The following is a 72,089-nucleotide window of genomic DNA, read 5'->3' as shown; positions in this document are numbered from 1 at the left end:
ACGTAACATGGATTTGCCTAATCTCCCATTGCTAGGGCAGGTCTCTAAGTTTGTTTGAAAACCTAATGGGAAGATTAGTAAGTATTTACCAGTGCCTACCCTAAGGCGAAACAACAAACTACGCTCCTATTGCCCAAGGGACTTGTCAGATACCTTAGTATTAATTGGTTTCCTCTCGTATTTATGTTCAGGTTAGAGGTCACTCGCGGCTTGGCAGATCCAGTTGTTAGTCAATCATCAAGTAATAAATTGAACTAGTTGGACTGCAGTTGTTTCTTACTGATAACGTATGGGCCTCCGGGGTTCTTAAACAACTGCTGGTAACCTGCCTTACATAGACAAGATTCTACATCTGCCAGCCAAGGAAGGCTCCTGCTTTGTCACACAAGAGACAGTCTGTAATAATGTATCTGGTGAGCCTGCCTTCATGTTTCTCCACACGGCAAGCCGCAACAACTGAGGACGGGCGCTAATATAATCTTCAACAAAAGGGATATCCAATTCTCTGTGGCAAATCAAGTTTGGGGTGAAGATCGGTGCCCCCAAGACTCTTCGGCAGAATCTTTTTTCTTCAGTTTGGATTAAATTTCACTTATTGATACCCCAGACTTCAGTCCCATAGGTAGCAATTGTGAGGCATTGCATTTTAAAAATATTCAGTAGAGGGACAGGTGCTCCACCTTTCCTGGGTTGCTGTGTGCGCTCTCCATCATCCATTGCCAGCAAAAACCAGTCCCAGATAAGGAAAAGTGCTCGTGCATTTCAAACTAAAATCACCCACAGCTAAAGATGCCAAATTAGGCTTCTTTGGGCTGCATATCATTAAAAAAGATTTGCTCAAATTAGTGCGTAAATCCAATGATGATTACATTTGCAAAACCATGTATTACCAGACGAAGGTCCTACGGGGTACGAATTAACATGGCATCGTTGGCATATAGCGATGGTGAAAAAGATCCTTTGACTTTAGGGACATCAGGGGTGGTAGATAGTAAAGAAAAGGATGAAGATCATTTATATGCAGAATAAATAAAAGCGAGGCCAAAACACATTCTTGCCTAACCCCTCTATGAATATCCACATCTCGAGACACCTCCCCCTGGGCATTAATTCATATTCTAGCTTCATGCCCCTGTGCAAATACGCAAAAAAGTGCACCAGTGCTTTATCCACGCCAAGAGTTAATAAAGTGGACCACCCGGTTTTCACTGTCAAAAGCAGTGGTCAAATCCATAAATACTAGAAAAATTGGACATTTTTTAGCTATGGTGTATTTTTCTATTAGCAAATTAAGATTAACTGCTCGACAGTGCCGATCTTGGATCTAAAACCATATTGACTGGGCTAGAATACTGACTTCTCCGCCGCCCATTTCTTTTTTGCAATTGTATAGGACCCTACCTTAAATGTTTAAAGCTGTATCTATTAATGGTATGGGTCTATAACAACTGGAATGGGAGCGATCTCCTGTTTTTAAAATGAGCAAAATAATTGATGCTGACCAAGTGTAAGGTGCGGGGGCAAAAGTGAGACTGTTAATAACATTCAACAATAAAGGTGCCCAGAATCAGGGATTATGTTTGAAAAGGTCTATTGGGACCCCGTTGGGGGCGGGGGGCTTGCCCCCATTACTCTGGTTTATTGCATCCTTAACTTCCTCTAGGGTCAGTTGCACTAAAGCAAAATTTGGTTCAGGGAGGGGGTCACTATCAGGACAGTCAAGGGCATAGACATTAGTAAAATGAGCTTCCGAGGCCAGACTCATGATGTTGCAACTAATCTTTGACTCAATCTGATTCAATTGCTTCAGCTCCTTTACGGCTGCCTAGAAAAAATTGCTGTTCTTATTATCTGCCATTAGTACTAGGGAATCCCACTGCGGATCTAATGATTCCCTTTTCTTAGATGTGGTCATCCTTTTGTACGTGTTACGAGATTCTGCCACATCTTGAGGGATCCGAGGACCTGCCGTAAGTGCCTGTCGCAATTGGTGGTTATTAATGGAGCACTGTCTGTTGAACGATCTGGGCCTTTTAAACGATGGTCCTTTCGGAATCATAAGCTCTTTTTTGATACAGTTGCAGAGGTGCACAAAGGCTACTGCTGCAGGATGGTCGGCATCAGACTCGGAAAGACAAGCCCACAGGCAAATTCTCACTAATTACTTTTTGGCATAAATATAACGGTGTGATAGCCCTCCGTTTCAATCTTAAACCATCAAATAAGGGATCGGGGTTACCAGCCCCGATCTCGCTATTATAAGAAGGTTTTGGCGCCAGGGTAAAAACGACTTAAATTGGGTTATGATCACCATAGCTAGAGGGAATCACTTTCCCGGATACCAAAAGAGCTTCAAGATTAGATAATATAAGAAATAATCAATTATGGATGTGTGACCTCGGCCACTAAATGTAGGCAGTGGTTCAATATTTGCACGAGCGATATTTATTAAATTTTTCTAGATCATGGGCAGTCAAAAACGATGCCAGCAAACGTCCCCTGACAACAGATTGGTTTTGTACGCCAATGCTATCAGTGGTTGAGGGTGGCACCTTTTGTAAAAGCGATGGTGAAACTTAAACTCAATCTTGCACTGAAATCACCCCCTAGGCAATACATGGCCAGATGGCCATTATCACTAACAGTTATCTGGAGGGCAGATATATATTCAAACAAGGTTAGAATATTTGTGTTAGGCACATTAATAAAATGGTTAATATAGAAATTAATTAAATATATGGTAGGACCTCTTTTGTACCTCTTTACTAAAATATTGTCATTGATTAACTCTAAAACCTTCATGTTGCCTCCTGCCTTAACATTCACCCAAATGGCCAACCCGCCCATTGCCCGCCCTGACCTAAAAGGAGTTTCTGGGTTAAAATGGCATACATATCCATCTACATGTATTTCGTTCATCAGACATGTCTCTTGAAACATTAAGATATCGAACTGACTGATTAAAAGAAGTCAGTCTGGTCATGACAGACGGAGGCACTGAATATTCAGCACCTGTGGTACTCGCCTTCCATTTCTGTAGGTCTCCATGGAAAGAGGTGATTAGCTTGGTAAGTGTGCTCATATACCGACCTGCGCCCCTCTTTAGTTGACGGGTAACTGTAATACATAGGGGCAAAATGGGGATTCAGCATTCGCAATATTTTTGGGATATTATGGAAACACTAGTCCTCAATAGGTACAGTAGCCATCATGACTGTGCCACGCTCCTGCATAATTCAGCTTTCATCTCTCTCTCCTCTCTGAGGCTGGTACATTTCCTCTCTGTCTCCACAATTTGCTTCCACTCCCTGTGATCCTGTGTCGCTTCTCGCGCATTTTGTTCCTTGATCCCCTCCTTCATCCATCTTACCCTTTGCTCCTCTCACTCGCATGTGCCTTGGTCCTCTCCATCTTCTTTTATGTGCCTGGTCCCTCAGTCATCGATCAGGTGCCTTGGTGTCTGCTCAATTTGGCTTAGATTTTACTTTCCCTCTGTGGTTTCACGTAGCTTGTGTCTCATTCATCTCTCGTCTCCTTGTTCCTTTTTCCACACTCTAATATAGCCTTATAGCAAGGGAGCTATTAAAGGCCCGCTCCAGCATTAAAGGCCCGAGCTGAAGACGAGGGACTTTAACAAGGGTGTGGGTAGAAGCATGGAGCACTCCATTGTATTCAATGGAGCTCCCAACATTCCAATGTTCTAATCAGTGTTGTGATTCAGTTTTATCCTTTCTTACATCAGTTTGGTCCTGAAGGGCCTTCTCTCACTCTTCTTTCAAGTTCCCCTCATTCGGATTTGACTTTGCCCTCACATTCAGATTGTGCTTCACTCCATTCTCATCCAGTTTTAACTTCTGTGCTCTGAATCATGAAGAACATACTTTGGCTCAGGACGTGTCTTTTTAAAAATCTTTCCTGGTTTGTGCCTTGCAACTTTGTCATCTGTCTTGTGCTCGATGCTACTCTCTCATCAGTATAGTCCCTCAGACCATTCTCCGTGTTAATACGTAGGAAAGGAAGGGGTGGAAGTCCCAGAACTTGCCTGTCCTTGATCAGTGGGTGAAGTCAGAGTGCTCAGCTGTTCTTAAAAACAGGAAGCCCAAACCCATTAAGACGTAGGTCATAGAGAGATGAAAGTCAGAGCTGAGTGGCAATATAGTATGTTATTTTGTCGTTCCAATATAATATAAAGATCAGTAGTCATAGGTTATTGTGAAATAGTTTTTCTTTTTCTTAGATTTGGGTAAGGTTTCAACCAAGAATCGCAGTGCGCAAGTAACAGCCAACAAGTATTTCATCACATCCGGTGTGCAGGCCTCTGGCTTTCTCAAGGTGTGGATTAAAAATAACACAGGGAAATTCAAATAAGTTGATGGATGGTTTGCAGGTTCTCAGGTCCTGTTGCCTTAGCGGTTTAAGGGGGCCATCCCGGCAATAGACCGTAGTTAAGTGGAACCCGCAATGAGTCCCGAAGGTCTCTGTGCAGATCAACAGAGTCATGCGGGGTTCGGTGGGACAGGGACCAAGATGGTCCAAGCAGTAATCTCATTCTCTGCGATGCTTCACTATCATTCGAATAGTCCATTGTGACCCCCTCTTTTAAGCCTCATGGTTTATTCAGGTTTCTCATCTGGCTTGTGCCGAACTCGACTCGCAAACCCAGATTGTGTCTCTGATCCACGCTTCTTCCGCTATAGAGCTCGGCATTCTCTCTCATCCATTCTGTGCTTTGTTCTTCTCTCTCATCTGATACGCACTTGTGGTCCCCATCCAATATGGGTTTCTATTTCTCCTTCCTCATTCTGTGTCTCACTTTCCTCTCTCATCCAGCCTTCAACTTCTTTTATTCTGTTGTCCATGCTTGGCTTTTTCCCCTTCTCTTAGTCTTCATCTTTACCAGTCCCCTCAGCTGACTTGTTCCTTGCGCCTCTCTCTCATGACTTGTTTCCTGTGACCCTCTCTTTTCTGACTTAACCGTTCATCTCCTCTAACATCTTGTTTGTGTTTTGTTCCGCTCTCTCATCTGGCTTGGACAATAAATGGCTCACTGAATATTTCCTGCCTCTTTTACAGAGGCACTGGCGATTGTTCTTCACAACCTCAGTTTTTAATCCCTTAATACATCACCCAGGGTCAATTCCCACCCTCAAGCACAGGACTTCATTCTGTACACGCTTATCTGATATATTATAAAGATATGGGAAAAAATCCATGCTCTCCTGTGAAGTTAGGAAATTACTGACTGAACTCTTAGTTTCAAGGTAGAAGAAATCCTCTGTCCAACTAGTTTCTGTGGCACTTTGACTAAGTGCACTCTTTGTCTTGTTAATCAAAACCATTTCCCCTCTTTCCATGCACATCTCTTGGACATTCAAGCGCTTTAACATTAATGTCCCTGTGTTCCTATTACCAGAGAAAGTTGACATTATCTCCGGTAAGATTTGCTCCGACAATTTATTGCTGGGCCCCCATCTTTAAGAGACAAAAAGAAGCGCAGGGCTCTGGCATCGGCCAGAACACTCCAGGCTACGGTTCTCAACTCCCTCCTTACGACTTGGATCTAGTGGTTTCTCTGAGAATGGACGCAATAAAAAGGAGGACAGCAGCTTCTCATATCTGGTGGTGCTCACAACACCTCCACCCATCAAATGAACCGTAGTCTTCCAAAATAGTACCCAACATTGCACAAGATGTTTGCCGCATGCTGCCCATGTGCAGCTGGTTCGGGTATTTATGCAACGCAGTACCAAACTTTCCTTTTTGGTTTTGCAAAAGGTCAGTTTCAGGTGAAAAGGGTCACTCTCTCTGCAGTTCATTCAGAGTCAGAAAAATCCAAGTTAATATATGCACGAACTCAGAAGGCCAGGCCACTTGTTTGTTGGGCCTACTTCACAGGCCTACGTGAGGGCAAGACTAAAATGGAGTCAGGTTTGAGAATTACAGAACCACAGACCCTCCTTTTGCCATTACGTAGGCAATAACCTAAACTCATGTCAATCTGAATCTAGGTCTATATCTATTCTCATCAGGTCATCAAGGTGTTGCTGTAACATCATCTTATTATCCTTCACTTCTCTCGGGACTGGTCTTCTCACAGATCGTAGCACAAAGACTACAAATGGCGGGACCACACTGGATGCATAAACAACACAAGAAAAGGATAGCTAACGCCATACCAAGGAACATCAGAATCTTCCATCCCCATTTGGACAGCGATTCCCATAACCATCCCATCAACGACCAGTTACCTTCGTCCACATGAATAGACTCAGAGATTTTATGTAGTCTAGAGATGGCTTGGTACACTGTCGGGGCATTATCTGGTATGAAAACGCAGCAACTAGATCTAATCAATTTGTATACCCCACCTCTATCTGCAAGTATAATATCTAAAACAAAACGGTTCTGTAATGTCATAAGGCGATCCCCTTGAAGCTCAGCTGTAATATTGCTAAGGGCACCTGCAGTCTCATTTATAGTGGCCTCAACCACTCTCGTAAACTGACGAATATTCCTACTATTATCCATAGGACCCCAAAAGGGTAGGAAACCCTTGAAGAAGTCTCCAGCTTCTTGTGCGACAGTATCTTTCGCATCGATTATACCTCTACCATATCTTGTCTTATGGTAGTCGAAAACAGCAGTGTATGTAGAGGGAAGCAAAAATGCCACGTAACATGTGCCCGAAAAATCAGATGGCAACCATGTGTATGCTCTATCGTGACAAACAAAATACGTGCCTTTAGCAGGCACGAACGGAGGAGATTTCTGGGACGTATAAACGTATGTGTGAACACACACACTCTTACCAAGCTGAGCTCTTGGATTCTGACCATTACCTTGCAAACAGAGATGACCTCGGTGGGGTATAATCCAAATAGGAGGAGACCTTCGCTGCCTTTCTTTCTCCGTCAAGCTAACACTATATGTCGTCTTATTCCAACCGACATATGCTCGTACCTCATCTCTAGGGATAGCGTTATACGCATCGATATCTCTAATCATATCAACTATTCCCCGTATCAAGGCATTATTACTTGCATTGTCTTTGACGGAACGTACAGGAGAGGCTTCATTCGCATAGATAAACATTGATTTGAGTGCCCAAACTGACCCGTTAGGCGATAAAGGCAAAACCAAATATGGCATTCCCTTATCTGTAGTATGTGGCATAAGACCACACCCCCAACAATTTGTGGTATTTATGACTAGCTGATGCTGATGCAACATCTGTATAAACGAATTGTTCACAAATTCTGATCTTCGTGTCTGTTCATGTTCAGGTAACGTATGAAACTCATGTGGAGAAACAGTAGAAAAAGAAAGAGTAGGTAGGGAGGTAGATGTAAGTGGCAATTGTGTGACATAGAAAATCCAACCCACACAAGCTAACGTAATATTCACAAGCATAAGAAAACACATTATTAAAAAACATTTGCTACGAATCAATATACATATTCGGACTTTAGAATCCACTTTCCTAACACATTTATCAGACTCAAGAAACTCCATCCTCTAACGTGCTGCTCACGGAAATTTTCCTTCTTCACTTAAGTGTGCGCCAAGATCGCACTAACAACCCTGAACCACAGACCTTGTGTCAATACGCGGCTCACCCCTTAAGAACTTCCTACCGTGACCCTGCAGCTGAGTCCGGATGGTGACTCGAAAAAGGAAAAAGCAAAAAAGTCTCCTGATCTGACAAGGTGTAATTCACTGTATAAAAAAATCGGTTTTATTTGTCCATGGCAATAGGCTTTCTTGGCCTTAAATCGTAGCGTTCTTTATCAGGTACAGTTGGATCCTTAAATAAAAGTTCCGGATTGGTGGTGTCAATCTTTAGATGAGGAGGCACAGCAGCTTGCAGAACATCATCATCCTCGCGTTCTGACCGTGTCCATGTCAAATGAGCATCACTAAAGGGCACAAATGTGGGGACTCTCTCGCAATCTGTGTCAGCTATACCATCCCTCACCCACTGATCATACGGTAGAGGCAAAGGAACTTTTTTCGTATGGGTGGCATGCACCCAGTTCTTTTTACCAGCTACTCTAATAGCAGTTCTAGTGACCAGCAATACCAAATAGGGACCAGTCCATCTCGGTTCCAAATTCTTGGATCGCTGAAAATTCTTCATCAAGATAAAATCACCAGGTTGGATCGTGTGCCCTGGATCTGTAGTAGCTGTCGGCAAACTGTCATAGACCTGTTGGTGGAGAACACTTAATTTAGCAGTCAAGTCATGTAAGTAATCCACCAACATAGGGTACTCAATACTGCTGTATTCTTTAGGACGAGGCACACCCCAAACATTCGCAGGACGACCAAACACAATTTCATACGGACTAAGTCCCACTCGAGAATGCACAGTCGTCCTTGTTGACAAAAGAGCCAACGGCAAGGCATCCGGCCATGTAAGACCAGTGCTCGCTTGTACCTTAGCTAATTTCAGCTTCAAGGTACCATTGTAACATTCAACAAGTCCAGCAGACTGGGGGTGATTCGCTGCATGGAACTTCTGATTTATTCCCAAACCAGCACATACTTTCTTCATGATTTGACCCACTAATTCACTCCCATTGTCCGACCATACAATTCTCGGCAAACCATACCTAGGGAAGTACTCTCTCAGCAAAACCTTGGCTGTTGACAAGGCAGTATTATCCTTTAGGGGGTAGGCCTCTATCCACCTGGAAAAGGCACAAACAACCACAAGGACATACTTCAAATTATTGCATCTCTCCATATGTATATAATCTAGCTGTATCACCTCAAACGGATACGTCGGAGGAGCAAAATGACCAGCTGGAGTTGGAGTTCCCTCACCAGGATTATACTTCAGACAAATCATACAATGTTTCACCACGTTCTCTGCACATTTCGGAATTCCAGCATTGTGCCAAACTGGAGCCAACAACTTGCATATTCCCTTCGAACTTATGTGAGCCATTCCATGAGCCATTGTAACCACTGGGAGCACATACGCATCTGGCAACAGCCATCGCTGGTGTTCTGACAACTCAACCCAACAACCTGTCGAATCCAACATACCCGTAGTCTCTCTCCAAACACTCACTTCTTTCTCAGTCGTTTCAGCCTGAATCATTTTCACACTTTCTATTGTGTCTTCGCACATTCCACCAGCCATAACCCAATTAGCTGGGCCTGCAACATACATACGGCTCATCATGTCTTTCGCCGTTTCCTTCGCAACTTCATCTGCAGACGCATTCCCTCGACCAACATCGTCCACAACTTTCTTATGCGCACTACACTTCATAATTGCAATCTGCTTTGGGAGAGTGAGAGATTCCAAAAGTTCATTCACCAACTGCCCATGCTGTATTTTGGTTCCGTGCGAAGTAAGGAACCCACGCTCTCTCCATAAACGCCCAAAACTATGGGCAACACCAAACGCATACTGGCTGTTGGTGTAAACATTCACTCGCTTTCCTTCTGACAACACACACGCTCTAGTCAGTGCAACCAACTCTGCTGCTTGCGCAGAATTCTGAGGTATGCGTGCTGTCTCAACAACTGTATGTAAAGTTGTAATAGCATACGCTGCAGTCGTTTCACCATTCGGAAGCTTAAAACACGAACCATCTACCCATAGGGTACCTTCAACATCCGTAAGGGGAGTATCCCTCATGTCAACTGTAGCCTTTATTTCTTCCTCTGTACGAAGAAAACAATCATGCTGTTCCTGAGGATCCGTCTCTGTAGAGATCGGTAACAATGTAGCTGGATTCAACACATTACATCTTTTAATGTGCACATGACTAGCCAACAATGTCAACTCGTAACCTGACAGACGGGCACTAGTAAGGTGCTGTGTCTTAGTCCTGTTTATAAGGTATCCACTGCATGTGGAACCATCACAATCAACGTATTATCCAATACCAAACCAGCAGACTGTCAGATAGAAACAGCCGCTGCAGCTGCAGCTCTCAGACAACTCGGCAACGCCTTAGCAACTGGGTCTAACGTTGCTGAAAATACGCACATGGACGCTGCTTGTCCCCAAATGGTTGTGTCAACACTGACAACGCACAACCTTCTCTCTCGTGCACGTACAACGTGAAAGGCTTACTATAGTCTGGAGTACCCAACACAGGAGCCGAACACAATGCATCGCGTAGTTCTGAAAAACTTTTCTGACATTCGTCAGACCAAGGAAGAGGATGCGGAGTATCTTTCAGAGTCAATGCTAACAGGTTTCGCCAACGTGAAAAATTGGGGATCCACTGTCTACAATATGATGTAATACCTAAAAAGGCACGCACTTCTCTCTTTGTGGATGGCACACTCATTTGCGCAATCGCTTGAATTCGTTCTAGGGTCAATCTCCTTCCCTCCTTCGACAAGAGATGACCTAAGTAGATCACTTCTTGGCGACAATATTGCAACTTTGAAGGTGACACTTTATGATGAAGGTCAGACAAATACCGTAACAAAGAAAGAGTAGCCTCTTTACAAATCTTTTCATCATCAGCAGTAATCAACAAATCATCGATGTACTGAATAAGAGTAGCACCAACAGGTAACACAAAACCGTCAAGCTGAGTTTTAAACGCCTGCCTATAGATGGAGGGACTTTCACAATAACCTTGGGGAGCTCTCTTAAACCGGAAGCTTCGGCCTCCTAATGAGAAGCCAAAAATATCCCTGCTCTCCTCAGCAATAGGAATACCGAAGAAAGCATTCTTCAAATCGATGACATTAAACCAAGCTGCCGAAGCAGGAATCAAAGTCAACAAAGCAGTAATATCAGGTACCACAGGAAACTGTGGCACAACAATCTTGTTTACCTCTCGAAGGTCGATCACAAACCAGTACACAGGTGGCTGAGAAGCATCAGTACGTTTAAGGACAGGCAAAACAGGACTGTTACAAACATTACCTCTCGTTTCCTCAACTACACCCTTCTCAACCAGATCATAGACAATCGCTAAAAGAGTTCTCTCACCATCACTCGAGATCTTGTATTGGGGAATACGAGGTAGCCTAGCATTTGACTTAAGGGTGACAACATAAGGTGGAATCTGCAAAAGACCAACATCATTTGTACCTGTAGCCCAAAGTGTATCAGGAAGTGAACGCAATTCCAGTGGAAAACAATCCTTAGACAAATACATTGGGGAAATCACTTTCTTACCGAGGGTAAGTTGTACTCCTGAAGGAGAACAATGTAATGTCGCATACAATCTTTTCATCAGGTCCAAACCCAACAGATTCTCACCACAACCAGTTGTTAGAATAAGTGGAGCTTCCAATTCACAAGGGCCAATGGAAAGGGACAAAGGACTAGAAACCGGATTACGAACTGGGGCGCCTGAAAATCCTACTGAAACATTGGTCAAGCCAGACAAAGGTGCGCCAGGAAGTTTAGAGTGCATAATAGAACTCTTCATCGCACCAGTATCCAAAAGAAAAGGTTCTGCCACACCTGATGTAATCACTTCAACATAAGGTCCACTCTGATCTACTGGAACTGACACTACTCCCTCACTTTGTCCTTGGCTGTCCTAGTTATCATTATAACCAGAACTCTCACCTTCGACATAGTAATCCTCAACATAGTACTGGGCAGACTGACCACTCGGAACATTCTGTCTGTCAAAATAATTTGCAGAATTCTGTAGGGAAGAGGAACGCTCATACTGAGGGATCACACCACGTCCCCTACCCCTAGGAGCTTGCTGAAAACCACCACGACCTCTCTGACCAGATACGCCATTCGCACGCAGTAACAAAGCCTAGCAACTATTCTTGTAATGACCTTCCTCTCTGCAATAAGCACACTGATTAGGGCCAGGAAAGAATCGTTGAACATAAGGCTCAGGCTTCTGTAACAATCTCTGAAATTGTGGAGGTTGCTGAAACTGAGGTTGATTCTGACGAGGCGGATAAGCTTGCTGCAAAAAAACTTTCGTCTTTAACTCTTTAGTTTTCTTCTCCACTTTATCCTTCTCATCTTTATCCCTATTCTCGTAATATTGTGCAGTAGCCAATATCTGGGCCGACGAAGAGACAGTCCATGAACTCTCAGAGTCTTTTAACTTATTAGAAAGTTCGGGAAGCAAATTAAAAACAAATTTATCCACAAACAACCTTTGACCACCCTCCGTACTCATATCCTGACCACTATGATCAATAAACGTCTCTTCAAACCTAGTGAAGAAATCAGATACACTCTCGTCTTTCTTTTGCTTACATGCTGCTAACTTATCCCAATTCACTCGTAAAGCGGGCATCATTGTTTTCATCAGATTAATAATTCTACCTGGTAATTCTGAAACTAGAGGTTCAGGTTTAGCACCACGCTCCTGTCTACCATCTGCAGCAACAATATTCGCCCAGGTATCACCTAATTCAGCAGCATGATTCTCATGACGAATCTTCGCCCACAAGGGTTGAGGAACTACATTACCCATCAACATATCGATGTCAGCTAAACTCATAATACACGCTTCAACTGTCTGGGACAACTCCTTGTAATAACCAGCAGGATTCTTATGAGGGTCAGGTAAGGTCTGCTTAAGAGCCAAGACCTCTGCTCTCTTCCAAGGGACATATACCCATACTCGCTGAAAATGAGCCGGAGCGGCCTCAATACCCAAATTTACATTAGCCTGAACTGCTTCTTTCCATACAGGAGGAACTTCTCTCATAGGGTACTGTTTCACTTTCCTCGTAACAGATGAATCGGGTTCATACAATGTCTGAGGCCAAAGTCTAGATCTGAAAGCAAGTATTGTATCTACGGCATCTGTAACATCAGATTCCACTATCATCCCTTTAGCAAAATCTGACTGAACATCGAGCACATAATGCGGAATCGGACCCAACTCATTATCTTCCCATTCCTACGCAGAAAAGTACACATTACATCAAAAACATACCTTTGCTTAGGCGGCTCCCACTGAAAGAAAACATCCATAACTGCTGGCAAATCATACCTCGGAGCATTTAAAATCCACCTACGAGCCAACAAATCCAACACTATCAGTTCTTCAGAACTAGGAAGCGGACTACGACTCTGTTTACGTTCCGAAACAGGGGTCATGTTCAGTGACCCAAACAATGGTGACAACAGAATAACAACAGTCTTGGTCATTCGTTTTCGAGCAGAAGGGGAAGAAGTAGACATAAGAACAGGAGAATAAGTATTCTGAGGCAAGGAAGGTGTAGGGACAAGAACAGTAGAAGTCGAAGATGCAGAAGCAGAAGGCAAAGGAGTTTGAGGCAAAGCTGGTAGCAAGGCTGGCGACCCTAGAATGGGTTGCGCAGGAGGAGGCAAAACCATCTGTGGAGCACCGGGTGGCTGAACAACAGCAGGAGGTTGAACAACAAAGGGTGGAACATCTGGGGGTAATAGAGGCGCAGTAGCACCCTGCACACAAGGAGGAGGCAATCTCAGTAAATGAGAGATCAAAGGATCTTTTTCAAGGTCTTCCATCACTTTCGGAGGAGAAGATGGCAAGGCCGGATAACATTTATCTATGGCCATGCAACGCTGTCTATCTAAGACTTCACTCGCACGCTCTTCTCCATCTTCCTTAAACTGTCTAGCAGCTTGTAGTACTGACATATTCTTATCTTTCCTATCTCTCTTTGCTTGCTTAATTTCTCGCAGTTTGGCTTCCTTACGCCAAAGGCGGAAAGAGGCAAACATTGCCGGCCGGGCTTTCTTCCTAAATAGCCTAACTTCTAGATTGTCTAAAATCTCTGTTTCAAAACTACCATGTGGGGGCCATTGCAAAACACCATCTTTTTTCGTGTAGCGGACCCATACTTCATTATAAGTAATGGTACCCACTCCGTGTTTAGAATAGAGCTCATAAGTCGGAGTTCCAACCGGAGGTATCCTCCAATCGGGAATCCCTGTTACTACCACAAACAAACCAATTACCAAATTTACCAAGACCAGGCATCTTGCTCACTAGTCTGGCTTCAAACCTCAAAGGGAATAAAAAAATGATACACTCGTAAATATACAAGCCCTTCGACTTTGGGTACTGCAGCAACCAAATCAAAACCAAGGAACCAAACAAAATCGTGGGAGCGACCCACTTATACTTAACCAAATATCTGTCACGCCACCAGAAGGCCGTCTATCGTCTCGCTTTACAATCATCAATCGGAGGGTCCAAGACAAGGGGACAGTCAGGGCAGCAGTCCTTCGTAGCAGGTGGAAAGCGGGAAGTCTCGCAGAAAAGACCGTTGGTCCACGTCGACATGCAGGGGTCGATGAAGTGGGGGCCCCCTCCAGAATTTCCTCACGTGGCTCCTCGCAATCTTCGGGCTTGGACCGGTACCACTGAAGTCTCCCCACGTTGGCCGCGCCAACTGAAGAACTGGGATATAAAATACCCAGCGGCGCCAGGGACACGCCCAAAGTCCTCTGGGTTCCCTTGCCTTGGTACACAGAGACACAGAATACTTCTAGGTGGCGTCAGAGATCAAATTTATTAGCTGCAGCTAGTAGCAGAAATCCCAGCAATACAACACAGTGTACAACTCAAGAAACTGCTCAATTTTACTAAGGCGAGACATCCCTATTTATACACAAAAAGGTACATTTAAAATGCACGCCCCTGCACCAAAATTCAACCAATAGAAAATACATGACATCACACAGCATCATACAGTAAAGCTCATTTTACAGTGTCCCAACCGATAAGTTAATATTTAGGCATATCTAAATAATAATCTGGAAGGCCCGGACAAACCCTTAATTGAAAGCGTAACCCATGAAATGAAGAAACAGTAAAGAAAAGTAGTTTCAGATAATGTGCAAGATAACAGAAACGTAAAGAAACTTAAAAGTTAACAAATGTCTTGAATGGTGATTGGGAAAGTGGATAACGATCTTGCAGGGAAATTGGCTTGGCAGAGTCAATTCCAGGTGAAAGGCCAGCTTCTGAAATTAACTCCAGCGCACGAAGAAAACCTTAGTTAATGTATACATGACCCACAAAAGGTCAGACTGCTTTGCTCGCATACTAACTTCTGAGGCCTACGTAAAAGGCAACACCAGATGGCAGTCACGACTCATGGCAAAAACCCATGTTTAGAAAAGAAAGTCGTAAGGAAAGAAACAATTTAGATATTGATTAGAATAAGATATGTGCAAGGAAACTAAAGGTTAACGAGGTCCTGAACAGTGATTGAAAAACTCAGACAATGATTAGCTAGTGAAACTGGTTTTGCAAAAGGTCAGTTTCAGGTGAAAAGGGTCACTCTCTCTGCAGTTCATTCAGAGTCAGAAAAACCAAAGTTAATATATGCACGAACTCAGAAGGCCAGGCCACTTGTTCGTTGGGCCTACTTCACAGGCCTACGTGAGGGCAAGACTAAAATGGAGTCAGGTTTGAGAATTACAGAACACCACTATCAGTGGTTGAGGGTGGCACCTTTTGTAAAAGTGAAGGTGAAACTTAATAAACTCAATCTTGCATTGAAATCACCCCCTAGACAATACCTGGCCAGATGGCCATTATCACTAACAGTTATCTGGAGGGCAGATATATATTCAAACAAGGTTAAAATATTTGTGTTAGGCACATTAATACAATGGTTATTATAGAAATTAATTAAATATATGGTAGGACCTGTTTTGGACCGCTTTACTAAAAAATTGCCATTGATTAACTCTAAAACCTTCATGTTGCCTCCTGCCTTAACATTCACCCAAATGGCCAACCCGCCCATTGCCCGCCCTGACCTAAAAGGAGTTGCTGGGTTAAAATGACATACAAATCCATCTACATGTATTTCGTTCATCAGCCATGTCTCTTGAAACATTAGGATATCGAACTGACTGATTAAAAGAAGTCAGTCTGAGCATGACAGACGGAGGCACTGAATTTTCAACACCTGTGTTACTTGCCTTCCATTACTGCAGGTTTCCATGAAAAGAGGTGATTAGCTTGGTAAGTGTGCTCATATACCGACCTGCGTCCCTCTTTAGTTGACAGGTAACTGTAATACATAGGGGCAAAATGGGGATTCAGCATTCGCAATATTTTTGGGATATTATGGAAACACTAGTCCTCAATAGGTACAGTAGCCATCATGACTCTGCCACGCTCCTGCATAATTCAGCTTTCATCTCTCTCTCCTCTCTGAGGCTGGTACATTTCCTCTCTGTCTCCACAATTTGCTTCCACTCCCTGTGATCCTGTGTCGCTTCTCGCGCATTTTGTTCCTTGATCCCCTCCTTCATCCATCTTACCCTTTGCTCCTCTCACTCGCATGTGCCTTGGTCCTCTCCATCTTCTTTCGTGTGCCTGGTCCCTCAGTCATCGATCAAGTGCCTTGATCTCTGCTCCATTTGGCTTAGATTTTACTTTCCATCTGTGGTTTCACGTAGCTTGTGTCTCATTCATCTCTCATCTCCTTGTTTCTTTTTCCACACTCTAATATAGCCTTATAGCCAGCCAGCTATTAAAGGCCCGCTCCAGCATTAAAGGCCCGAGCCCAAGACGAGGGACTTTAACAAGGGTGTGGGTAGAAGCATGGAGCACTCCATTGTATTCAATGGAGCTCCCAATATTCCAATGTTCTAATCAGTGTTGTGATTCAGTTTTGTCCTTTCTTACATCAGTTTGGTGCTGAAGGGCCTTCTCTCATTCTTCTTTCAAGCTCCCCTCATTCTGATTTGACTTTGCCCTCACATTCAGATTGTGCTTCACTCCATTCTCGTCCAGTTTTAACTTCTGTGCTCTGAATCATGAAGAACATACTTTGGCTTTGGACTTGTCTTTTTAAAAATCTTATCTGGCTTGTGCCTTGCAACTTTGTCATCTGTCTTGTGCTTGATGCTACTCTCTCATCAGTATAGTCCCTCAGACCATTCTCCGTGTTAATACGTAGGAAAGGAAGGGGTGGAAGTCCCAGAACTTGCCTGTCCTTGATCAGTGGGTGAAGTCAGAGTGCTCAGCTGTTCTTAAAAACAGGAAACCCAAATCCATTAAGACGTAGGCCATAGAGAGATGAAAGACAGAGCTGAGTGGCTATATAGTACGCTATTTTGTAGTTCCAATATATTATAAAGATCAGTAGTCATAGGTTATTGGGAAATAGTTTTTCTTTTTCTTAGATTTGGATAAGGTTCCAACACAAGAATCGCAGTGCGTAAATAACAGCCAACAAGTATTTCATCACATCCCGGTATGCAGGCCTCGGGCTTTCTCAAGGTGTGGATTAAAAATAACACAGGGAAATTCAAATAAGTTGATAGATGGTTTGCAGGTTCTCAGGTCCTGTTGCCTTAGCTGTTTAGGGGGCCATCCCGGCAATGGACCGTAGTTAAGTGGAACCCGCAATGATTCCCGAAGGTCTCTGTCCAGATCAACAGAGTCATGCGCGGTTCGGTTGGACAGGGAACAAGACGGTCCAAGCAGTAATCTCATTCTCTGCAATGCTTCACTATCATTCGAATAGTCCATTGTGACCCCCTCTTTTAAGCCTCATGGTTTATTCAGGTTTCTCATCTGGCTTGTGCCGAACTCGACTTGCAAGCCCAGATTGTGTCTCTGATCCACACTTCTTCCGCTATAGAGCTCGGCATTCTCTCTCATCCATTCTGTGCTTTGTTCTTCTCTCTCATCTGATACACACTTGTGGTCCCCATCCAATATGGGTTTCTATTTTTCCTTCCTTATTCTGTGTCTCACTTTCCTCTCTCATCCAGCCTTCAACTTCTTGTATTCTGTTGTCCATGCTTGGCTTTTGCCCCATCTCTTAGTCTTCATCTTTACCAGTCCTATCAGCTGACTTGTGCCGTGCACCTCTCTCTCATGACTTGTTTCCTGTGACCCTCTCTTATCTGACTTAACCGTTCATCTCCTCTATAATCTTGTTTGTGTTTTGTTCCGCTCTTTCATCTGGCTTGCGCTTCATTCCCCTCTAATCTTTAGAAAACCCCTAGCTTCTTACTCTCATTCTGCCCCCTCTCTGTTCTGGCTCAAGCCTCGCTTCTTCTCTCCTCCATCTTGCCCTTGCTCTCTTCACCCATCCTTGTGCCTCTTGCCCCTCTAATCTTTGGAAAACACCTTGGTTCTCAATCACATTCAGCCGCCACCTTGCTGATCTGGCTCGAGACTCGCTTCTTCGCTCCTCCATCTTTCCCTTGCTCCCTTCATCCATCCTTGTGCCTCGGACCCTTCATCTTCTTTCATTTACCTGTTTCCTCTCTCATCCTTTAACTGCTTTCTTATGTGTTCCATTGGGCTTCAATTTCACTCTGCGAACATCTTGTGCCTCTTGACACTCTCATATCGGGTTATCTCCATCAGTCCTTCTCTTTTCAGCCTTCTTCACTTCACCATTAACAATTGATCTGTGCCTTGCTTTCCTCTTATCGTCTTATCCAGCGCCCGCCTTGTTCTACTCTTATTCAGTTTGCAACTCTCTCCGATCTGGTTTGTCCCGCCCTCCCTTGACCTATCAATCATGCGCTTATTCCCCTCACTCATCCATCTTGTGCCTTTTTTGGCTCATATTCTTTGTATGCCACGGTTCTTCTGTGATCCATTCTTGTTCTTACCTCTTTTTCTCTCACTGGCTTGGACCTCATTTCCTTCTTCTGTCAATCAGCTTACATCCAGCTCCCCTACATCATCTGTGTTATTCCGGCCTTTGTTGTCTTTCGGATATTCTAATTTCTTCACTACTTTGACCTCCCCATTTACATCCATTTTTACCACAAAAGTAAGACGCTCCCTTACACTAAATGTAATTAAATTTGTAATTCAAATCTAGTATTAACACCTACCATGATTTGAACTTTATTATAACTAATTAAAAAATACTATGCTAAAGTACTTCAGTAAATAAGTTAACTTGATAGCTAATACTGTGTTAATTACAAGTAAATGAAATCTAATTATATACATTTAAATTTATAAAATTACATTTGATTAGCTACCTTACCTAACTCTGAAAATAACACTAGCCAAACTTTAAACTAAATCAAATTAATTGGATGTAATTTAATTTTATTAAATTAAAAAAGGAATCTAAAGGTAAATCTAACCCTAATGCTAAATAAAGGTGTAACAACTATATTTTGTATATTACCTTAAGCTAATTCCTACACTAACCGTATATTAATTACAATGACATAAAATATATTGGTACTAAATACCATACAATAGATTAGCTTTACCTTAACCAACCCTAAAATTTGCTTTCCATACTCTATATTAAGTTGAATTAAATGTTATTATATTACATAAGTATCCGTTCTGTGTTTCGAATAGTTTCTCTTTGCAATATTAAATTAAATTGAATTAAAGCATGACTTTATGTAGGTATAATTATGTTTGAAACAGTAAGCAAGCCCACCCTAATACTAATTCTATCTCAATCTTTCAATGAGAGTACAATTAAAAATATGAATTATGTAAAATGTAGGAAGCAATAAACCTAAATGATATTAATGTAGAACAAATTCCATTAAAAAAATTACTGTAAGTTAAAACAGATTCTAACCCTGAACAGATTTAAATTGAATTATACTCTAAAAAGTAAATGAGCTCTAACCCTAATACAACTTATATACCAATCATCTTGCAATTTAGTACAATTAAAATATATTAATTATGTAACCTTTAAGAAACAATATACCTAAATATTATTAATAAAAATTATATAACATTCACCCAACTAATGCTTACCCTTGAATTCCCCTTTTTTTCTGTCTCATCATCCTTCTGTGATATTCTCAGTAGTGATAATGTTATTGTTTAGGATGGTCGATTGTGGATGCACTCCACCAATTACATGTTTAAGTCTTTAGAAAAAGGCCCTGGCTTCTTTGACAGGGTCAGTGATTCTCACCTTACAGCGTGGCTTTAATCTTTATCCGGCTTGAGTTTTGCACCCCTCGTCTGGATTGTGCCTCTTTCCCTTTCCCATACGGTGTGTGCCTTGGTCCCTTCTTGTCCAGGTTGTCCCTTGTTCTACTATTATTTAGTTTGTAACTCACTCCGATCTGGTTTGTCCCTTCCTCCCTTTTCTTATAAATCATGCGCTTAGTCCCCTCACTCATCCATCTTGTGCTTTATTCGGCTCATACTCATTGTATGCCATGGTTTTTCTCTGATTCATTCTTGTTTCTACCTCTTTTTCTCTCACAGGCTTGGACCTCGTTTCCTTCTTCTGTCATCCAGCTTACATCCAGCTCCCCTACATAATCTTTGTTCTTCTCTTGTCCCTTTTTACATCTATTTTGTGTCTTGTTCCTCTTCATCCATCTTGTTTGTTCTTCCACTCTCTTATCAGTGCCTTCATGTTTTGTCTCATCTATCATCGTTCCAGCTCTGCTCATCTGATTTGCGTCTTACTCCTCGCCGTTATCCATAGCATGCGTCTGTCTCATGCATATTCCACTACACGCCTTGGTCCAATCTCTCATCTGTATTATGCGCAGTTGCTTTCTCTTGATCATTTTGTGCATCAATGTGCATCTCATCTGGCTTGTGCCTATATCTCCTCCATCTGGTCTTGGTCGTCCCTCTTTTTTGGTGATTCAATGTCGCCTGCATCGTGCCTGATCCCGTTTCACATCAATCTTGTACCTTGTTTGACTCTAATCCACATTGGCCCTTTATCCCTTCTCTCATCCTTTTCTGGTCTTGTCTCTCTCTCTCATCTGGTTTGTGCCTTGCAATTCTCATCCCCCTTATGCGTCATGGCGCTCCCGTTGTTATAGTGCCACAGACCCATCCATTCTTGGTCTTCTTTGATGATCCTCTACCCTTCATTTAGTGCATTCTGCCCTCTCATCTGCTTCTCGATTTTATCAAGATTTTTTATCTGGCTTGTGCCGAACTTCATTCTAAAATCCAGACCATGTCTCTGTTTAATGTTTCTTCCACATTGTGCCCTGGTTATCTCCCTCATCCATTCTGAGCTTTGCTCTCCTCTCTCACATGGCTTCGGCATGGATTCCCCATTTCTTATGGCTGATCTCTTTATCCCCTCCTCCTTAATCAGTGTCTCACTTCCTTCTCGCATTCTGCGTGCACCTTGCTTCATTCTGTTGTCCATGTTTAGCTTCGCCCCCTCTCTTAGTCTTCATCTCTGCCAATCCTCTTTATTTATGAAATCGTGTCCACCATGTTTTTGTGCTGATTCAATCCTCTCTCTGATCTGGCTTGTGCTTTACTGCTTCTCTCTCATCCATCGTGCCCATGCTCCCCTCAGCCATCCTCTTGCCTCGGTCTCCCCTCTTCTTTCTTTTGCCTGTTCCCTCTCTCATCCTTCAAGAGCCTTTTCATGTGTTCCATCAGTCTTCCCTCTCATCCTGCAAACATCTTGCAGTCTGTGACTTTCTCACATCAGTTTATCTCTATCGGTACCTCTCTCATCATCCTTCTTTACTTGTCCATTTTCAACAGATCGGTGCCTTCCTTCCTTCCTTTTTATCTGGCTTGTGTCTTGCTCATCTCTCATCTATGTTTTGGCATTGTCCCTTCGCATTTAGTGTGCAGCAAGTTACTATCTTTTCCTCTTGGGTACTTTCTGCCTGATCACAACCATCCTGCACTTCCCACCTATTTCTCATTTAGAGGGTGTTTCACTTTTCTTTCTTATTCAGCGTCTTCCGCTCCATCCTCCTAATTTCGCTTGTATGCTGCTTCTTTCTTTTATTAGCCTTGTTCCTGGGCCGCACTCTTTAATCTTAATCATAGCTACACTCGCGTTGTGGTCACACATTACTACTATTCGTCTTGCACTATTTTGCCCTTGCATTTTGCATATTTAAATATACATTGAACATGAGATAAATACAAAGATAAGTATTTAGCAACATATATTGACATATTAACCTTTAATTATTAATATTGCACTTAATTTATTGAAGGTAACCTAACTAAACACATAGAATTACACACTCATTAAGGTGAAGAGAAGATGATATTTATAACATTAACAGCCTTGTTCCAGTACATTCAATTCATTAATCTATATTGTAATACAGCCACCATCCTATAATGATCCGTAGACTCCTTTTCTTAGAAATATATTCTGTCAAAGAATTCTTATCTGCGTTGTGGCTCTGTTCATCTTTCATCCATATTATGCCTCATTTGTCTTGGGCTTTTCACCAGTTAATCATCCATTTCCTGCATTTGTTCCTGTTCTGATATTCTAATTTCATCACTACTTTGACCCCCCCCACATTTACATACATTGGAACTGTTATAGAAACACTAGCCCTTACAATAAATACCTTAAATACGTAGCTCAAAAATAGTAGTAACCCCTACCATGATTTGAACTGCATTATATTTAATTTAAAAAGTACTATGTTAAAGTAAATATTCTTCAGTAAATATGTTAACTGGATAGGTAATAATATATTAATTACGATTAAATTAAATCTAATAATATAAATTTAAATATATAAAATGAAATTTAATTAGTTAACTTACCTAACTGGAAAAAAACAAGGCATCTAAAGGTAAATTTAACCCTAATGCTAAATAAAGTTATAACAAGTAGATTTTGTCTATTACCTTAAAATAATGCCTACACTAACCTTATATTCATTACAATTACATACAATATATTGGTATTAACTAAAATATACAAAATTAGTTTGACCTTAATCCAATGTTAAAATGTGCTTCCCATACCCTATATCAAGTTGAATTAAATGTAATTTATTATATAAGTATCCGTTCTGTGTTTCTAATGGTTTCTCTTTGTAATATTAATTATCTTGACTAAATTACTGTTAGCGAATTCAAAAGGTAAACCTGCAATTATTTACATTTAATTATGTTTACAAAAGTAAGAAATCTCAGCCTAATACTTATTCTAACACAGTCTTTCAATGAATGTAGAATTACAAATATTAATTCTGTCAAATTTAGGAAACACGAAACCTAAATAATATTAATGTAAATTAAGTAGCTTTCACCAAACTAGTAAATACCGTGTAACGATCCTTGTTTCATCTAGTATCATCTTCTGTCATCACATTCCCAGTAGGGGTAATGTTGATGTAGCGATTACAGTCAGTGAAAGTAGTGGGGTGTACTCCACAGGATGCTTTTCTGTTAAGTCCTTTCTAAATGTTCTTGAACAGTATAAGTGACTCATAGTTTACAAAGTGGGTTGAATCTTCTTCCAGTTTGATTCTGCTCCCCTCTCTCATCTGTATTGTGCATCTTTCCCCTTTCCTATAAGGTGCGTGCCTTGGTCCTTTCTAATCCTGCTGGTTTCTCATTCTGCTCTTATCCAGTTTGTGACTCTCTCATCTGGCCCATGCCTTCCTCCCTTCTCTCATCGGCCGTGTGCTTATACCCCTCATTCATCCATCCATCCTGTGCTTCATTTTACTCTCATCTGTTGTATGGCTTGGCTGCTTCTCACATCAGTTTTTGTTCCCACCTCTTTTTCTCTCACTGGCTTGGACCGCATTTTCTTCTCTCATCGACCTGACGTCTTACTCTCTTACATCATGTGCATTCTTGTTCTGTCCCTTTTTCATCCATCGTGTACCATGTTCCCCTTCATCTTTCTTGGTATTGTTCACTCTCATCCATGCCTTCATCCCTTGCGTCATAATCCTCTTTCCTGTACTCCTCACGAGACATGCATCTTTCTCATCTCCATCATACATTTTGTGCCGCAGCGTCGTGTATCTTCAACAACATTTCTTGGTCCAATCTCATCTGTATTAATCTCAGTAACCTTTTCTTGCTCCCCTCTCTCTTCAGTCCAGTACCTTGCTGGACTCTCAGCCACATAGAGTTTCAATCCCTTCTCTCATCCTTCTCTGATCCTATTTCTCTTCCCCATCTGGGTTGTGGCGTGTTCCGCTCTGTCGTCCATATTAGGCCTCAGCCGCTTCTGATCCATCCCTTTTCTCTCCACCTCATCCTCCTCCGCTTTGTGTTTTGATCTTTTCCATCCCCTGAAATGTGCCTCACTTGCTTGTCTCATCTGCTCTGTGCCTCGATCCACTCTCATCTGTGTGGGTCTTGGCCTCTTAGGTCATTCAACTTGTGCTTTACTTCATCCTTTCTTCAAATTTGTGTGCCACACCCTTTTCTCACTCCTTCTTTTAAATGTCTTTCCAATATTAACTCGTGTCTTAGTAGAGTGATCTATTCTGATGCCCTCCAGAAGATATATCTTAGAAGTGGAGTTGAAGTAAAAGTTTTTTTGTTTTTTACCTGGCTTGCATCTTGATCCCCTGCCTTATCCAGAATTTGCTAATCTTATTCATTCATCCGGTGCGTGCCTTGGCCAGCCTCATCCGTCTTGTGTCTTGTTCCACTCTTATTCATCTTGTGCATCAGTCATGTCTTTCATTTGGCTTCTTCCTTACTCCCCTCCCTCTTTTGTCTCGTGCCTAATTCCACTGCTTCATCTATGTTGTCCCTCTGGTCACTTCTCTCATCAGCCTTCTTCCTTTGTCACTCACACACCTTACCTCTCATAGAATCCTTAATACGGAGTATAAGTAAGGACAAGGTGGGCACTAGGAATGAGTGTCTTAAGCTATCAAATTTGGTAAACAAATTCACTTCAAAATTTAGGAGCATTTCGGGGATGAATAGAGAAGCGCCCATCAAGGCACAGGCTTGGCCATTAAAAGCTGGCTTGTCAAAGTGGCCGGTGCAATCTCAATGTGTAGAGAGATTGCTTAGTAAAGGAGTTCTTGTAGGTGCTCAGTACAGTGGGCCTCCGTTCTGGAAATGATACATGTGCATCAGTAGATAGAAATATATTCTTATGGAGATATTACACACATTTAACATTCCTAAAGTCCACAATTTGAGTACCCTAAAACAACAATGTGTGGTTGCATCCTTCCGCCACATCTATTTATAAATTATACAAATATACGATTGCAACTATATAAATATTAAAATTATTCCCTACGCAGACCCAATACAATCCACCACCCAGTGTCTCATATGTATTTAAAATGTTTCATTAAAAATAATAATACACATTTGACAAATAGAAAAACGATTCATTCTGCCTCAAGCAGCACTTTAAGTGCAATGTGCGTTTAACCAAGAGCAAGCAATACATTTTACCCAATCAGGATTCTAAAGTGCTATATGCATAACAGCTCATCACCGCCTTTCTATTGTGAGATCTTCTCATCTACTTGGCCTCACCTTACTAACTATAAATACTAAGGGGAAGAAAGAACCAATTGAGGGGCATATTACCAACAACTAGCGATAATTATCGCTATGTTGGTTTAGCGGCGATATTTTTATCGCCGAGCTGCGGTGATTTTTATCGCTTAGGAACCTTGCTATTATCAAGGTTTATCTCCTAAGCGATAAAAATCGACCGAAATGCATGAATATCGCTGAAAAGTCAGCGATATTCATGCATTACCGAGCTAATGCTCTTAGCCATGTTATCCACCTCCCATTGGATAACATGGCTAAGAACTGCTATGGGGCAGGTGTTAGCTTTTGGAGATATTCGCGCTTAGCGCGAATATCTCCAAAAGTTGGTAATAGGAGATAGCGATGTTAGCGACTGTTTCCAGTCGCTAACATCTTGGCACGCCCACTTTGCATGTCATTAGTGATAAATATCACTGACAAGCAAAGCGGGGCCCAAGATGGTCGATATCTCCTACTACCTGTCGCTAACTGGTGTTAGCGACAGCTAGGCAATAGGTAGATAATTTTATCTCTGCTTTCTTGGCTTTTAAAGCCAAAAAAGTGGAGATAAACCCCCTTGATAATATGCCCCTGAGTCTTTATGATTTTGCACAGATATTGGCCAACTGCAATAGATACATCTTGGAATCTAAGAATATGAATCAGCTCCAACCCCTTCTCATATTTTTTAAACACAGGTTGAAGTACCTTTTTCTTTGTCGCATCAAAAAATGCACAATGCGACAATAAATGGCTCACTGAATATTTCCTACCTCTTTTGCAGGGGCACTGGCTATTGTTCTGAACAACCTCTGTTTTGAAATCCCTTAATGCATCACCCAGGGTCAATTCCCACCTTCAAGCGCTGTACTTCATTCTGCAAGCGCATATCTGGGATATGATAAAGATATGGGAACAAATCCATGCTCTCCTGTGAAGTTAGGAAATTTGTGACAGAACTCTTAGTTTGAAGGTAGAATAAATCCTCTGTCCAACTAGTTTCTGTGGCACTTTGCCTAAGTGTACTCTTTATCTGGTTAATCAAAACCACTTCCCCTCTTTCCATGCACATCTCTTGGACGTTCAAGCGCTTTCACATTAGTGTCAACAGGTTCCAATTATCAGAGAAAGTTAACATTATCTGCGATATGATTTGCTCCGATAATTTATTGCCGAGTCCCCAATCTTTAAGAGACAAATAGAACCACAGGGCTCTGGCATCGGCCAGCCCACGCCGGGCTACGGTTCTCAACTCCCTCCTTACAGCTTGGATCTAGTGGTTTCTCCGAGAATGGGCTTTATGCAGAGAAGGACAGCAGCTTCTCATTTCTGGTGGTGCTCACAACACCTCCACCCATCAATTGAACCGTAGTCTTCCAAAATAGTACCCAACATTGCACAAGAAATCGGCTGCATACCATCCATGTGCAGCTGGATCAAGTATCAATGCAACACAGCACCCAACTTTCCTACAACAGAAGTATAATGGAAAGAGGATTGAGCAACAGCATGGGAGACCAGCTGTAACTGATGGAACCAAAGATTTGGAATAGCATCTTTCTTCTTCACTCTACTAGGTATGACAAATCCCACCCACAAGCAATGCAGAAGTGATCTTTAGTACAGTTGGTGCTGAATAAGGCCACATTGTAAATGCCAATGGTGCTATGCTGCTGATAATATTAGGATTTAGATACCATACTTAGTGGTTGATTGCCACCATTTGCATTTGGATCTTCCTTGCTGCTAATCCTGTATTTTTGCAAAGTTGAAGGGTTTCTGAGATGCAAGCCCTTCCTGAAATTCCATCTCTCCTGTTCTGCACTAGAGTGTGCTGGAGACGGGAGGACTAAAAGAAGACGCATGGAGAATGTGCACCTCCACATCCATTCCTCGTGTACTGCAGCCCAAATCAAATTCTCATTTGAGGACAGGGACTTAGCATTATAAGTGCCCCTAACCTCTGTATATTTTATTTTCATGTCTCTGACATCTTTGGCCCAGCAGTGTACACAGACACTAGCACAAACAGCGTGGGCCGCTGGAAGTAGCGTACAAACAAAAAGGAGATCCTGAGCTCTATTTGTGGTAGGATGTGGCCCAAAGACTCACACCCTGAAGTAAAACTTGTTATTTAAAGTGATATGAAGCATAGATTTATTTCAACAGGTTTATTTACTTTCAACAGAGCTCATTCTCAAGCTGTTTTACTCAAAATTACTCCAACAACATGCAAATACCAACCTTTCTAACTAAAGAATCTCCCTCAATCAAAAAGAAAAGATGATACTTTTTCTGGCTCATGTGGGATGTTCAAATCTTAACACAACCCCATGCGGCATTCTAAGGGAAATGCCTGTCCAGGAGCCTTGTGGTCTACTTGAGGAGCAAGAGTAGCATTCAGGGGAGCAGGGACACAATACCGTGCACTCTAGTAGAGGAGAACAAAGAAACTATAGGCCTGTCTGAGGAGCTTCAGCTGTCCCCAGGAGTAGCGGGAACATACCCTTGTCAATAGGAGGTGATTGGGTGGATGTTTCCTGTCTTAGGTACACAGCCTGTAGCGGCTTCACCAAAAGGACAGAGGGGCTATGTCAAGCTTGTTATAAAAAGATCAGGTAGGGGCAGCTGGCTCTAAGGGATCTGCTTGAGGACCAGAGACACCCCCCAATGGGGGAAGAATGTGTTGGGGTGTTCCTTTCTGGGTGATGTTGTAACGGTGGCAGAAGAACTTCGCTCACTTTATAAAAGAGAACAGCACGTGGCTTCTAGGTAGCTCCGTCTCCTGCTAGTGACTGGAAAAGGCAGATGAGCAAGTGGAAAAGAAGACTACAGAGGGTGCGGTGTCTCCACCAGAGCCCCGGAGGAGCTTGTTGGGTCTAGCACAAATAAGAGAGGCTTGAAGGACCTAATGGGATCATAAATGTCAAAATGTGACTCACTTAAGCGGGTTAAAGATAGGGTCATAGAGAGACCCATTTTAACCACCAGAACCGTGGGCATTCGTGACACTAGACCGAAGGTATAGGGGCTTGTAGGGCCCTTGTAATCACAAGTGGTCTCTTAGAAATTGCTACCTCAACCAGTTGACAAATGAACATGGTGGCTCCAATGTAACCACCGGCACCCTCTGTAAATGATCCACTCTGGACAAACTGATGGGAGCTTGTAGGGCGTGCTGAGCCATGGCATGTCTGAAAGCCAGCAAGCATTTGTGAGGACAGCGAAGATGGATATGGAATGGAGGGTTCAATGTACCCACTAGAGACCAGTAATGATTACTGACTCCAAGGTCGAAGAGGCAGGGGCAATTGAGATGGGCTCATGGAAGACATCGAAAGCCTGGTGGAGACTGTGAACTCTAGGGCGGAATAGATCAGCGGCATGGGGTACCAGTGTAAGTTCGAGAACCCTAATGGGGTGCAGATTCTTGCATCTGGCAGTAAAGGAGAGATGTCTTTAGAGCACAGCATAATCAAACGAGTCCGGAAGGTGTCTGGCTCTGGGAGACAAAGGGGCTGGTCATGGAGACGGTCAGTGCAAACACTAGAGCCCTGGGTGTGATATTTTGACACTGGGATGAAACAGGCAGGGGCTTGGACTAAGATCCAGGGTAATCGAGACCACAGAAGGTTGCTGACTCTAGTCTAGGAGAGAAGCAATAGGGTCTTTAAGGACCCACTGGAACCAACAGAGCTCGCGTGTGGGGCAGATTGCCAACTCAGGGACATTATAGAGAGGGGCCTTCTAGGTCCATTGCAATCATTCGGGCAAGAAAGATTCCACTTTAGATGGGGAAATAGGGACAAGTGAATGGTCAGTGGAATCAACAGAGGCCTCAGAGTGGTTTTTGAGGAAGGAAGCAGGGGAATGAGGAAGGGGCCCCTGTATCTTCTGGAGCCCAGTGCAGATGGCACGCTCTAAGAGAAAGCGGCTGTGGCTTGAAGGATGGCCTGATTGAAGGGTGGATATGTTTGACTCCAGCAGATATCAGGGAAGGTCTGTTTGGATAGTTTATTGTAATAGTGTCCAAGAGAGACAATACCCATCAACAAGGGCTCAATGCAACAATATGGTAATGGGAAAGGAGACTAGAGTTGAGCGTATAGGATATGGCGAGAGTCCTTGTAATAAAAGACCCCCTTACGTGGTTGCTGACTCCGGGAGGGAGGAAATAGGCAGGAGAGAGAGAAAAGTGTAACCATAGGGCAAGAAGATGACTGATTTAAGGGACATAACAAATAAGAAAACTGAAACAGCTGATGTGATCAATAGAGCCCTGGGCATGTGGCTGGTACCCAGATATCAAAGATGGGAATGTTAAATCCCATCTGTTAGTAATGAATTATGGTGGAGGATATTTACTTGAGGAGATAGTACAAAAGGGCCTGTATGGCTCAATATAAACTCGGAAGCTTTAGCAGGTGTTTTGAGAAAGAAGGCAAAAAAGAAGGAAAGAAGACAAGCATGAAAGGAGGCAAGAAAAAAGGAAGAAACGAAAGGAAGAAAATGGAAGGAAGAGGAAAGAAGGAAGAAATCAAAGAATGGAGGAGGGAAAGAAAGAAGGAAAAAAGGAGAAAGGCAAGAAAGAAAGGAAGGAAGAAGGCAAGAAGGAAAAAAGGAAGGGAAAAAGTAAAGGAGGAAGGGAAAAAGAAGAATGAATGAACTCAAGGAGGAAAGGAGGAAGGGAAAATTCAAAAAAAAGGGAAGGAAAGAAAGAAATTAAGAAAGAAGGCAAGAAAGGAAGGACAAAGTAAAGGAGAAAGGAGAAAAGAAAGAAAGAAAATAGCATATTGGTGTGACATTAGCTGCCAGCCTCTTGTCTTTGAGAAAGAAGGTAAGAAAGAAAGAAATCAGGAAGGAGGACAAGCAGGAAAAGAGGACAGAAGGAAGGAACAAAATAAGAAAGTAAAATGAAACAAAGGTTAGAGTAAGGCAATAAAGAAAGTACGGAGGAAGGCAAGAAGGACAGGAATAAGGCAGGAAGGACAGAATGAAAATAAGAAGAAAGGCGCGAAGCAAGGAGAAAGGCAAGAACGAATGAAAAGGAGAAGGCAAGAGGGAACTGGGAAGGACATAAAGGAAAGAAAGAAGACAAAAAAGGCAAAAGGGAAACGGAAAGAAGGAAATGAGTGAGGCAAAAAGGAAAGGAGAAAGTAAAAAAGAATGGACAAGGGAAAGGAAGATGGGAGGGAAGAAAGAAAAAGGAAGGATGAAGGCAAGACATAAAAAAGGGAAGAAGGCGTTAAAGGGAAGAAGGCGAAAAAGGAAAGGTTGAAGGCAAAGAAGGAAAAGAAAAAAGAAAGAACACATAGAAGTGGAAAGGAGGAAAGGTAAAGAAAAAAAGTAAAGAAAGAAAAAGGGAGAAGAGGAAGGCAAGAAGGAAAGTAAGAAGGGAAGAATGAAAGGAAGAAGGGATGAAAGAAAAGAGGAAGAAAGGAAAGAAGAAGGGAAAAAGGAAAGAAGGTAAAAGAGAAATAGGAAAAATGAAGAATGGAAACGAGGAAGATGTAAGAAAGGAAGGAGGGAAGAAAAGAGAGAAAGAAGGTGAAAGAGAAAAGTAAAAATGAAGGAAGGAAAGAAGGAAGAAAAGAGGAAAGGAAAGAAGGAAAAGAAGAAAGTGAGAACAATGACAAAGGAGAAATAAGGCATGAAAGAAAGCAAGAATGAAGGAAAGAATGATAGGAAGGAGGAAGCAAGAAGGAAAGGGTGAGGCAAAAAAGAAAGGAAGAAGGAGAGGAGGAAGGGAAAAAAGGACTAAAGAGAAATTAAGCAAGACAGAAAGAATAAAGGAAAGGAAAGAAGGAAAGAAAGGAAGAAGGAGGTCAAGAAGGAAGGTAAGTAAGAAATCAAGAAAAAAAAGAAGGAAAGTAGGAAAGTAGGCAGGGAAGAAGGAAAGGAAGAAAGGAAAAAAGAAAGAAAGATTGACAAAGGGGAAATAACACAAAACAGAAAGCAAGATTGTAGGAAAGAAAGGAAAGCAAAAAGAAATGTTAAGAAGAAAATTAGGATGTCAAGAAGGAAAGGAGGAATAGAAGAAGGAAAAAGGAAGGCAAGATGGAAAGGAGGAAGAAAGCAAACTAGGAGGAAACAGAAAATACAGAAAGGAGGCAGGCAGGAAGGAAAGGAGAAAGAAAAGAAAGGATGGCAAGAAGGAAAGTAGGAAGGAAAGAAGAAAGAGAGAAAAAGAACAGAAGGAAGAAGGAAAGTAGGAATGGAAGAAGGAACAAAAAAGAAGGTACAAAGCAATAAGGGAAGGAAAGGAGAAAGAAAGAAAGACAGAAGAAGAAAGGAAAAGAGGAAGCTAACAAGGAAAAGAAGGAAAAAACAATAGAAAGAAAGACCCGAATAAGTAAGTATGCTAAACAAATATTTTTAGTAAAATCAAAATCTTTTGACTAACACAGACCTAAAAAAAAGCCAATTTGTCTGACATTGGTTGCCTGACTTTTGGCTTGGAGAAAGAAGGCAAGAAAGAAGACAAGCAGGAAATAATGCAAGAAAGAAGGAAGAAGGAAGGGAAGGAACTAAAGAAACATGGATGGAAAGAAAGAAGGCAACAAGTAAAGAAAACAGGAATCAGAAAGGAAAGAAGAAAGAGAAAAATGGAAGAAAGAAAGGTAAGAAGGAAAGGAAGAAGGAAAGGAGGAAGTGAAGAAAGAAAATGAGGAAGGGAAGAAGGAAAAAAAGGCAAGAAGGAAAGAAAGGTGGGAGAAAAAGGGAGGAACAAATTCAGAGTAGAAAGGAGGAAGACAAAAGAGAAAGAAGGCAAACAAGAAATAAAGACAGATTTGGCATGGTTGATAGAGCACACTAATTAACTTATATCTAGAGTCCATGTGAGCTGATATGATATAACAGCAGTCAGATAAGCTAGGCCACTCCGAAATGAATTTACAACAGCATTAGCAGAAGATGGGATATGATAAAACTGGAACATACCCTGGACTCACATCAAAAGCGAACTGCTATTACACCAGGTTCAAAACACAAAGACAACTCTACAGTCATTATAAATGAGGAACAAAAAACTGGCACAGACGGGAAGTAACTTCTGTGTGGATGTGCTCCTTGTGAAAGAGCAAAACGCAGTCACTCAAAGTGAAGTTAGCCAGTGGCTTACGAATGCTGACCCATTGCCCCATGCTGAATGCTGAAGTAGGCGGAAGCAAAATATGAATGACATAACAGTAGACCTATGGATGAAGAGAGGCAGCTGAAAGGCCCCTTAAGTATACTAAATGTGTAATTTCAGAATAATCAAAAGGTCTTGGTTAACGCCAAACCTAAAAGGACGTGACTTTGATGGTACAGTTTGACCACCAGAGCTCTAGTGCTGAATGCTAATCCTAGAAAAGAACACGGAGGGTTGTGGAGGACTCCGGGCAACTGGGGAAGTACGCTGACACCAAGAAGAAAATGATAGGGTCATGAAAGGCCTGTTGTACGTGATGCTAATGCTACAGCATGGCATTACTAGGAAGGGACCCACTAGAAAGCTAATGACAGACATGATCTAGAACCCTTAAATATGGCCCCATTCCAAGGAAAGTAGTGGGAACATGCCACAATCTAGGGCTGCAAATATCATTCAGTGCTCAAAAGTGTAACCACAAGAGCTGGGGTCAATGGGCCTTTCTATAGGATCAGGATGGATGTAAAGCTTCATCTAACAGTAGAAGCTTAGGGAAGCAGAGTAGAGGTGCCAAAGGGCCTGGTGTAACTGTGGGAGCCCTGGATATGTACGTTTCTTCAGAAGAGACGAGCACGCGGAGATGTGAAAAGAGCCAATGGCCATAGCAATTTAGGAATCATTGGGAACGGCAGGCTCTGGAAAACAGAATGTGTTGGTTTCTGATTCTGGGAGGGAAGACCCAGGCCGGGAGATGAAGAGCCCAGTGTAACCATATACACCAGGAAGATGACCGACTTAAGGGTACGGGCAACATAAGAATATGCGATTGCCTATGTAATCGCTGAAGCCCTGGCCATATGGCTGGTGCCTAAAGACAGAAGATAGGAATATGGAATTTTCACTGTTTCAATGGAACTAGGGTGGGTAATGTTTACTTGGGAAGACAGCAAACTTATACTTAGAGGGCTCAGTATACCCAGGGGGGTATTGAAGGTTTCTACCTCTTGAAGGGAAAATGGGGCTTGTAGAGCCCAGTGTATTCACCAGAGGCCTAGCAGAGAATACTGACTCCAGGAAAATAATGCAGTTTGGGATCATGGGAGGTGGCTGAGTACAGAAAAACAAAAAATGGAAGCTTGATGTGTCTATTGTAATAGCAGGAGCAATTCAGATGTTTTATGGCTGAAGGAGAGAAGACACCACAGTCTTGAAGAGCCCATTTTTCCAAAGTGCTCCTGCGAGTCTGCTGACTTTAAGAGAAACCAGAAAATCATGGTTGTACTAAGCATAACCACAGGGGTCCTGATGGAGGCAGGAGACTATGGGAGTAAGTCAATAACACTGAAGGTGCCGCATTAACTCTAGGTCACCTTGGAGATGGCAAAAACTCTAGAAATGAGATGGGCTACATTGTACCCACAGCATCCAAAGGTGACAGATGATGGAGCTTTGAGTGCCTACTAAAGGGAGGGTTTTGTATTTGAGAGACAACAGATTCCTGTGTAACCACAGGGGATACCTCCCAAGAGTAACAATGTTGTCTGTATCTAGGAGCCCGTTTCAGGCACTTTGCCACGCGGTGGGCCGAAGGAGGGAGCCCCAGACGCTGGGTAAAGCAGTGGGAGAAAAATGGTGCATTGTAATTTTCAGTTCTTCAGGTAAAATAAGCAAATAGGAGAGGATGAAGAGCTCTGGATGGGCTCTGAGAAAGATGAGTTTGAGCAACCTGAAGAGCTGCAGAAACTCCAAGGATGTTTAAAGTGCCGCAGTAAGCTACAGGGTCAGAGCACGCACAAACTGTGAGCAGAGCTGAAGCACCTTTGCCACTATAATGAGCGTTGAGGAACCACAACAAACCCCTGGGGTCAACAGCAAATTCAACAGCAAGATGCAAAGCAGTAGTAATTTTCACTATAAGTTCCTGTGCTACAGAGTTTGACGCTGTTAAATATCTGGGTGTTCAAATTTATCGTAATGGGCGCGATCTTATTGACGGTAATCTGAGGAAGGCACTGACTTCGATCAGATACAGTTGCCTTTTTCCCCCATGGGTAGGGTCTCCATTGCAAAAATGTTTGCCCTTCCTAGAACTCTTAATTTATTGCTGCAATACCAGTAATATTGAGCAAATCATTCTTCAATGGTTTGCAGCAATTGCCCCCAGCCCTCATCTGGGGTAACGGGAGACATAGATGGGCAATCACCACACTGTACACCCTGGTGCAGGAAGGGGGGTTGGGGGCCCCCAATTAATAACTTTATTATCCAGCAGCGCAACTCCAGGGGCCGAAGCACTAGCTAGGGGAATTACAGAATCCTGAGGGGACTGTGGTCCACTTGAGCTGGGTGATCGCCCGTTATTGGAGTACTCGGACTCTGAGAGGAATTAATAATGTACTGCTGACAGTGGCCAGATGGGGATGGAGAAAATATATACATGGTGGGGCGAAATTGGTACTTTATACTCTGAATCACCCTCTGTGGGCTCCACCACGATGCAGGCACCTGACTGAATCACACCACACAGATAGCTGGACGACTCCGGGACTCGAGGTCTACGGGTACCTGGTGGAGGATGGGCGGCTGCAGTCAATTGAGGATTTATTGGCTATACTTGGCCCTTCTGGGGGTCATGGGTAAGATGTGGGAACCCGATTAAAAACTACTCCACACTGCAGGTCGACTAGGAAAGGCTAGAGATGGAGGGCTATTGAAAGGGACCGTGATACCGGGGGCACAGGCTCTCAAAGGGTGGTGGGAGGACAAGCTGGTGACCGAAATACCAGCGCAGAGTTGGCAGTGCGTGCAGATGCTAGAGCTAGGCACAAGAGATGCCAATATATGGACCAATGGGAGATTTATATTGAGAGACTGGAATGGCGGTCAGACCCACAGCCAATGTGAATGGGGAGCCCTTTGGAGAGATGCAGGTCTGAGATTCATGTGAGCACGCCATCACGCTGAGGCTGGAAATGAGTAGATGATGGAAGACGAGAGGTGTGGAAATTGCGATGAGCCCTGATAAGTAGATTAGTTCAGTGGCACAAATGGGGGAGGGAGAATGAGGATGACAGGGGGGAAATGATACAATCTAAAGTCATCTTTAAAATTCTCAAAGATCTCAGCGTCAAATAATCTCCAGCGCTCATTCCCACGTCAGAATTCCAATGTGAAAAACTGGCCTCCTTCTTTGTGAAGAAAATACGAGCCTTTTATCAATCTTTATCTCTCATGAATATGTCCGGCCCAGCTCCTTCTATCAGACCAACCTTAGCCTCCAATCTGATGGTTATTCCTGAAATCTCTTGGGAAGAATTTAATAAATTAACTGTGAAAATCAAGTCCGGCTCTCCGGCGGATCTGCTCAAGCCTGCCCAGTTCAGAGAATCTTCACTGCCCTGTTTGGTCCCGTTACATCAGCTGAATAATGCCTCTTTTTCATTGGCTTTTAATCCAGTGAAATGGAAACAAGCGTGGGTCTCTCCTATTCTTAAGAAACCTAATCTAGACCCCTTGAAGCCTGAAAATGTCAGGCCTATTTCTCTTCTTCCCTGGATTGCGAAGATTGCTGAATCACATGTTAATACTATACTTACCAACGTGTTGAGCTCCAACAACATACTGAATGAAACGCAACATGGGTTCCACGCTGGTCATAGTACCAAGACTGCTCTCCTGGCCATGACGGAACACCTCCGATCTCCTCTTGATCACGGTCAAACGGTGGCACTGATCCTATTGGATCTTAGTGCCGCCTTTGACACTGTCTCCGACAGGATTCTGCTCCACCGGCTTGAGGAGGCAGGTATCACTGACATGGCCCTTGTCTGGTTTAGATCCTTTCTAACCGAGAGGTCATTTCGTGTCTCCACCCCTCCCTTCCTATCTCAGGCACATCCTATTGAGCGGGGTGTTCTCCAGGGCTCGGCATTGAGCCCCACTTTATTCAACCTCTATGTCCAGCCGCTAGCTGCTGTCGCCAAACAATGGGACCACACCATCGTATCATATGCTGACGACACGCAGCTAGTGGTTGCCCTTACGGAAGGATCGGCCCCTGATCTCGCAAGGTTTAAAAACGGTTTGACCGCGTGGCAGACTGGTTGACATCTAATTGTCTGCAGCTGAACGCTAATAAGACGGAGGTGCTACTGGTCAGAAACAACGCCCACCTATGGGGCGATTACTGGTGGCCCTATGCTCTGGGTAAAGCCCCAGAACCCAAAACTGAAGTAAAAAATGTTGGGGTTTGGCTGAACTCCTCCCTTAGGTTTTGCACACATACTAAAAAAGTCTCTGCCACATGCTTTGGCATCTTGCGTGGTTTAAAACCTATCTTAAAATTCTTTGACCCAGCCACAAGGCAGCTGATTATCCAGTCGACGATTCTTTCCCCATTGGACTATGCCTGTTCCCTGCTGTTAGGTGCAAATCAAGCAGAAATTACCTGAATGCAGCGCATTTAAAATGCGGCTGCTAGAGCCTTAGTAGGCCTTCCTCGATTTTGCTCTATCTCTGATACCATCCGGAGGCTTCATTGGCTCCCGGTGGCTCAGCGAATTCAGTTTAAGACCTTATGCCTCTCCTTTAAAATCTTAAAGCTTGCCACCCCCAAAATGCTTGGGAACCTGTTGACCTTGTTTGTTCCAACCCGCGCACTACGCTTTGCAGGTCAACACCTGGTCAAAGTACCCCGGATTAAGCGCTGCAGAGCGGGAGGACGTTCCATCCGCTTCTTGACAGCAAAACTGTGGAACACATTACCAGCCCACATACGAGAACTGGAAGGCCTGTTAGACTTCAGGAAGGCAATCAAAACTCATCTCTTTCCCCTAAATTAAACTTTTCTGGAAGTATGCCCTGTCGAATTCCTCGGAGTTAGCTACATATCTACTAAACAACGCCGGGACGCCCCTTTGCTGGGGCAGCTGAGCGCTATATAAGCTAATTTAACATAACATAACATACAACCATACATTAGAACAGTTGTGGGGACAGTATGTAGTTAAGTTCTTGAGTTGGTTCATTGGTATGTTGTAAAATGCTGAGTTTTCTTTAAATAGTGGGTCCCTACCCCCATGGCTGGGAGTGTTCACGCAAGGGTACATTGATGTACTGTGTCTTTGTGCCACCTGTCGGATATGTGCCAATGCTTCTGTGGTTATGTAAACTGTGATAAAACAATGATGATATTTTTTGTAAAGAAGCTCCTAGGCCACAGCAAGTTCCACTGCCACAGCGAGCTTCAGTGGAGCATTAAATGCCACAATAAGCTGTGAGGCTACCTAAAGCTCCCATGCCACTGAAAACCTTTGAGGCCACAGCAAGCTATTTAGTCACAGGAACATTTCTGAGCCTGAGTAGAGTTTTGGGGCAACAGCAAGTTCGTGTTCTTCTACCAGGTGCAGTTTCTGGGCTAATTTCAACAACTACAACAAGCTGCAGTGCTAAAGCAAAAAGTACAGTCATGTTAAGCTTTTGTATCAACAACAAATCCCAAAGGAAGCAGAAACTTCCATGACAACAACAAGCTCTATAGTCACAGCAGTTAAATCTCAGACACCAGCAAGGTCCGGACCCACTGCAAGCTTTAGTCAAATAAGGTCTAGGTCTTCACCCGGGGAGGCATCACCAGAAGCTCTAATGTCATTGAAAGCTCTGCCCTTTTCAGAAGTACAAGAGGCTCACAGCCTACAGAGAGGTGCATTGGGTTTAGAAAGCCCAGGGACCTTATCAGGCTGTAGTTCTATAGCACACTCCAAAAACAGACGGTGCTCCATTACCGCCAGCATGCTCAAAGGTCACAACAAGCTCCAGGGAGGACTACAAGTTCAGGGACCCAACACGCTTTGGAGATAGCAAACTGTAGGCCAAAGCAACCATCATGGACATAAACATTGATGCAACAGTAGACTCCTATGCCATTAGCATGGGCTTCAGCAAGCTCTTCGGCGGGTGCAAACTCAAACATAATTGCAAACTTTGTGGCCACTGCAACATCCTAGGCTACTGCTCCAGAACGACTCTTAGGGGACAAGGCAGGCATCAAAGTCTGCAACCACTGCAAGCTACTAGTCAGCACAAGCATGACAAGAGGATTGGGCTACTAGTCAGCACAAGCATGACAAGAGGATTGGGCTACTAGTCAGCACAAGCATGACAAGAGGATTGGGCCCACTGGGGGTCCAGAGCCCCCACAAAACATAGCGACCTAGCAAAGTCTGAGGCCACAGCAGGCTCTGGAGACACAGCAGACTGTAGGGTACATGGAGAGTCCCCAGGCCTCACAAATGTCTATAAACATAGCAAGCTGTGTGGACAACGCATGCTTAGAGTCCACAAGAAGCTCTCAAGCACGCATCAGACACCACTGAAAACTGTGGGACAACTTCAGGCTCTGAGATGTTCTTGTGGTCTAGGGATCCTGAAAGCTTCAGAGCCTCTACGAGTTCTGGCGAACACTGAAAGTTCCAGGGCAGCAACACATGCCGCATAGGACAAGGTGACATGGTTATGCCTCAGAGCCACTAGGATTCCAGTAGGTTCCGGGGCCCTGGCAGGGTCTGTGGATATAGCTCCAAGTAATTGAGCATCTTCCAATGTCACAAGGCGCTCCAGAACATGCTGCATGGATGAACTTTGGGAGCACACCAAGCCGAATGACTATACAACCTGAGGCACAAAAGAAACTAGCCTCCTCTGCATCTGCAACTTGCTCAGATAGAAGAGCAAGGCACAACATCAAAGCAAGGTCTTTGGACAATGGCAAACTTTAGGGCCACATAACACTTCAGGAGAGACTCAACCTTTTTGGCCACAGCAATCTCAGGGGACATGGAACTCCCCAGGAACCCAGAAAATCCTCAGACCACTGCGGGTTTGGGCTGCAGAAAGCTGTCTGGCTTTAGCAATGTCCAGGAACAGTGCAAGGGCCATTGTTCAAAATGGTTAACTTAAGCAACTGAAAATCAGTCTTCCTGGAAATTCCTTTTTTCTTTTATTTGTTCATCACAAAAACAGTAGGAAAAGAGATATACTGAAGCCATCCAGGAGAGAAGGTTGTTTTAGCTCCAAGCTACTCCGTTCTTGTTGATTGTTAAGACAATATATTACACGACTGAACTACTAAAGAAATAGGAACGCCATCACTATTTCTTTCACTCGGTGATTGATCAGAAAACCAATTCCTTCAATGAGAGTTCTTTCATGCCCTCAGCCCAGCTGAAATGAACTTAGCTGGGAGCAGTTATTATTATTTGCAGATACCGTAATAAACCACATTTTGTCCAGTTTCAGAATTTCCAAGTTTATTTTTAGAAATGTGACTATTATTGAGAGCTCCTATGTTAAATAGGTAAAAAAAATAAACATAAATCAAGTATACTATGGGTATCCTACCCCAGAGCAACTCATGCAGTACACCTGGTAGGTGAATCTGCTATTCTTCCTATGGCTTGGTGAGGGGTGGCGTATGGTATAAAGTGGAGACAGTTTTGAACATATTTCAAAACAAAAAAAAATTTGGAGGACGGGGACGGCTGTAAGGGGTGATGTGGAGGCCGTTTTTAACCCATTTCTATGAGACACTAAAAGTTAAAATTCTTACAGTTTCCCATCCCTGACCATCAGGGAAATCAAGAAGCTAGCTGTAGTACGACACCTACGATTGGACAATACAGTAATGTCTTGTGTTCCTACATTACAATTGTTTATTACCTTTATGACCTATACAGCAATGGCTTTCCTTGCAAAAGTCCTATCTCCATATGGAAACACTGAATTTCCAAAAGTCCATGTTTTCTGCTAACCTTCCGACTGCATCCATTCCCAAAGCATTTTAACACCACATGGTATACAGTCTCAAAAACTTGTCCCAGTTTGGCCGAATGACACCGAATGCTAGTGTCTGTATCTAGCGCTTCTTGGCCAGGATTTCATGCGTTCCTTGCATGCATGTACTGAATCAAACTATGCCACAAGTATCTTCTTAGTTGTTGGGAGAGAGGGAAGCTGGATAGGTGCAGGTAGAAACTGCTTCAACCAACGTGCTTTTCGAACTCAAGCTCCCTGTCCGTCCATTCCCGTACCACAGAGCCTTTTAAGGTCTAAAATTTGTAGTTACTAAAAACTATTCGATGATTCACTTTGGGGGTTCATGTGAGACAGATCCAGAAATATGGGATGTTCATGCATGAGCTTTGAAGCACATTTCTATAACAACAAGTTATGAATGTAAAGAGTTTCAAGTAAAGTGTAGAAGTTGTTATAGAAAGAGTAATGTTTACAATGTGGTGGAATTCATGTCATATTGACCATTTTCTGTATAGGTCTGAACTTCCACCAAATATATCTAAAATATTTAACAGTTCTGTATACTGACAGTAATGAGATGCACAACATTTTGGTCGAGTTAAAAATTAAACATTTAAAAACATTAACATTGAGCCTGTGTTGTTCAAAATACACACAACAAAGCTAAGCCAAGAATCAAACAAACCTGAACGTTGATTTTATTTTAATGTCACTATCTTAATTCCTTTGAAATGCATTATAATTGAAAGATGGTTCACAGGGGTGGGGAATTCCTATCTCCCGACGCCCGAGACATCTAGATTTCTTAGGAGGGCAAGAGGTTTTAATTTATATTTTGTCCAAAGGACAAGTAGACAGTTTTATGGCAATCCGATACACAGCTGTTCAACCCTGTAGGTCACAGCCAGTTAATAAGATGCTCTGAGCAGTTTATTGGCAGTGAAAGGGTGAATGCAAAAGCTGGGGCCTGCACTTTAATTTCCCCAGAACAGAACAACAAAATGATAAAGCAGAGCTCGAAGTTGGAAATAGCTCATGCTCGTGTAGCTTCCAGGCCCCATGTAAGAGGCTGCCTGATCTGCCTCTTGGCCCCTTGCTCTGACTTGAACTGTATGACCCCTGCCTTGTATTCTCTGCTCCACTCCTGGGCCTCATCTTTAACTCACTTTGCTTTCCCTTCTCATGCACCCCCTCCTTTGCACTTTGCCTTTCCTGTACACCTTATGTTACACCCGGTGCCTGAACCTGCTCACCCCACCCCAGCCCCCTTAGCCGCCCTCTCTGACATCTCTGACCCGCTCCCCTTGGCCTCTCATATCTTACACATCGAGGGATTACATTAAAGCTCATTAGTTTCCCCATGGGCTTTCATGCAGGCCTAAGGCCACCCCCAATTCTGTCCTTGCACTAGGCCTCTCGTGTCACTTTGTGCCTGCACCAGGGGCATTGTGAATACAGTGAACTTTTTGATGGGCCTCTTCAGTCTGCTGGTCCGCAGACAAAGGCCCATAATGGACTTGAAAGGGTGGGTGGGTGAGTGAAAGGGTGGATGAATAGATGCATGGATGAATACGTGCAAGAGTGGATAATAGATGCATAAATTAATGAGCGAAAGGGTGAATGGATAGATGCATGTATGAATAACTGAAAGGGTGGATGTATAAATGCATGGATGAATACGTGCAAAAGTGGATGATAGATGCATACATTAATGAGTGAATGGGTGAATGGATAGATGCATGGATGAATGAGTGAAAGGGTGGATATACAGATGCATGGATGAATCCGTGCAAGAGTGGATGATAGATGCATACATTAATGAGTGAATGGGTGAATGGATAGATGCATGGATGAATGAGTGAAAGGCTGGATGGATGAATGAGTGGAGCGTAAGGGTGGATTTTTAAATCCATAAATGTATGAAAGAGTGAAAGATGGATAGGTGCATGGATGAATGAGTGGATGGATAGGTGCATGTATGAATACGTGAAAGGGTAGATGTATAGATGCATGGATGAATACGTGCAAGAGTGGATGATAGATACATACATTAATGAGTGAAAGGGTGAATCGATGGATGCATGGATGAATGAGTGAAAGGCTGGATGGATAGATGGATGAATGAGTGGAGTGGAAGGGTGAATGGATAGATGGATGAATGAGTGGATGGATGTAAGGATGGATGTGTGAGAATGGGAGGAAAAGAGCAAGGGTGAATGAAGGGATGGGTGAGTGGATGGATAGGTTGAAAGTGGATTGATGAGTGAAAGGATGGACGACTTACTGAAAGGGTGGATTAATGGGTGAGAGAGTAGATGAATAGATAGTTGACTGGGTGAGGGATGGATGGGTGGGTGGCTGGGTGGAAGGGTTGACAGATGGCTTGGTGGGTGGAGAGTTGAGTGTAAAGGTGGATGGAGGGATTAGTGAAAGGGTGGATGGATATATGAGCGAAACGGAAGATGGATGGGTGAAAGGGTGGATGGATGAGCGAAAGCCTAAATGGATGAAGTGAAAGGGTAGGTGGATAAGTGAAAAGGAGGGTGGATGGATGGAGAGATTAGTGAAAGGATGGATGAATAGGAGTGAAAAGGAGGATGTGTGGGGTGAAAGGATGGATGGATGAGCAAAAGGATGGATGAGTGAAAGGAAGGCAGGATGGATCAGTTGGATCGATAGGTTTGGAGATGGCAGGATAGGCTTTAGCAGCTACAGTAGAGGTGGTGGAGCTCTTGATGGGCCTCTTCTGTCTGCAGCTCGGCAGACAAAGACTTGTAATTAATTTGAAAGGATGAATGGATGTGTGGGTGAAAGGATGAGTGAGTAGAAGTGTGGCTGGCTAGATGGATGGGTGGATGAATGAATGAGTGACCGGGATGGTGGATGGACAAAGGATGTTATAATGAAGGAAAGGGTGAATGAGTGGATGGGTTACAGGGTGTAAGGATTAGAGAGCGAAAGGATGGATGAATGTAAAGGATAAATGGATGGATTGATGGATGGGTCGAAGGGTGGGTGGAAGGATGAGTGAAAGGGAGGGTGGATATATGAAGTGAATGGAAGGGTATACAGATGGAGTGAAAGGGAGTATGGATGGTTGAAATGGATAGGTTTGGAGATGAATGGGTAGGTTTGGATATGGATGAGTGGATCGAGAGACAGATGAACAGATGGATGAACAGATTAGTGAAAGGTAATGGATTAAAGAATGAATGGGTGCCAATGTAAAGGTGAAATGCTAGATATCAGTGGGTGAAAGGATGAATGGATAGATGCTTAGATGGAAGAGGCAAGCGAGCTATTGTGGAGAGGATTCCAATTACTTTTTTTCGCTTGCTTGGTGTCATGAGAACTTTGAATCAACGTGGGGGGTATTTAAATGTTCTGGTTCCTCACTTGGCCTACATTGTGCTCCTTTCTCTACCTTGGGATTATCAGGTAGGCGTGGTGCTGTTTGCCAGCGTGTTCTTACTAGACAGCTAGTATTTGGTCTCATAAAGGCCACATTGCCATAGAAATTCCCGGCACTGAACAAAACTACTTTGTAAAAGAGCAGAATGCTGTCACACACAATGAAGCCAGCTCACAGATAGGAAGAGATAGCATTTCAATAAAAACAAAAGGTCTTGGTTAACTCAAATTTCATTAGGGGCTCAAATGTTAAAGTCACGAAAGTGCACCCATGATATATGTCCTTGTAATAAAGGAGATTTAAGTTTTTCATGAATTCACATGAATTTCCTTAAGTAGGCCAGAAAACCGTAGTCCTAGAAAATATTTGTGAATTGCATCTTAGCATGAGCAAATATGAATATGCCCCAGCGGAAATCTGTTGAGTGTTTACAAGTTCACTTTTTCTCCAACCACATTTTTCCCAGCCCTGGAAGAAACTTTACTTCTGCCGTTGTCAGGGGTAATTTTCCGACCTTTCTCAGTATGGGAAAAGATTAGAGAAGAGCTGGTGAAAACCTCCAAAATTAAAATCCTTCTATAGTATTAGCCTGACATAACCAGAGAGACTATTATCAGAGCTCTTCTACAAAGAGATTGCAGCCATTATTTGACGGTGCACTACATGGCACCAAAGGGACAAGTGGATTTTGTTACAGGACAAGTAGATTTATGAAGCTACTTGTCCCATGGACAAGTACATATTTCAATAAATTCCACACCCCTGCGGTTCATGTTATTTCAAGCTGTCTAACTGCACATGTTACCCTAGGTGTAGAAGTACTGTACCATTGATTTTACTTTGTATTAAAAGGCAAACTTGTAATTTGGGAGAATTGTTTGTAAATTTTATAATTCTAAGTCGATTGATTGCTCCAAATGTATTTGTCCAGATAGTATTGTGGGGAACAATAACAGAAGATCCCAGCACCTCATAAATCCTTAAACATCTGAAATAATATCAGATCACCTCATAGGCATGTTTACTGAAATGCTTGAAACTGGATGCTTCCCATTAGCGTGGACGAAGGCCTCCATTTTACCCCTCATTAAAAAAATACCTTTATTCTACTGACCCAGGTAACTATCAGCCAATTTCTGGATTGCCACTCCCTGCTAAAATCATTGACAAGGCGGTAAATCAACAACTTACTACTTTCGTCAACGCTAATCACCTCCTTGATGAAATGCAATTTGGCTTTAGAAGCCAACACTGATCAGAAACCGCAACTATAGTGGTGTCCGAGAATATAGGAAGATAGAGGAGAAAACGATGCGCTAATATTGTTAGACCTCTCCGCAGCATTCGACACGGTCCGTCACACCATTCTGATTGACTGTCTCTTTTGTCTAAGAATTGGAGGATCCGCCCTGGACTCCCAAGAGTCCTTTCTGTCCCAACAGGAACAATTTGTCACTTTGGAAGATTTTGTCTCCAATACGTTTACCCTTCCGTGTGGAGTCCCCCAAGGTACTTCTCCAAGTCCCACCTTTTTTAACCCTATATCACACCACTGACCAAACTAATAAAATCCTTTGAGTTCACAGTTGTATCATACGCTGACGATACTCAAATTGTTGTTTCAGACAACCCAGACCACTTGGCCATCAATTTCTATAATTGAATGGCACACATCGGAGACTAGATGAATACAAATTGCTTAAAACTAAACTCAGGAAAAATAGAAACTGTCCTCTTTGGTAAGAACACTGCTTTCTGGTCTCCCAGTTGGTAGCCCAAAGATTTGGGAACCGTACCCAAAGCAGTAGAAAAAGGGAGAACCATAGGTGTCATTTTTGCAAAAGCCAAGTCAACCAAATAGCCTCTTCAGTCTTCAACACACTAAAAATAATTTGGAAAATCCTTCCTTTCATTCCATCCAATCTCCCAAAAACAGTTGTTACAGCCCTAGCCCTGTCCAAACTAGATTACTGTAACGCACTGTTCATCAATTTGCAGCAAAATCTTTGAACAAATTACAGACCCTCCAAAATGATGCACATCGACTTCGATTTGGGCTGCCCAAATTCCAATCAGCAGCTTCAGCTTTTAAACAACTACACTGGATGCCTGTAAAAAAAGAATATCATTCAAAGCCCTCTGTATTGCCTTCAAGGCACCTCACAACTCAGGCCCAAAATATCTCATCCAAAACTTCTCCTGGTATCCCAAACACATCACTAATATCCTTGAATGTAAAGATTGTTATTGTCCCCAAGTTTACAAAATCTGAAAAATGTGCCTAATGTTCTCCAATTCAGAAAGTCCCTTAAAACATGGCTCTTTAGCCAGAAAATCTACACATTCTTTACTTCAGTTTTCAGTCTTTTCTGTTCACGCCCCTTCTCCCAAGGTAGCGTAGGATTTTCAAGTGCTTTATAAATTAAATAACATGACAGGTGTGGTAGAGATGAAGACCTTGACCTTAATATCAAATCCTGTTTAATTTGATGTCCCAACATTCCTAATATATTCTGAATTTCCAAAATGCAGGATAACAGATAAATGTGGAGTCCCAAGAAGTTTACAGTTAGATGTGGGAGACAACTTCAAAAGCTAGTATGGAGTATATTTTTGTAGTGAATGCATAATGTGGAGCTTTGGAATGTGATCAGGATTAATTTTAGAAACAGAGTATCATGTTACAGGATGTAAAGGCAAAGTAAGTTATACGTTGTTATTTATTAAAATTGTTTTAGTTAGACCGGATATTTGGAAACTTACATACTTTGTACCTAAACAACAAATAAAGGAGCCAGAATCAACCGGGTTCACACCTCAAACCCGGACCTGTATGGAGCCAGCAGACAACAAAATATGCTGATCTTGCTGCCTGTTGTACTTTGTGAACAGCCTCAAGACCCATCGCACGATATACATCAGCTTTCATTTAATTCTTTTCATCGCTTTTTAAGATTTCATGTGATATTCTTTAAAAAATGTATCTTATTTGGTTGTAAAGTGAAGGCAGGCTTACAGATGTTCTGTTGTTAAAAAAGAAAGAAATAATAAATATGTTTTAACACCTACATTTCCTCTTGTTTTGTTTTTTAAATTGATGTTTGTGCATAACACTTTATGAAATTAATGTCCATTGAAAAACACTTGGCACAACGTTATTTTCATTTATCTGGTCACTAATAATAGGATGTGCAGACTTTCTAAGTTTTAACATAAAGCAATGTAGAGAACAGGAACTATAAAAGGGAAATGTAGGGGGCAACTTACATTCTGCAATCACAATTCCAAATCATATTAATATAGTAGTTTAGGGGTTATTGAGACATATTTCTCAAGTTTAATAAAAACTTATTAACAAAATGTCTTAATTCTGCATTGCTTGCCATTTCTAAATGCTGTATATATATCAAGTGTGGTGGTGATAAGCAAACCATATATTTACAATCATATATATTATAAATATGAATGTGAGGGATAGGGAAGGCTACATTGCTTATATGGACACAATATATTTAACTCTTCCATACAATATAATTCTCCAATATATTATGAATACAAGTATGTAAACCTTTTCACACACTGTAGTGTACAGTCTTAATATATTTGTAGTTTGGGACATTTGATTGCACAGTTATATAGTTTGGACTCCCTGTCAAGCTAACAAGACTGTATTTATGGGATAAATTATAAGTACCATATTAATCATGTTCATAGTACTTGACTTAGGTTACAAAAAATCATAAACTAGACGATCAGTGTTAAATGTGTCTACACTTGTGTACCTGTGCAATGGAATGAACATCACGTTGCATTAAGATCACAAAAAAAAAAATTATTAATATGAAACATGTTGAAAAACATTTGCTTTAAATTTGGAGGGTGGTTCAATATTGGTCTTGGAGGGCTGGATCCATGCCAGATATTTTGGCTTTCCAGTTAGCATAAATTACATGCAATGTATCTAAAGGGGGGTTAATATATTCATCAGCTACTCTCCACGGTCAGTCCAACCTCCAGCATGAAATGGTTTGTTGGTCGGTGCATGAAGAATCGTATAGCAAAGTTTAGCTTAAACAGGAACTCCAAAAACACCAACTTTAAATATGGTCCTTGAAGGTCCTTAATTTTAACAGCCTTATATTTAAGTCATGATGGCCCACACACCAGTGTCGATCTCAGCTCTGCATGCCGTGGAGATGATGGCGAGGAGACTGAAGTTATTTTTCTAGATGAGAGACAGCAGTTGTGTTTGGGCACCTGTAGTTAGGGGAATGAATCTCAGGCCCATATATGTGTCAATAGAAAGTGGCGGTATTCAAGGACTTACAATTCGTCATGTTTGCTTGTGATGCATTGAAAGAGCTGTTTGCTATCAACATGAAGAGGTTGTGACTGCCTATGACCCCGGGTAGGAAGCAGAGGTCAAAGTTGCAATGTGAAGGTGATGAGATACTATTTGCTATCCCCCAGCACAATCTTGGACACAATAAACCAACAAAGTCATATTGTTAAAAAGAGCTGCCATTGTAATGGGACCGCCAGCTCACGCATTATTCACACTGTGCTATACCAACAACACGTGGCAGGCACACAACCTGGCAATCACTCCAACAGCAAATTTAAAAGAAGAGTCTTTGGGTGTTGAGACTTACAATCTTTCGTGAAGTGTACATGTCATAGGGTAGATAAATCACAGTTTGTTATAATAACCCACTACAATGGCTTTTACTCCTCCTAGTACACATAACCAGCCTACCAAATAGGATGCCATAGTTGACTACAACCGGTCGATCACGGGCTACCAGTAGCTCGTCGACATCCTTGGAGTAGCTCGGGGCCTTGTATTTGCTAAGTTCATTGTAAGTTTGTTTGAAAATATAAATACCCCTGAGTAAGTTACCAATAAATTATTACTTTTCACGATCACCCATTATTCTAAATCCTTGGGATGAGGCTTGAGGCAATTTATTAAAGGCGGCCGTGGAGCTCTCCGGTGTAAGGTGCTACTGAGTACTTCTTTACATTGCCTATCCCTGGACCACCACATTCGCATGGTTGTGACTCTTTCCTCCATTTGTTAAAGATGGTTGTATGACAGAGGCACGGATGGCTAAACCACGCGTGCCTCTACAATGCTGCCCGAACATCGAATGAGTCATAACAACGAATTCCTTTAACATGCATGAAACCAAGCAATTTTTGGTAAAGGGATATGTGTGGTAAAGATAAAATCCCAGCTCCTCCGCCTTGAGCCCAAAAACTGCCCCCAGCCCTGTAAACTGTCCCTCCCCCCCCCCGAGCCCTAAAACTCCCCCCACATCCTAAAAACTTTCATGATCCAGCTCCCTCCCACCCTGAGCCCTATAACTGCCCCTAGCCCCGGAAACAGTCCCTTCCCCCTATCCCAACGGAGCCCCTCTGTTCAACTAGTTTCTGTGGCACTTTGCCTAAGTGTGCTCTTTATCTGGTTTATCGAAACCACTTCCCCTCAGTCCATGCACATCTCTTGGACGTTCAAGTGCTTTGCCATGGAAAACATCCTTTACAACGCAACTTTTACAATGCACTACCATTATGACGCAACTTTTAAAACGCAAGTCATTACAACGAATTGCGCTGGAGGGTGCTCTAGGATAGGAAATAGTTTAATTACTATCCAACACCTTCCCTACTATCCACGGGGATTGGAGTTGGAATAGTAAATTAAACTATTCACTATCCAGCGCCGCCCAACGCAAGTCGTTGTAACGACTTGCGTTGTAAAAGTTGCGTCGTAATGGCATGCGTTGTAAAAGCATGCGTTGAAACGTCATACAACCCTTTTACATTATTGTCACAGGTTCATATTACCAGAGAAAGTTGATATTATCTCCGGTAAGATTTGCTCTGACAATGTATTGCGGGCCCTCATCTTTAAGCAACAAATAGAAGCGCAGGGCTCTGGCACTGCTCAGCACACTCCATGCTACGGTTCTCAACTCCCTCCGTACAGCTTGGATCATAGCATTTTTACAGAGATCAAGAAGCAGTTTTAGGAAATTACCTTCTAGCCCTTCCCATATGACTCACCTGTCCAAAGCCAACACCTCTCTCCATATATGGCCTGAAGGATTAACTTACCCTTTATAACTTTGCTTGTGCAGCAGTAGTTGGAGAATCCTGAAGAGAGAGTGTGTGCCTACATATGGATTGCCTGGCACCGCCAAGAGCGGTCTGTGTTTCAAACCAAGAAGGGGACCATGCAGGGGTGGGGAATTCCTATCTCCCGACGCCCGAGACATCTAGATTTCTTAGGAGGGCAAGAGGTTTTAATTTATATTTTGTCCAAAGGACAAGTAGACAGTTTTATGGCAATCCGATACACAGCTGTTCAACCCTGTAGGTCACAGCCAGTTAATAAGATGCTCTGAGCAGTTTATTGGCAGTGAAAGGGTGAATGCAAAAGCTGGGGCCTGCACTTTAATTTCCCCAGAACAGAACAACAAAATGATAAAGCAGAGCTCGAAGTTGGAAATAGCTCATGCTCGTGTAGCTTCCAGGCCCCATGTAAGAGGCTGCCTGATCTGCCTCTTGGCCCCTTGCTCTGACTTGAACTGTATGACCCCTGCCTTGTATTCTCTGCTCCACTCCTGGGCCTCATCTTTAACTCACTTTGCTTTCCCTTCTCATGCACCCCCTCCTTTGCACTTTGCCTTTCCTGTACACCTTATGTTACACCCGGTGCCTGAACCTGCTCACCCCACCCCAGCCCCCTTAGCCGCCCTCTCTGACATCTCTGACCCGCTCCCCTTGGCCTCTCATATCTTACACATCGAGGGATTACATTAAAGCTCATTAGTTTCCCCATGGGCTTTCATGCAGGCCTAAGGCCACCCCCAATTCTGTCCTTGCACTAGGCCTCTCGTGTCACTTTGTGCCTGCACCAGGGGCATTGTGAATACAGTGAACTTTTTGATGGGCCTCTTCAGTCTGCTGGTCCGCAGACAAAGGCCCATAATGGACTTGAAAGGGTGGGTGGGTGAGTGAAAGGGTGGATGAATAGATGCATGGATGAATACGTGCAAGAGTGGATAATAGATGCATAAATTAATGAGCGAAAGGGTGAATGGATAGATGCATGTATGAATAACTGAAAGGGTGGATGTATAAATGCATGGATGAATACGTGCAAAAGTGGATGATAGATGCATACATTAATGAGTGAATGGGTGAATGGATAGATGCATGGATGAATGAGTGAAAGGGTGGATATACAGATGCATGGATGAATCCGTGCAAGAGTGGATGATAGATGCATACATTAATGAGTGAATGGGTGAATGGATAGATGCATGGATGAATGAGTGAAAGGCTGGATGGATGAATGAGTGGAGCGTAAGGGTGGATTTTTAAATCCATAAATGTATGAAAGAGTGAAAGATGGATAGGTGCATGGATGAATGAGTGGATGGATAGGTGCATGTATGAATACGTGAAAGGGTAGATGTATAGATGCATGGATGAATACGTGCAAGAGTGGATGATAGATACATACATTAATGAGTGAAAGGGTGAATCGATGGATGCATGGATGAATGAGTGAAAGGCTGGATGGATAGATGGATGAATGAGTGGAGTGGAAGGGTGAATGGATAGATGGATGAATGAGTGGATGGATGTAAGGATGGATGTGTGAGAATGGGAGGAAAAGAGCAAGGGTGAATGAAGGGATGGGTGAGTGGATGGATAGGTTGAAAGTGGATTGATGAGTGAAAGGATGGACGACTTACTGAAAGGGTGGATTAATGGGTGAGAGAGTAGATGAATAGATAGTTGACTGGGTGAGGGATGGATGGGTGGGTGGCTGGGTGGAAGGGTTGACAGATGGCTTGGTGGGTGGAGAGTTGAGTGTAAAGGTGGATGGAGGGATTAGTGAAAGGGTGGATGGATATATGAGCGAAACGGAAGATGGATGGGTGAAAGGGTGGATGGATGAGCGAAAGCCTAAATGGATGAAGTGAAAGGGTAGGTGGATAAGTGAAAAGGAGGGTGGATGGATGGAGAGATTAGTGAAAGGATGGATGAATAGGAGTGAAAAGGAGGATGTGTGGGGTGAAAGGATGGATGGATGAGCAAAAGGATGGATGAGTGAAAGGAAGGCAGGATGGATCAGTTGGATCGATAGGTTTGGAGATGGCAGGATAGGCTTTAGCAGCTACAGTAGAGGTGGTGGAGCTCTTGATGGGCCTCTTCTGTCTGCAGCTCGGCAGACAAAGACTTGTAATTAATTTGAAAGGATGAATGGATGTGTGGGTGAAAGGATGAGTGAGTAGAAGTGTGGCTGGCTAGATGGATGGGTGGATGAATGAATGAGTGACCGGGATGGTGGATGGACAAAGGATGTTATAATGAAGGAAAGGGTGAATGAGTGGATGGGTTACAGGGTGTAAGGATTAGAGAGCGAAAGGATGGATGAATGTAAAGGATAAATGGATGGATTGATGGATGGGTCGAAGGGTGGGTGGAAGGATGAGTGAAAGGGAGGGTGGATATATGAAGTGAATGGAAGGGTATACAGATGGAGTGAAAGGGAGTATGGATGGTTGAAATGGATAGGTTTGGAGATGAATGGGTAGGTTTGGATATGGATGAGTGGATCGAGAGACAGATGAACAGATGGATGAACAGATTAGTGAAAGGTAATGGATTAAAGAATGAATGGGTGCCAATGTAAAGGTGAAATGCTAGATATCAGTGGGTGAAAGGATGAATGGATAGATGCTTAGATGGAAGAGGCAAGCGAGCTATTGTGGAGAGGATTCCAATTACTTTTTTTCGCTTGCTTGGTGTCATGAGAACTTTGAATCAACGTGGGGGGTATTTAAATGTTCTGGTTCCTCACTTGGCCTACATTGTGCTCCTTTCTCTACCTTGGGATTATCAGGTAGGCGTGGTGCTGTTTGCCAGCGTGTTCTTACTAGACAGCTAGTATTTGGTCTCATAAAGGCCACATTGCCATAGAAATTCCCGGCACTGAACAAAACTACTTTGTAAAAGAGCAGAATGCTGTCACACACAATGAAGCCAGCTCACAGATAGGAAGAGATAGCATTTCAATAAAAACAAAAGGTCTTGGTTAACTCAAATTTCATTAGGGGCTCAAATGTTAAAGTCACGAAAGTGCACCCATGATATATGTCCTTGTAATAAAGGAGATTTAAGTTTTTCATGAATTCACATGAATTTCCTTAAGTAGGCCAGAAAACCGTAGTCCTAGAAAATATTTGTGAATTGCATCTTAGCATGAGCAAATATGAATATGCCCCAGCGGAAATCTGTTGAGTGTTTACAAGTTCACTTTTTCTCCAACCACATTTTTCCCAGCCCTGGAAGAAACTTTACTTCTGCCGTTGTCAGGGGTAATTTTCCGACCTTTCTCAGTATGGGAAAAGATTAGAGAAGAGCTGGTGAAAACCTCCAAAATTAAAATCCTTCTATAGTATTAGCCTGACATAACCAGAGAGACTATTATCAGAGCTCTTCTACAAAGAGATTGCAGCCATTATTTGACGGTGCACTACATGGCACCAAAGGGACAAGTGGATTTTGTTACAGGACAAGTAGATTTATGAAGCTACTTGTCCCATGGACAAGTACATATTTCAATAAATTCCACACCCCTGCCATGGCACAGTGGTATGTGATTTCAGGGTGGTAATTTGTGTGTGCGTATGAGGGCCTTCCCTTTCTGTATCCTCGGCCTAAAAGGAAGATGCTGCCAAGAAAGTGGCCAGTGAGGAGATGCAGCAGCTTTCTACAACTGGCGTGAAAGGCTACATGTGCCTGCCGCACTGCCCTCCAGGGAGCAAACTGGGAGAAGCACTCTCACATCAATGGCACCACCCCCACCTAAGCCCAAGACCACGTCTGTCAGTGAGGCAGCCACTGCAATCATGGCGACGCCGACAAGCAGTGACTATGAATTGGATTTGTCTCTTTCACACAGTAGAACCTAATTGTTGCAGGAACCTAAGCAAAGTAGACAACAGCCGCAGCCAGCAACAGTAGATCTTCCTGAAGTAGGAGCAGAACAGGAGGTGGAGCTTCCTGCTGAGCAAGATCCTCCTTGTTTACAACCATTGGCTACCAGATCTCCAGCAAGAAAAAGAAAGGGTACACCACCATCTTCTCCAAGCTCCCCTCTGATGATCTGGGCATGGATTGGACCCCGGCTGAATCTGAGACCTGCAAGGAGAGGCAAGGGAAAATGAAAGTTCTTACAATTATAGATGGGGATGAGAATGACGAGCCAGTCATTGTCATGGAAGCTGGCCCAGAGGAGGCCGACATTACCCCTCCTATTCAACCTCCTCCAAGGGATTTGGCACTGATTCCCCCACCACCGGGCATTAGCAGTGGCACCAGTGGCCTACTGAAAGAGTTCACCTCGCTACTTTGGGACTTCTTTACAATTAGCAAGCAGGAAGATAACACGTCCATATGCTCCATTTGCCGTGCGAGTGTTCGTCCATGTAAGCCTGGTTCACACTATGGTACTGGAGGCCAAACGACCCATATGAAAAAACATCATGCAATATGCTGGGAGGCGGACCTTAAATAAATAGCTGCAGGTGGTGGTGAAGGTGACGAGAGCAGGGAATCAACTCTGATCACGGTGCAAGGTGATGAGGAAGAGGAGGGTGACATCTTCTTTACATAAAGCAGCCCCGTCCCCAGGAGTGCACTAGTATCACCCGCATCAGCATCCCCGAAATAGCACAAGAATAAGATGGAAACCCCACTGCAACAGCATTCAGTGACTGCCTCAAGACGCACATTGAGTCTACCACCTGCTGGTTCTTTTCTCTGGAAGTCGCCTGCGTCAGTGGCACCAGAAACTTTAAAAATCCAGGCTACTATTACAGGCATGTTTAGGCAGAAGGGGCCCTACGAATGCAACCACCAAACGGCACGTTTGTACAACAGGAAGCTGGCTAAAATGTTAGCTCAGACCTCCTCACTTGTTCCATTGTGGAAGGAAAGTTTTTTTTTTTTATTTGTGGCAGCCATCTGCCTAAAATGGAAGGTTCCCAGCAAGACCCTTTTTGCCAGAGTTGCTGTGTCGATGCTCCATCTCAATGTGCTGCAATTGTTTGGACAAGCTTTGCAGCAGAGTGCTGTTCACACTATTCACCTGATGACAGACACGTGGACCAGTTTTCAAGCCACTGATCTTTATTTCTCCTTTTTTTTCCTATGTGTGTTGCATTCTGCAGCATACCTAGAAAGGGGAATATGCCTACATTGCAGGCAACTTTGCAACATGACACAAGGGTGCCTGCGTTAGCACTAGGCAGCCAATTATGTGCCAGCACTAGGAAAGTACAGGCATGAGCTGTATAATGGTAAATGCAGACCATTCCTGGCCTTTCAGGCAGCGCAGCGAGATGGATTGCAACTTTACGCTGCATGAAAGATTGATAAAGCTGCACCCTGGTATGGTGCTGTTTTGTTGTGGAGAAAAACCTGTTTTCTTTAAGCCTATAAAATCATACAGTTGAATATTTGGAGCACCGAAAAGACTGTTTCGAGGCATTTCTTGACTAGTCAGTGCTTAAGAGCAAGGAAAAGGGCCGAAAAGATATACCAAATATGGCTGATGCAGTTTAATCATCCTTCTGGTTTTTAAATACATGCACTCTACTTGGTCTCCAGCTCTTGTGATTAAGAGCCCTCTTGCACGCCCTATGCATCAGAGGTCGTTGTAAATCAATACAGTGCTTAATTTGATTGTGTGGTTTCTGGTGCTCGGCATCAGCACTTAATTTGCAACAACGGCACTTATAACAGTCTGCCACATGATGGTGCTGTTGGTCTAATTTATAAATAAGTGCAACAACAGTAGATGTATAATTCTACATAATTTAATAATGACTAGTATCTGTCACCCAAGCATTCTGCTAGCTTTGGGGGCCTGGAACAGTCTGAACTGTCTCACTGGCAGGAGTGGTCAGTAGTTGTGTTGGTACCATCAGTGGCAGCACTAGCAGGGACAATGCATGATGCAAGCTGCAGTGGCCCCCTCACGTGGGCTCTGACACTTATTTTATGTTTTTTACAAATGATGCCCTGAAAAGAAATATTTTTGCTTGTTTTGTTTCCAGCACTTATACAGGGAGCTTGCTCCAATGTTCACTCCATGTCCCATGCACATTTCCCTAAAGTTTCTAAATAGTTGGTACCGCTCTCCAACATTGCATGTGCATTAAACATGCACATTGCAGAGATCTGCAGACCAGACTGTAGAACAGCACAGCAGACCCACAGCGCGCATTCTCTAATGTGTTCTACAGACAGCTCTATATGAACAAACAGGATATATTTGTTGGCACGACAGGAGGAAATGTAAGCCATAAGAGTAAAATGAGCAAGCATAGAATTATTTGTTTATAATTTACTAGGTCAAGAATTTGGACAGTCTTGGTAGTTCTGTGGAATATGGCTCATCTCCGATTGCAAGTTATTTTTAAACCTGTTTCCCTGGAAAGTGAGTGAGGACTTTTCGCTCTTCCGGTCTATTTAGCCCTTTGGCGGAGTGACAGTCCATCTGGCCAATGGCAGATAGGTCGGGCTGCATTTTAGGCTTTGAGGCTCCGCCCCTGATGGCTCTGGACAACTTCACTGACAGTGCCATATTCCTCCTCATTAGCAACATTAATGGTACAAACCTGTTTTTTAGGCTGGGATATGCCCTGTTGGGTCCTCAAAACCCTCTCCCTCAAAGGAGTCCATGTCATCCAGATGGATAGACCCTTTTGGCTTATCTAGCCAGCGCTATATAAAACCTTTAAAATAAAATAAATAAAAATAAATTTCTGGTCGCAATTGTTATTACAGAATATTTCATTATTTCTTTTCGCTCACAAAAATCATGACAAGAGAAAAACATCTCTCTCCATAAACCGCCCCATACCTATACCACATCTTCAAACTTCAGGCACCTTTCAATTAAGCAAATTTACACCCAACACCCTTTGAACCTTGTAGTCCAAATGGCAACAAGGAGCCTGCTGTTCACGAATTCGTCCGGGGTGTGACACACTACATAAATAATACAAACAGAGCAGCAACTTTCTTTACTTCTTGTAAAGAGCTTTGGGCCACACAAGGATGTAGGAAAGTCCTATGCAAAGGCCAATGGAAAACAATACAAGAACAGAAGCTAGAAAGAAAAGTGCTTGGATATACCAATGGTCCGTTTCCAACACTGGAATCTACAAGAAAATTGTGCAAAAATGTGAAAGAAACTGAGCAAAACTGCTTAAGAGATATAGAATCTAGCTGTTTCCGAACATTTCCAAGAAGGCGATTATTGACATACTGAACTAATCTAAGTGCCACATAAGGCTCTCAAACCCATCCCAAAAAAAATTGCTTCATTACACAAAAAAGAAAATCTTGACATATGTAAATAAGTTAATTGTGAAGATCAACATCACAGTGTCCAATTTCAAGCCCCCTGTTACCCCCTCCATAGCTCATATTGCAGCACAAGAAACCTCTTAATGCACTGAAGAATCAGAATTCTTCCTTCGTATATGTCACAAGATGGCTTAACAAAAGTATTAAAATAAATATCAGGAATCAACTGTTTGCTTGACCGATGTATTACAAGTGCTTATTTTGACCAGTGGTTTCTGGTGTGCGGCACCAGAACCTAGCTGTCAACACCAGCACTTATGACAGTCTGCCACATGGTGGCACTGTCTGTCTAATTTAGAGATGAGCACAGAAACAGTTGTTTATTAACTCAATATACATTAAAAATTACGAATACCTGCCACCCAAGCCATTCTTTTAGCTTAAGGGGTGTGGAATAGTCTGCTTGTTACACTTGTAGGAGTGTGATGGTCAGTAGTTGAGGTATTGTCATTGGCAGCACTGGCGGGAGCCATGTGGGGGCAAGCTGCAGTGGTCTCCTGACTAGGGCCCTGGCGCTTTTTTGTTATAAATGAAGCACTACTTACCATTGAGGACATATTTTATCTGCTTGTGATAACATGTGAAATGGTTTCTATACCTGCTTACCTTACTACCAAAGCCTTTGCATTATTGTACACTAACACACATTTTAAATAAACAGCCATTTTGTATTTCGGTGTTGTACATTGCACATTTAGTCTGGCTGGCCCCCAACGTCTTCTCCTATTTTCCCCAGGAGAAGAGTTAGGCCCCTGCTCGTTAGTGTCTAACTTAAGTTTCAGTTTAGTTGTGTGCTATTTTATTCACTTTCTGCATTGAAGAGAAAGTATTAAACAAGAGAAAAAATGTACTGAATTTAGCATTATGTTCTCCAATGGTTTTGACAGCGCGTGCTTGTCCAGTGATATTCCAAATCGAATTTAGAATATTTTTCCTGCTGGCTATATTCTTGCACTAAAATGTGTGATACTTCTATGAGATTCCTGAGTGTGTGTTATCTTTCCCACACTCTTCTGTATCGCCAATTGTCTACTCACCGATAACAGCATCAAAATTCACCGATACGCCGATGTTACATGTCTCTACCGAAAAGTATCCTCTGCTTTAGCCATAGATTCCTCAAACCCCACCCTCAAGGTACACAATTCCAAAAAAACAGAAAGATGGCCTAGTTACACCTCTCTCTCCTAAAGAAATTAAAACATTTTCTTCCAGAAATAAAGATAATTCCAGATTTTTGAAGCACAACATATCACCCCTAAGGGTTCCCAGCACTGGGGGCCTTCGGGGAGATTAAGTGAGCTATTGCCCAGAGTCACATGATGCTGAGCTGAGCTGCTGCCAGGGATAGCACCATGAGCCTTCCACTCTGGAATCCGGCGCTCTGGCCGCTGCGCCACACCTCTCCCTTGGCACAAGAAAGCAACTTCAGAACCGCTGTTCAAAGCCCTCGTATGTTTGCATCTGGATATTGGAAACGCCTTCAGCGATGGCCTCCCAGACTCCACACTAGAGTAGAGAGTACACGGTAGAGAGGTGTGGCTCACTGGTTAGAGGCGGCAGACCCGGAGGCTGAGAACGGCCCGGGACCAGGGTTCGATTCCCGACGCGGCAGGGTCGAGGACCAGGGTCAGCGGACTGATAATTCTCGCCTCGGTGCCCACTTTGGTCAGTGATCACACTCGGTAACTCTGGGCATTAAGCTTGCCTCATCTCTACAACGGCCCCCCACAGACGCTGGGGATGCCTGGCTTCACCTTGGAGATACCCAGCATGGGACCATTTGACAAAAAACAACCTAGGCAACTTATATGGTGTGATCACAGACAAATGGCTACAACAAGTTAAGAAAATATATGTTATTTTATTCTCAGGTTATCTTAAAAAGTGTATAACGTACAATAGACAAGAGACATAAATCATCATGTAAATAAAAATACAATAAATTTATACATTAGTAACCAAGTATATGTGAGTTGTATTAAAAGAAAAAGCATATAAAAAGTGGCCGATAGGGTCTCTACGCGCGTTTCGGCGAGCCAGCGCCTTCTTCTGGAGTTGCCACACAAAGCTAAGTAAATTTCAGGTTTTCACATCAATAAATATTTAAACGGTTTGACTGATGGTTCTAGATATTTTCAAAGTAATGGGTCTGTTCTTGATGCTTGTATCTGATAATAAGAATTTTGTATTCCCGCCTGCCAGAAGGATGTTGAGGTCGTGTTTTTTTTATAAAAAGTCTGGTATGTTGAAATTCCAGAGTTAGTTAAAAGATCTCCCTGCCCGAAAAGATACAGCAGGGCTCTTTTAAGTTGTGATTTTATTTTTACTGAGCGGAGAATCTCCCTTATAGGATAGTAAGGGTTTATTCCTTGTGGTCAAGGATTTGAACAACACCTTGGATACTGGTTGTTTTTTCGATTAAAAGATCTCCCTGCCCGATAAATACGGCAAGGCTCCTTATAAATTATTCTTGCTTGGGTAGGTAGGTGGACATCTTTAAGAACCGATGGACCGATCCATTCCTGACACGAAGACGTTATCCGTCAGGTTGGAATACTTGACAATTCCCGCCACCAGACCCGCTGCTGCCCTGCTATTATCTACAGAAAGGGCGATCCTATCCTCTATCACAAAAGAGCACTGCCGATTCATTTAGGTAGAGAAACCTTTCTTTTATTATAAAATTACCTCGGTTCTTAAAGATGTCCACCTACCTACCCAAGCAAGAATAATTTATAAGGAGCCTTGCCGTATTTATCGGGCAGGGAGATCTTTTAATCGAAAAAACAACCAGTATCCAAGGTGTTGTTCAAATCCTTGACCACAAGGAATAAACCCTTACTATCCTATAAGGGAGATTCTCCGCTCAGTAAAAATAAAATCACAACTTAAAAGAGCCCTGCTGTATCTTTTCGGGCAGGGAGATCTTTTAACTAACTCTGGAATTTCAACATACCAGACTTTTTATAAAAAAAACACGACCTCAACATCCTTCTGGCAGGCGGGAATACAAAATTCTTATTATCAGATACAAGCATCAAGAACAGACCCATTACTTTGAAAATATCTAGAACCATCAGTCAAACCGTTTAAATATTTATTGATGTGAAAACCTGAAATTTACTTAGCTTTGTGTGGCAACTCCAGAAGAAGGCGCTGGCTCGCCGAAACGCGCGTAGAGACCCTATCGGCCACTTTTTATATGCTTTTTCTTTTAATACAACTCACATATACTTGGTTACTAATGTATAAATTTATTGTATTTTTATTTACATGATGATTTATGTCTCTTGTCTATTGTACGTTATACACTTTTTAAGATAACCTGAGAATAAAATAACATATATTTTCTTAACTTGTTGTAGCCATTTGTCTGTGATCACACCATATAAGTTGCCTAGGTTGTTTTTTGTCAAATGGTTCCTTTTCCCTGGCCTAGGAACTTTTCTGTATCCGAATCCACAGGGGGTCCTCGTTAAATACTCAAGAGATACCCAGCATGGGACCATCTCACAGGGAAAGCCAGGACGGGTTCCCCAGCGGTCATTCGCGCCAGGATACTCCGGTAGTAATTGAGCGCGCTATAAAAAAAAACACCTTACATTTACATTTACACACTGGCCCCCCCTTGTGGCCACGTAGAGGCAGCACAATGTCTCATCCAGAGCCTGAAGAAATATGATCACATCACCCCTTATATCAACCAGGTATTTACGGTAAATTCAAGGTAGGTAAAATACAGATCAAGTGAGTAAAATAAAACAGGAGCTGGTAAATTGTGAGGTACATACATAATAAATCAGCAAGCTGCGTTTAATACCAGTCAGATGCATAAAAACAAGCCATGCAGGTAGAATACAAGGCAGGTACAATTTCAAACAGGTGGATAAGGTGACTGTCATGCGGGTGGAAACCGATCTTGTGGGCATAAAACACCAGAAATTATTAAAAGTTTACGTACATGCAAAAAGTACCAGCCAAACAGGTGAGGGGAAGGACTGCAGGCAGCTTAGAATACCAGCTTGGGGGGGGGGGGGGGGGTAAAACACAGGCCAGGTAGGTAGACCCCCAGCCTGACGGGTGAAGCCAACCAGGAGAGATAAAATGCCACCCAGGTGGCGAGACTGGAAAGGCGGTGTCTTTTAGAAGGGGAGGCAGCTATTAATGGAACTTTAAAAGCAGCAATGAAAGTCGATATCTTGTCCTAAGAACTATAACTCTTCGTTTTAATTACAGTCGATTTCCGGAGCAGGCCCGTCTGCAAGGAAGAACACAATCCTATTAAATAAACATTTCCAGCCAAGACCCATCAGGAGAATGTAAACTACAATTAGAGAGAGAGAGAGAGGGGCAGCTACGGTGGAGGAGGAAGAGAGGAAGCTGGCGATGAGCAAAGGATATTTGAAAGTGAAAAGGTGAGGAAAATTACCAAGCAGACTAATGTGGAAGAAAAGAGAAGGAAGAAAACTAAAACGAAATAGAAAAAAACAGCGGAGGAAAGGGGCTAGCAACAGACGAATGGGCCAGGGAAGATGAAAGGGATATAAAAAGAGAGGTGAGTAAAGAGAACAAAATATGAGATGGACGGCAAAGGATAGTGATATTTACTAAAGTCTGAGCAGTGGAACTGAGAAGAGTAAAAAGAACAGAATAAAATAGGCAGAGAGTAGAGACAGAGAGAAAGGCACCAAAATAAAGGGTCTTGAAGGTGAGAGAGGAAGAGAAAGGGCTTTGAAGAGAGAGAAAGAGGGAGAGAGAGACCGAGACAGAGACGTAGGGGAAAGAGAACAGAAGAAGCAAAGAGAATAATGGAGCAAAAAGCTGAGGACAGAGAAGAAAGAAGAGGAAAGAGACAGATGAGAGGTACGGAAAATAGAGGTGAGTGACAGAACGCAGTGGAAAGTGAAAGGGAGAAAAGGCAAGCATTCAATAGGCAAGGAATTATACAGTATACAGGAAAGAGACAATGTTCAGAGGAGAGAGCAAAGAGCAGAAGAAGGAGACCGATAAAAGGGACGGGTCAGTGGAAAGGAACTGCGGTCACAAGAAAGAAACAGAACATATGAAAGATAAAGAGGACAACAGAAAAAGAGCAAAAGCAGAGGAATTAGACAAAAGCAGCAGAGAAAAGGGGCAAGAATGCAGAAGAAAGAGAAAGATATCAAAGGAAACCGAGAAGAGAAGAACATATTAGTAGTAAAAGACAGTAATGTATAGCAGAGGAAAGAGATTGGGAGAAGGGGGGATAGGAGACCAGAGGAATGTGAGAAAGAGCAGAAGAAAAAGGCAGAAGAAAGAGTTAAAGGGTAGAAGATGGAACTTGTACAGAGCAGAGGGGAAAGAGAGGGAAGAGGCTGAGTGGGAAGAAAAGAGACATAGGCTAGAGAGACATGGCCCATTAAGCTGAGGCAGGAATAATGGAAATATAAGGGAACAAATTAAAGTGACTAGAAGCAGAGAAACTTGTCAAAGAATAGAGCTGAGAAAATGGATAAAGAGAGAAGGAAGAGAAATAGGCACAGGAATAATAAATAGAGAAGAGGAAAGAAAGTAGAGTACAAATTAAATAGAGTATACAATATAGCATCAAGGGGGAAACGAAAGGATCAGATTAGAAGGAAGGAAGTGGCGAAGAGCAAACAAAAAAAGAGTATAAAGAGACAGTGGGCGGAGGAAAAAACAGCGGGGAGGAGTGAGACGGCAGTGGAAAGAGATACGAATGAATGGGACACATAGAACAGGAAACCAATTACAACACACTGTACTGTATGGACACTGACCCTTCTCACAGATTCAGTATTCCACAAATAAAACCAAAACAATGCAGTCTACTGGCATTAACCACTAAAATGTGCATCATCCCAGAGCAACTAAGCCACCACTGCATTGTTAGTGGAACAGAACTACACAAACCACTGCACAGCATCCTGTTGATAGTTACCCTTATGGGGACACTTACACCAACACACTACACTGCACCCTGTGGACACAATCAAACATGCTGCATTCTAGTGACACAGTCACGGTATCTGGTCTCTGCTCCAAAGGGATGCGAGCCCACTACACTACAATGCGTCCTTCTGGAACAAATTCACTGTACTGACTGCATTCTAAGTATACTTTCTAAATACACTGCACTTTATTTTTGGGACACTGACCCTCCTCCTAATGCAGCCAAATAGACCCAATGCACCACACTGCACTGCATCTTATGGAAATCAAACCAACATTCCGCACTGCATCCCTACCTTAATTAAAGCACATGCTATCATTGATTACAATCTGGCATTTCATGAAATACTGCAGCTAGGTAGTGATGATATGATTTTTAGAGTAAGCTATTTTTTGCAATCTGTGGTACGCTCGCAAGTTTCCATGAATATGCATAGACAAAGTGAACCATTTGCACATATATCTGCTGTTGTTGCACGGTCTATAGTTTACGTATTGCGGATTTGCACAATGATATCGCTATAATTGCTGTTTACATAATGTATATATAGTAACTATTTGCACTTTATTGCTATTCTTGCACAAATAATTCTGTCTTTCTGAGACAGAGAGGATATAGAAGCAAATAGTCAGATGCAGGGCTTTAAGTGGGGTGAAAAAACTGGGGGTCTCTTAAAGGGGCGTGGCTAATATAATTAAGTACTTGGCTTAAAAACACCTAAGCAAAAAATCTGTGCTTAGCATAGTGTGCTGCCCGACTTGTATTTTGCTGTTTCTGTCATTGCATCCAGATATATGATATAAGTAACATCGTACCTACAAGAAGTCAGGACTATTTGCTTTTTCAAGGGTTGTTAGCTGCACAAGATAAATAAGCAGCAACTGTGGCTTGTATATATTATTGAAAAAGCTTCCACTTAATGTTGCTTCTTCTGAGTTTCAACAAGAGAACGGAAATCCAGAGATAAAATGAATCTCTAAAGGATATCCCTTCCCCTACAAGCTCACCTGGCATGACGACATGCGGTAACTTCTCCACTAGTGAGAAAAGCAGCGTGAGCACGCACGCATCCATGTGCCTGCTGCCACTGCAGTCCGGAAAAAACGGACTGCCTGTGGCAGGGCACAAAACAGAGCCCGATAGAGACCCGTTTGAAGGTCTCCTTTAAAAAACTGCCGGTGCTCAGCACCTGGGAGACCCGGCCCACTTAAAGCCCTGGTCAGATGGCAGGTGAGACCCCACAGAACACTGCAGACAGAGCCATGCCCGCCTGTTCACAACACACAGGCACAGCCTGGTCGTGTCCAGCTTTACTTTGTTTGCCTGGTACTTACACTCTGTGACTGTTGTTGGCTGTTTTGTAAGATTGCCCTTTTTTCAGACAATAGGTTCCTATAGCATTTATGTCCCACAATCAGAGAATCAGAAATAAACCTTTGTAGATAGAATGATATACCAGTCTTCATAAAATGAAACAACATATGGTAATGCTAAAATATCTGGTTATAAGTGAAAGACCTTTTCAGTCACTGATGAATTTGGGCACCATTAAAGTCATTATGCATGCACTCTGCAAGACATCCTTGCACTCTTACATCCTTTCGTCCACCCACTGACTCATTCATGCATTCATCCACTTAACCGTCCACAATGAAACAGAAATGGAAGCTCAACAACCATATGGAAGGTAAATTAAAAGAGTAGATGTCAGAAAAAGAAAACATTCCACCATCTAAACATGGCGGCAAAAGCTTGTAAAAGAAAAATAACATTAAATATAGCGACGGGCAGTGGTCTTGCAATGGTATTGTGCATGGTGTATTGGTGTTTTAAAGATGGAGAACAGCTACCATAGTTAGAAGCAAGGTAGTGGCCGCCTTGCAATAGCAACAAAAAAGACACTATGCACAATACTATACCAAGATGGCTACCCAGTAAATATCACACTGGGTGGATGGCATTGAATGCTAAAGTGTATAATGCATCACAGTTGTACTGATCCGGAGTGGGCAACATATTATTTCTTTTAACATGGTGGCTATCTTGGAAAGGTAAAACAAAGACCCACGATGGATAATACCATTGCAAGATGGCCAACCAGTGACAAATAGTTTTCACGTAGGAATCAACAGACGGCGGCAAGCGAGCAGCTGGATGGGACTATCAGGAGAACTACTGGGCATTCTAGAAAAAAAATGCAAAAAGAAGGAGGAAAATAAATGAAAATGGGTCTAAAAAAGGAACAAATGGAAAAATAAATGACTGGCCACTAACCAAGACACTGAGATGCATCCATTTTCCGGTGGATGTACACACGTGATCAAGTATCGATACTCACAGGACAGCTGAACCAGTGGCAGAAATGGGCTACCCCGTTGCCCCAAGCAGGAGGCTGTTGCATGGAGCAGCTGAATGTGACTAACACTCAAACATAGAGAAAATGGCTGACCCAAAGACATTCAAAGTATGGGATATGTTTGTAGAGGTTTTTATGATTTTTTTATTACAAGGGCCTGACAGACAACTACCCCGCTCATGCCATCAAGCACATATTATCGCATTGCAAATCTTTCTACCTCCACGCTTTGTTAAAGGAGGACCAAAGTCCTTGGTGGCTACAGTAATATGCACAAAAAAATGTTGTGTCCCTCTACAGGTTTTAATCACCCCATACATATCCATCCATCTTTAACGGCCCGTTGGCTTTATCATATGACGATCACCATAAATAAGTTGGGCCTACTGCCTTTGTTGTAATTTTTTATAACAAGCAGATCAGACCTATTGACTTTAGCATGTACTTTTTTCTAATAAAACAATTAGTCCTATATCATTTATTAATGCCTGGTCACCTTAACTGACTCTGGTGTATACCTCACATGCTTTTCCGCAAAGCCGGCGGCAACTCACTTTGGACGCCTTCGAAGATATCACTGTGATCCCAAACCCTGTGCAAGTTGTTCGTACAGCCATTCTTTTTACCCCTGTATTATATTAATTGTAGTAGTTTAACTGTTTTTTAATTATTACTATATAAACTACATCTCCCTGAATGAAAACAAAAAATAGAACCTGCAAACCCCGCATTTTACCACTGTGGCTCTTTTGAGAAAGTGACACTCATAGTGTCACAATTGACGTATGCACACTTCACACAAGGGCAGACTGTGAACACATACATTTAAACATATAGGCCTTCAGAAAACTTGCCAACCACGCATGCGCACTGCAGTACTCTGCAGCGTCTGCAGGGGCGCGGTAGGCCGCGCGCCCTTTCTACGCGGAAGCGGAAGGAACCGAGCCCAGACAACTTATCCCTAATTAAGGGAAGTGTTTCTTGGCCGGGCCGTCGGATAGTTTTACTTCTTTAGCCGGCAGGATAACGAGCGATTGGGCTCTGTTTTGATTGGGATTCTCTCAGGAAGTGTTGTGTTTGGCAGAGCGCTAATTGTGCTACTTACGCTAACACGTTTTGAGCTGCTCTGAGCGGGAGTTTTTTTTCAACATACTTGGCTTTCCAAGTGCCATTGGGCGGGAAAGTTCCTCTCCTGCCCCGCCACTGGTCCAGGGGGTCATGGGAAAGAACCACGTCACCACCATCAGAAGGGAGGAGACGATAGAGCCATGCTCTAGTGCAGGGCTTTAAGTGGGATGAAAAAACTGGGGGGGGGGTGTCTCTCAAAGGGGCGTGGCCAGTGTAATTAGGGGCGTGGCTTTAAAACACTTAGGCTAAAAATCTGTGTTTAGCAAAGTAGCAAAGTGTGCCGCCCCATTTGTATTTTGCCGTTTTTGTCATTGCATCCAGATATATGACACAACAAGTAACATCATACCTACAAGTCAGGACTATTGACCTGGTCATTGGTTATTGGTTGCATAAGATAAATAAGCTGCAGCTATGGCTTGTTACATATAATATTGAAAAAGCTTCCAATTAAAGCCCTGGTGACCCTACCACAATGTTGCTGCTCTTGCGTTTCAGAAAAAGAAGGGAAATCCAGAGAGAAAATTACTCTTTAAAGGATTTCCCTTCCCCTACAATGCACACTTGGCATGAGGTCACGCCGTACCCTCCACTAGTGATAAGTGAGCAGTCTGAGCACACGCACATCGATGTGCCTGCTGTCTCGAAACGGGTCTCTATCGGGCTGTTTGGCGCCCTGGCACTTTTTTCCAGACTGCCGTGATAGCCACTGCAGTCCGGAAAAAAAACGGACCGCCTGTGCCCGGGCTCAAAACAGAGTCCGATAGAGACCCGTTTCGAGGCCCCCTTAAAAAAACTGCCGGTGCTCAGACCCCTTGAGACCCGGCCCACTTAAAGCTCTGCTCTGGTGTGACTGCTGGCACCGGTGACTGTTGTTGGGTCAGAGAACAGTGGGGTCACAGGAAAGAGAGAGGGGATGTTGGATTTCTCCCCAACTCGACCCACACCACGGAAGCGAGGATGGCCCCAATCCTCTGCCCCTATTCGGAACGCAACACGCCCTTTATGTCACAGCGTTGTCGCCGCCCGAACAAAGGGAGAAGGTAGGAAAAAACAAAACAAAGAAAGAGAAACGCCCAGGCTCTTTCTATGTTACAGCTAGGCAGACCCTGTTCTGGCACATATGGATAGGTCTTCTAACCTGCAGCAAAACAAGAGAAGAAACAAAGAAAAGAACAGAATGTCAACTCAATATCCCAGTGTCCTCTCACCTGAATCCCCCTCCGTTCACCCTTATTACTGCCCAACACAACCCATTTCCCCTCCTTACTTGTGTAACATAGATGAATCCTCCAATGGGAGACGTGTGGAGGGAAGTCCAAAAGGTAACAATCTACAAACTCCCTGTTGCCCAGCGTTTTGTTTATAGGGGGGAAAAAGTCATAATACTGACATAAAAAACCCCTTGAAAAGTTATTAACAGCAAAAACCGCTGTAATTGCATAACATATAACCTACTTGTGGCCACAAACTAAAGCGCGTTCCTAGATAAACGTCAGAAGCAAAGTGCTTTGTGAAATAGTCCAAGGATTCACATAACGATGTGAATCGGGTACTCAAAACCCGGAAATCGGCTCCGCCGTATCTCCCACAATATCAAGGATGTACACAATCCTAACAAAAACAAAAGTAAATGTCCCAATTCTTTCCAGTGCTCCTACGAACAGAAGCACAACGTACAACTCCGGTGGAGAACAGCAAGCGGGAAGGCGTCCGACGCGTATCGAATCCGGGAAGCAGAACGAAGCCTCGTTCTGTGCGGCACAGCTTCCAGCGTCTAAACTCCGAACGCGGAAGAACACACCCAAAAGGAGAAGCGCTAACTCCCCTCAACTCGATCTGGAAAGTAGAAACACCAACCAGGTAAGAAACCAAGCACCGAGCACTGGCGCTGGCACCCTGATATGGAAAGGAGGGAGAAAAGGGGCGGAGGCTACCAAAAAGGAGGAAACAGAAAGAGGACACCGGGGTAACCAGGCACAAAGAAGCAAAGTAAGGAGGAAAAGCCGGCTAATCCCTAACAGGGAATAGGTCGGATCCGAGATGAGTGAGACAGCGGTGGTAGCTGTAGAGTCATTAGATAGTCAGAGACAGCAGTGATAGCTGTAGGGGCATTAGAGAGCCAGAGACAGCAGTGAAAGCTGTAGGGGCATTAGAGAGTCTGAGGCAGCAGTGATAGCTGTAGGGGCATTAGAGAGTCTGAGGCAGCAGTGATAGCTGTAGGGGCATTAGAGAGTCTAAAGCAGCAGCGACCGAGGTAGGATCATTCAAGAGTCTCATGCCGGTACTTCCCAGTGCGGAGTACCAGCACTTTATCATTTTGAGAGGGAGATTACCGGCACTTCTCAAAAGAAATGCAAAACTTTTTAATTGGAGAGCTCTTCTATTTTCCCATTTCAAGCACTGCTCTCAGGGTAGCAATGGTTGTAGGGCATCAGACAGTCCTCAGACAGAGATGAAGGCAGTCTCATTCAGGCTTCTCCAACGAGCACCTTGTGAGCGTCTGGTATGCTCCCGCTACCTGTAGGTAGAAATCTGTGTGCAGCCCAGCCTGCTACATTGCAGCCTTCTGCTTGGTTGAATTAATATATATGTGCCAAAATTGTGCATTCAAGACGAATATGTGTGTTTTTTCAGGCCTCATAAGTTGTGATGTTTGAAGAAAAATGCCGCAATTTTCATAATATTCGTAAAGCTTTTTTTGAGTGCAGAATCATGTGGGGAGACTTATTACTAACATTAATATTTTCGTGCCAGGGGCACGTCAGCTGTGGCTGGAATGTAATACCAATGACACAGCCTTTTTTACATTAATGGTGGCAACGCTGCCTGAGGCACTGAGGTGATCGCTGCTGGTAATCCTGCATATGGGGGCCACTAATGTAATCTTGTCTGATGTGGTCACTATTACAACTCTAGTAATATTAGTAGCTTGTGATGATTTTAATTGAACATAAGTAGCTTTTATTACGCTAAAGGTTGGAGACCCACACATTAGAAAGCATGAAAGGAGCAATTGGGGTTAGGGTCGTTAGTGTCTGAGAACTGCAATCAGTGTCATGAGACAATGTGAGAGAAGTGATGTAGGGATGGTCATTAGAGAGTGAGAGACAGCCAGGGTTTTTCTTTAGGGTCATTAGAGAGTCTGATCCTGCAGCGGTGACTGTAGGGTCATTGGGGATCCTGACAGTAGCGAAAGAGGTAGGGTCATTCAAGAATCTAAGATCAGCAGTAGAAGTAGGGTCATTAGCGAATACAAGAGCAGCCATGGTGGTAGGGACATTGGCGAGTCTCAGACTGCAGCGTTGGTTAGAAGAGAATCTCCAGCACCGCTGGATGTAGGGTCATTAGAGAGTTCAAACCAGGAATGATGGTTGTAGGGCCATGCGAGAACCCAAGAGTAGGACTTGTTGTAGGGCCACTAGAGAGTCCAAGGCGCATCAATGGTTGGACGGTAGTTAGTGAGCCTGAGAGCAGTGATTAAGGTAGTAGAAAGTGTGGGAACAGTGATGGTTGTAGTGTCATCAGAAAGTCCAGCGCAGCAGCGATGTAGGCAGAGTGATTATGCAGGCCCACACAGCAGGGTCATTAGACTGTGAGACTACAGCAATTGTTTTGTTTATGCAGTTTTTTATAGCCTAAACTTTACCCAAAGGCACTGGAGCGCTTTAAATGAGTACCAGCTACATTACACAAGGACACGTTCATTTTTTAGGCTCAGGGAGATTAAGTGATTTTCCCAGAATTACAGGATGTTGAGCCAACGCCGAGACTGGAATCTGGTTCCCCAGCTACAAAGTCAGCAGCTCTGACTGTTACGCGACATCCTCTCCCCATTGTTTTTCTTTTCGTCACCTCATTAGAGAGCCTGACTCAGCAGTAATATGTGCAGTGTCATGGAAGAGTGAATCAGGGATAGAGGGTGTTTTGAGTTCACTAGATGGTGAGATATATTAATGATGAATGTTGTAGACTGTGGGAGAGTCTAGGTCTGGTATGATGGCTGTGGGGTCAGAGGAAGGACTGAGACAGTGGTAACAGATGTAGGGTCATCGGAGTTTGTGACAATGTGATGTGGGTCTTCAGAGAGTGAGTTTGTGATACATGAGATGGTAGTGAGGCCACTGAAGATTGAGTGTGGGACAGGCACAACATTTGGGGGTCTTTGAGACGGGGAATCTGGACAACCTGATGGTCGCAGTATTTTTTGGGAGCGAGGCCGTCGTGAGGCGTATACAGAGATTTTAAAGCTCTATCCACACCAGATTATTTATTTGCCCTTTATGAGATTAATATTTCAGAGTAGTGTTTGAAGAGAAAATAGAATTTGTACGAAATTTCACAGATTTAGGGCCAGATGCATCAAGCATCCATTTTGCGATTCCTTATTAGCGAAAATTAAGGAATCGCTAATAAGGAATAGCAAAATGGAATGCATCAAGCAATCACTATAAAAATAGCGATTCCTTAGAATTCCTTAATTGCGACTCGCAAAATGCGAGTCGCAATTAATGAATACCTCCCCATTAATTCCTATGGGCCTAGAGGCCCATAGGAATGAATGGGAAGACAATCTCAATTTGCGAATCGCAATTAGCGATTCGCAAATTGAGATTGCGAGTTCAAGGGTGCAGGGGTGTCCAAAGGACACCCTGTTACACCCCTGAATGTGATCTGTGCACATATGTTGCGCACACACATGCCCTTAGGGCATGTGTGTGCGCAAAATGAAACTTTGAAAAATGCACAAAAGTGCATTTTTCAAAGTTTTTGCAAATTACCATGAAGTTGTACTTCGTGGTAATTTGCGTGCCCTATTAGCGAATTCGCTATTTTTGATACTTTCATGCATTACATTTAAGGAATCTCAATTTGAGATTCCTTACATGCAAACAATCGCAATTTAGCGAATTCTCTATTTGCGATTTTTGCATTTGGGATGATGCATCCCAAATGCAAAAATTGCACTCGCAAAGGGCCAGATTCTGAGAATCTGGCCCTTTTGCGAGCGCATTTCGCTTGATGCATCTGGCCCTTAGTTCCATTTTTGAAAAAAAATAGTCAAAATTAAACTGAAATGTGGGATAAATTTTGGTTTCTAAAATGTGTTATTTATTTAAAATGAATCGCTAAAAAACAGAAGGGGATCATTGATTTGATTTTGACTAGAGATAGCATTAGTTGTTTGGCCAGGCCCCTGTAATCAGAAAATCATAGATAAACAAGCATTAGTAAAGCCAATAGATTCTTCCTTGCTAAGCTGCTGATATATTTATACATAAATAATGACAAATCCTAAAATTGACCCAGAGAACAAAGGTGGAATTAGCCGATGCCACAAATAATCTATCGAAGACCAACAATACTGAAAGGCAAGTTTGCTCACAGTTGTGTGGGGAAACCAAAGCAGATGTCTTGATTAAAGGAAAGGACTGGATTCTTCACTTGCCACAAGTGTGAACAACATGGAGTTACAAATAAGGAATACGCATGACCACCCACCAATACATTGAAGCAAATAAAGCAAAACATTTTTTGTGATTCTTCTTTGACCATTTACATCTTGATTTTTCTGTGTCAAAAATATATTTAAGAAGTACAATATTTGCCCTCATATAACGGACATATGAGCATTTACTAACACTAGAATATGAGGAAGATACTTA

This window comes from Lissotriton vulgaris, unplaced genomic scaffold (genome assembly GCF_964263255.1).
Source record: "Lissotriton vulgaris unplaced genomic scaffold, aLisVul1.2 SCAFFOLD_1877, whole genome shotgun sequence".
NCBI lineage: Eukaryota > Metazoa > Chordata > Amphibia > Caudata > Salamandridae > Lissotriton > Lissotriton vulgaris.
Note: the sequence above shows the minus strand (reverse complement) of the source record.